Here is a 69,339-nt window from a genome sequence, read left to right on the forward strand (position 1 = left end):
TTGGATGGCACTCGAGGATGCGAGTGTGTCATGTCAATGTCATGTCATCATGACATCTTTAAATGTCCCGTCCTGTTCCAACACAGGCCTGTTTTCAGGGACACAATGGTTATGGTCATACAACTGGCCCTTCTCTTTCTCTCTCGCCCCCCTCTCCCCCCTCTCTCTCTCTCTCTCCAATCCAATAGACCATCTCAATCAATAGAGACACACAGATGAACTCTCTCTACACTACTGACCCCCCCCCCCCCCCCTTCGCTGTGACCCAGGCCAGGGCGCAGAAAGGCTGGCATTGTTTTCTGGTGAGTGAGCAATTGAGCATGGATCTCCGCTCACACGTGAGGGAGAATAATTTCTGTCCATATGTTTATGGTGGGGGAGCCTTTGCCACGTAGCTGGAACACAAAAATGTAGAAAGAGGGAATAGTGAACTGTGACAGAGATAGTATAGATGAAAGGAGGATGATGATGGAGAGGCAGAGAAAGAGGGGGGGGAGGAGTACACGTGTCATCCGGTTATGGACAGCTTCGGATGTTGTTTTAAAATTGTAATGCTTGGAACACCCGGGTGGGCACAGGGGAGAAGTTCCTGCCCACCACCCTGGTTGATCTAAGTAAGTTAAATATGTTGGCCGCGGTTTACAGACACATACACACACACACACACACACACACACACACACACACACACACACGCATACACACACTTGGAATATGGTGTCAAAAAAAAGATTGTCCATTTGGATCACACATTATTATGACTTGAAATAAACTCAATATCATCAAACTGTGATTCGATGCGACCGTATTTTGTGCAAAATGAAACTCGCATGTGATCAGGTCACTAAAACATCTCCGTGCTTTGAACGCACTCAAGAATAAGGTCTCATTTAATGGATTCGGTGTAATCTGATTGCTTTAGTATATAATCCGATTACGTCGATCTCTTTATTACCCGTTCATCTGTCCCACGTCATTAGCGGCAGCAGGCATTTAATCCATTCTGGGCGGGAACCCCTTTTGGTGTTAGCTATTAGCTATTGAAAAATAGCATATCTACAAGCTCATACGAGCTTGTAGGTCTGCTATTTTTTGAAAGATCGAAGAACGACTGACATAGAAACATAGCTTTTTCAGAAACCTTTCAGGATGACATTTTTTTAATCTGATCTCAGGTCAAAATGGGTTAACATGCTGTACTTTGATGTACATGTCATTCTGCTCCTCGCTGGAGAGAGGAGGAGGAGGAGGAGGAGGAGGAAGAGGAACGATAGAGGAGGACATATGAAGAGACAGGATGGAAGAACAGATGACGGAGGAGATGAAGAGAGGAAGGGGAAGTGAGGAGAAGAAGTGTGACCAGCTGAGGAGCATGTGGACTCCATCCTAGAGCCCGCTGGGAGTCACACATCATCGGGTCCTGAAACGGCGTGAAGAGAATCAGGAATGTCTTCCACCGCAGACAGAGAGAGAACAGATATAATGTAGGTCATCTGAGGGAAAACCACCATGGTGGGTCTGACAGTTTTCTAAAGCATCTGTGCTTTTTAATGGAGAGTTTCCTGTTACTAGTGTATATATACGCAGGAACAGAGAGATGAGCATGACAAACACTGCAGGTCAGAGAGAACCCTCCTAATGTAGCTCTGTACGTGCGCACACACACACACACACACACACACACACACACACACACACACACACACACACACACACACACACACACACACACACACACACACACACACAGTAGACACGGTAGGTGTACTGCTTAATTTGTTTTAGATATCTGCTATGTCTGCTATGACTATTTGCTAACTTTTTTTTTTTTTTTTCATACACAGCAGGTTGTTGATTTCAACAACTGGTCACTTCGCACTAATGATTCCAACCTGTGCGCGCGTTCAGCTGTGTGGAACACATTCTGTACTGACCGCAACGCCACAATGCCGTGGGGTTTCGAGAGCAGGACATTTTGTGGCGTCTTGTCATGTCTTCATCGCCTCTTCCTCTCTCACTGTTATGTTCAAGTAAAGTAGAAGAAGATCGATTTTATCTTCCCAGTGATTGGACAATTGCGCGAGTGCACATCTGATACAGGTTTTTCAGTGGAACAAGTAATACACACCAGATGCAGTGAATCCTACGGGCATCTGAAACGGCATGAGAAATACACACACAAACAGAGTGAGAGTAAGGTTCTCTGAGTTAAGTACTAGTTTTAAATGTAGTTTTTCTTTTCATAGTTGTATAGCATCTACTGTATCTATGTATTGTGAATGTTTGTATTATGTTGTCTTTTTTGACCACCGCACTAAAGAAGTTCCGAAAGGAAAATAAAGTACTGTGAAGTTGAAGTAGTTGAATTAACACAGGATTTTGCAGACAGACACACCCGCACGGCCCGGGCCACATCCTGGCTGCATCTCTCTGTCAAAAACATTGTTTTACGCCCCCAGTGAAAGCCCGTCAGACGTCTCATGACAGCAGTATTGCTGTGTGTGTGGTGGTATGGTCCATCGGGAGGTCGAGGGTCGAACGGAAACCCAGCACAGATAACCCTTTATACTCCCATAAAGGTCAACGGTGTCAGCGCTTGAAGCGCATGGAGTACTCTGCCTTGGGGGGGTTGCCAGGTTCACTCTGCCTTGGGGGGTTGCCAGGTTCACGATGAACCCTCTCCCCAGGCCCAGCATTCACGTGCCACCCAAAACAGCCACTGCGTGCGGGCATTAATGCGCTCTGCGCTGAAAGACACACTCTGGCAGAGTGCGGAAAGCACCGATGAGCTGGAAACAATGATCAGAATGGAAACGAGCACGAGTGGAAGGTTCCAACGCGGAGGACTGGGAGCTCTACAGGGGATGATAACACAACACCAGTATAGCAGGGGCGGGAGACAAAGATAGAGACTTACAGATAAATGAAGTAGAGAGAGAGAGAGAGAGAGAGAGAGAGAGAGAGAGAGAGAGAGAGAGACAGAGACAGAGACAGAGACAGAGACAGAGACAGAGACAGAGAGAGACAGAGACAGAGACAGAGACAGAGAGAGAGAGAGAGAGAGAGAGAGAGAGAGAGAGAGAGAGAGAGAGAGAGAGAGACAGAGACAGAGACAGAGACAGAGACAGAGACAGACAGACAGACAGACAGACAGACAGACAGACAGACAGACAGACAGACAGACAGACAGACAGACAGACAGACAGACAGACATGAGATATAGAAGAGAGACAGATGGGGGAAGAAGAATGATGGCTCTGTCAGAGGGTTATCTTCTCCTTCCAGGTGCACGCATGCACGCACGCACGCACGCACGCACGCACACACACACACACACACACACACACACACACACACACACACACACACACACACACACACACACACACACACACACACACACACACACACACACACACACACACACACACACACACACACACACACACACACACACACACACACACACACACACGCATATAATGTAAAAGCACTTTGTTGTTAATAAACCTGCCTTGTCTTGCCTTATACATACTTCATGAACACTGAGGATGCTCCAGCCATGAAGATATAGACCTACAGTATGTACATATGAGGTAATGGGTTCCGATCCTGGCTGCCAGTTGTTTCATGTCATATCTCTCTCTCTCTCTCTCTCTCTCTCTCTCTCTCTCTTTCTCCTTCATCTGTCTTTTTTGCACTATTCATTCTTAAAATCCATAGAAACATGGCCTTCTCTGTTTCTCTTAAAAAACACTATATCTGATGTTTTTTTATCTCCTCCTGGAATACCCTGCACATCCGCAAACGCAAAGAAAGGCTTTACAGAAACAGAAAATGGGCCTCCTATTCCGAAAAATCAATATTTACGTAGTTTGGAGCATGAGATAAAATTAAGCATAATCCCAAGGTAAACTCCTATGACAAGTGACAACAATGATATAAGGGAAGATATAGAGGAAGAGACCATATCTCCCAAAGTCGCCCGCCACATACACACAGTACAGATACAGAACCATCCATCCCAAATGCAAGCGGAATCCGGTCACAGCCACTCTCAGACACATACTTGGCATTTTCGTTGCACTCTGCAACATCACTGTTTTTCTGCGGTGTGCTCTGTGTGGCCAAAACCAAATGACACCTTCTGTATTTAGAAGCACATAGCCACAGAAATGCAGTCAATTTGTGGCGTGGGAAGAAAAGGGTGGGATCCAGAGCAGGAACCAGCATCCTATAATGTCTTCGAGAACGCAATGTCCTTCAACACACCACATACACTACTGTGCTGTATATGTAGCATATGTGTACTGATATATATATATCTGCATACTATGTCTTCTTTATTTGTTTATCTACTGGTGCGTTGACAGAATAGGCATGCATGCAAAGAAGCGCATTTCATTAAATCACTGACTAAACCGCATGTCAGCTGTAAAATGTCTCTAAATACGTTTTCCAGCTGTGTTTACATGACAGAGAGAGGAATGAGGCCCTGTAAAGCTAATGGCTAACACCACCAGCTGAGGTAGTCAGACGGAATACGACATCATAACAACACGAACGGCACTGTGAAAAAACCCTTAAACAGCAGCATAAATTATGCCATTTTTCATGGAATGCACAACGTAGCAAAGTGCACATTTAGCTCACAAGAGTTGAATTTATGGAGCTGAGGGAGGGGCCGTCTGGTATGGTATATAGCCAGTCTACACTGATGGAAACACCCCCACGCCCACAACACACACACACACAGCCACAAGACTCATCAGGAGTCTGGACTTACAACAACACCAAACCCTTCACTGACTCCCACACACAACCTACAGCATAGCCCCCTATACTGAAAAACATATATAGTTCACAGCACAGTACATATGTACAGTATATACGTACTGTATATGGTATGTATGTATATACACAGTATGTCTACTCTATTTGCATACAAAATGTATACTGTACAAATGCACTTGGACATTTAGACAGAGAGACAGGGAGAGGACAGGAAGACAGACAAGGGAAGACGATGGCACTATATGTAGACTTCCTGTTTGACTCCCAAAGCCGGCGAACCATTTCCTGTCAGTGGTGAGGCCCAAGGTCAGAGTTAGCCTCATACAGAACAACACAGCCCTAAACTATACGGTTACTTATGCTTATTTCCTGTCTTGACTCAGAAGTTACAGTTGTCTGTCTGGTGAGCCCTGCATGGGCCTCCACACGGCGAGACAAACTGAGCTCACAGCGCAGTCTTGCGAGCTTGTAGATCGAACAGAATGTTTGCCACCCCCGATGTAAGGACGCTGGGTTGCATGTGGTTAATGAGACCGAGTCCCAGTGTGGGAAATGATTAGGTTCTTTGGATGGAACGTTTTCCAGTTTTTGGTTACAAGTTTCCATTTTCTCCTCAATTTTGTTGTCATCAGTTCCCCATGTGCACTGTACGTGTTCCCTTGCTCTCACTGCCACCCCCCCCCCCCCCCCCCCCCCCCACACACACACACACACACACACACACACATAGCCCACTGTAGTCCTATGGAGGGTGTAGGGAAAAATACATGCCTTCTCTGATCCTCCTCCTCCTGTGGTCCGGGATTGAGTCAATAATGCAAAACCCAAACTGTCTAAATGTGCTCTTGAGACCGGACTTGAGACCAAGACTCTCTCTCTCTCTCTCTCTCTCTCGCAGCCCTACCAATACAGATACAATCCCCTGCCAGCTTCTTACTTGGAAGTGCCCAGCATGAGCTTTTCTTTTTTGGCTTTTAAGTATACACTATAGACAGAAAATAGGGAGAGAGAGACTAGAGGGGTGGGAGCGACACGCAGCAAAGGTCGTCGGGATCGGGGCTCCAACTGTCAGGCTGCATTATGGAGCCTGACAGTGCCCAGACTGCTATCGGCAGGTAGTAGACCAGAAGAAGAAAACAGGTGGGCCAGGCCAAGGAGGATAGTCATTCCATTTGGTCATTCCAATTTGTTATCAATATTGAACCAATACCAGGTACCAGGTACAAATGTATCGCTCTGTGTGTGTGTGTGTGTGTGTGTGTGTGTGTGTGTGTGTGTGTGTGTGTGTGTGTGTGTGCGTGCGTGCGTGCGTGCGTGCGTGCGTGCGTGCGTGCGTGCGTGCGTGCGTGCGTGCGTGCGTGTGTGTGTGTGTGTGTGCGTGTGTGTGTGTGCGCGCGTGTGTAGCTCAACAATGGTAGACAATGGAAGAGATGTTTAGCCTTTGGGTCGAAAAGGTCCCACGGTCAAGTTCACAATCAAGGTCAAGGTCACAACTCTTTAAGAGAGAGACATGTGACATCAAAATGACATCATAAAATACAAAATGCTGACGAGATCTAGCCGATTCTTCATGAGCGTTGGCAGGAACGATCAGTAGACAGTATATAGGCTATACCACAAAGAGATTCATGCATTTTATGCTGAGCAGGTCAGTAGTCAAGGTCGAAATGACATAATCATCCATTATGAGGAGAAACGTGATAACAAAAGACAGAAAGGAAATGTTCACAACGTATTCAGAACAAAACACCCTCAGTCTGTCACAGAGGTTAAATATAGCAAGTGCTTTTATAGCGAGACACTGTGCACTGAAGCGGGATCAAGTGTGCAGCGCTGCCGGAGATCAATAGAAGAAAAGAGACACGAGCACATATTCTGTGAGGTCTGCTCTGAATGGATCTCTGGACATCCACAACCTCCAGAAAGCAAATGAGCAATGAATGGCGTGGGGTTTTTGTGACCTGTATGCTCCGAGTCTGTGTCTATGCCCTCACTCAAACACAGTTAAATCCCCCTACTGTACCGCCATGGCAACTCTTTGGCTGGAAAAACTGCAGCTGACGATTTGTGCGTGCATGCATGCGTGTGTGTGTGCGCATGCGCGTGTGTCGATTCCATCGCTCCCCCCAAAAAACTGTGAATTCCTTCCCAGCAGATTAGTGAAAATGCAGTGCAGCCCATCTGAGGATCAGAGAGGCTGCAATTATCAGCTTGGTGTCTCCAGGGAGGCTACTAATGACAGCTTCAAGAGCTGCAGTGAGAACACTGGCTGTCATCACCCAGGCCGCTGGTATCCGCTGATGGCAGACCAACCAAGTGGCCTCTTGGGCCAGGAGGAACAGGAACAAGGCTGTAGTGCAGCAAGGGTGGGCAACTTTGACGATGGAGAGGGCCACTATAGTTCCACACTCACTCCAGAGGGCCACTATAGTTCCACACTCACTCCAGAGGGCCACTATAGTTCCACACTCACTCCAGAGGGCCACTATAGTTCCACACTCACTCCAGAGGGGCCACTATAGTTCCACACTCACTCCAGAGGGCCACTATAGTTCCAGACTCACTCCAGAGGGCCACTATATTCCACACTCACTCCAGAGGGCCACTATAGTTCCACACTCACTCCAGAGGGGCCACATTGCATATTACTGCTGTAGAAAAAATAGCCGATCTACAAGCTGAAAACGCGTCGCTGTACGTAGTACGTAGTACAGTGTTGATTTTCTCAGCAAATGTTGACTAAATGGTGCATTTATATAGCGCCTTTATCCAAGGCGCTTTACATAGATTGTGCAGATCAATACACCCATTCACACACCGATGGCGGCGGAAACCATGCAGCACATTAGGAGCAATTTCGGGTTCAGTGTCTTGCTCAAGGACACTTCGACCCTAACTCTGGGGGAGCCACATGGGTTCGAACAGGCGACCTTGCGGTTGCCATCCAGCCACTCCACCACTGAGCCACCGCCGCCCCGGTTAGTCGTAGAAGTCCGTTTTGACTGACACTTCAATTAGTTTTAGTCACGTTTTTCTCATCTGAAATGTTTTAGTGTTAGTCTACTTTTAGTCGACTAAATATACAGTTGATTTAGTCGACTAAAATGTATTTTGGCAGGCCTTGAGGGCGACCTAATGGCTGATTTTAGACTTGGTTGCATGTTGAAAATAGACGATCTACAAGCTCACAACCCCTAACCACTTAGGATGACATGTTGTTACATAGGGAGGTATTGTGTGTGTGTGTGTGTGTGTGTGTGTGTGTGTGTGTGTGTGTGTGTGTGTGTGTGTGTGTGTGTGTGTGTGCAGTGTGCATGTGCATGTATGTGCGTGCGCTCGCGCGTGTGTGCATGTTTGTGGGGTGAGAACATGGTATTCCAACGGTATTCCATTGCTCCAATGTTCCGTTGACTTTTGGCTCAGTGTTTGGTAAAGACGCAGAGCCGGACAGACATTCCAGCGGAGCGAACAAGAGGCTCTTTCAACAGCAGTAATCCTACTGGACAGCGACTGGACTTCTGCGCTGCGCGGTCCACGACCTGCTGCTCACACACTTTTACTTTACATGCCACCCTGCAGTTCATCAACAAACACACAAGGACATACTCCTTTTGGTGACCCTTGGACCAAGACGCCGGTCTTAGGGACTGGAGTTGGCCTGAGAAGGTAGCCTCGGTACACATAGGCTTGTATTTTCATTAGCATTGAGCTAAAAAGAAGGGGGGAAAAAGCCTGGGGAAACCCATTGGAAAGTCTGACATATAGGAAGTGGGAGTCAGTCAGTATTTCGCTAACCAATAAAAGTGAGGAGGCGTGTCGCTCCAAATTGGGTGACGTCAGTGTTCTCTGCTGTTTTCTACCAGGGAGGGGAGGGGGGCACTCAGATCGGCGAACCAATAGGATCCACCGCCTGTTTTCGCCCGGCACCCGCCCCTCTAGACACAGAAATCAGTGATCGATCACACAGGTTGAGGCAGGCTATAGTCTGAAGGTAAATGCTCAGTGGCTGCGTTACTTACTGCTCAGTTAGGATGGGTCAAATGCAGGACAAATTCTGTTCAAACTTGTTAAAAAATATATAAAAAGAAATGTATATCACACATATAATATATACTGTATGTGCTTCCTGCTTCTGAAAATGCTAAACACGCCATGAGCTTGAAGCTGGATGTAAGTAGATGATGTCTAATACGTGCTGCAGTACACGTGTGTTATGTTCTCCAACTTAACTGATCATGATGTCAGTGTCAGACTACAACACGGTCTCTTCCCCACAGCATTAGCAGAACATTCCTCTCTGGTTCAACGGCTAGTGCTTTGTCTAATCTGACACATTTAACAAGCATTCTTCTACCATACACAAGATGCCACCTCATTGTCCACATGCACACAGCTTCATTCACCACACTGGCAGAAATCAAAAATAGATAATATATATAGACACTTCAATGCCACAAGGTAGAAGGATGATAACGGTGCATTCATGTTCATATTTAGAAGAATATATTAATAAAGACGTTTGGTATTACAAGCACTTTCACAAACAGCATCTCACAGCAAAGAGATTCTACTACACAAGTCCATTATTATACAACTCTCAGTTAAACCCGTTAGGAGGAACACATTCTGTGGTTCTATGATTCATACTGGTGTGAAGAATCCACCTGCACAAGACCTGGTAAAACAAGTTCTCTGGAAAAGCAACGTTGTCCCCTTTTTTGTCAGCAAAACAAAGAGCTCACAATAGCAAGCAGCAAGTTCCTCTGCTGCTCACAGCTGCACAGTATGCACGCTGGCAGGCACGTGTGTGCGAGCGCACGCACGCACGCACGCACGCACACACACACACACACACACACACACACACACACACACACACACACACACACACACACACACACACACACACACACACACACACACACACACACACACACACACACACACACACACACACACACACACACACACACACATCCATAGTTACTCACCTTCTCTCTTTTAACCTTTAGGCTTTCTCTCATTCATAAGGGGAAAATACTACAAACAACAGCCCATTCAAAACAAGTGGCTCTCTCAAATTAGTGGTAAAAGCCATTTCAGTCTGATGGAGCACTGAAGAGAGGCACTGCAAAAACTATGAAAGAACAGAGGGAGAGGGAGAGAGGGAGAGGAGAGGAAGAGAGAAAGAGAAGGGGAGGGAACTGCAGAGTGGGATATCCTTTTGTGTCACGAAAACTGAGCCCAAAGGACAGACTGGCAGACAGGCAGAGAGACAGACAGGCAGAGAGACAGACAGACAGGCAGGCAGGCAGGCAGGCAGGCAGGCAGGCAGGCAGACAGGCAGGCACGCAGACAGACAGACAGACAGACAGACAGACAGACAGACAGACAGACAGACAGACAGACAGACCCTTCAGTGCTACAACTGTGCATTCCAAAGTCACCATGAGACAATATACATAAATCAGTTTGGTTCAACATCTGCAGAAACATACACAGATATCAAATTATCTCCACAATCAAACACCCACACCCACACCTGCACGGCCACACACACACCCACAGGCTGGATCCATGTACAATCAGTGAACAGCTGTAGGGCATATAGGATCATTATCGCTTCCTCGCAGCTTCACTTCCCAATAAGTGTGTGTGTGTGTGTGTGTGTGTGTGTGTGTGTGTGTGTGTGTGTGTGTGTGTGTGTGTGTGTGTGTGTGTGTGTGTGTGTGTGCGTGCGTGCGTGTGTGTTGTGATTGTGTGTGTGTGTGTGTGTTAGACAGGTAGCTGAGCTGTTACTCTGCCGAGGCGAGGACAGTATGATGTCATCCTTAACCTGAACAAAAGCTCTGTTTCCATGGTAACACCTCAGGGAAAACACCCCAGTGCTATACACGTGTGTCTGTGTGTGTGTGTGTGTGTGTGTGTGTGTGTGTGCGTGTGTGTGTGTGTGTGTGTGTGTGTGTTATTACTGCTGTAGTTCTGAAATACATCTACCGGTATAATGTGATGTAGCTATAATAATAATAATAATAATAATATAATAATAATTAATAATAATGAGTCTATTGTAAAGCACGGTCAGATCAAATCAAGGAAGAATCAAGGAGAGATGGAGAGAGACAGAGACAGATAGAGAGAGAGAGACAGAGAGGTTAAATTGAGTGAAGGGCACAGGCTGACATTGATTATGTCTTTGTTTTGGATGAGGCACTTGGCCCAAAGGCTCGCTGCAGATGAAAGACAGATAGAACGGAGGAAATTATGGAAGAGAAGAAGGGAAAAGGGAGGAATGCACGGGTTGAGTCCCCGTCTACTGATCCACTGTAGATGGATGTATTGGATGGCTGCACACGTGTGAGTGTGTGTGTGCGTGTGTGTGTGTGTGTGTGTGTGTGTGTGTGTGTGTGTGTGTGTGTGTGTGTGCATGTGCGTGTGTGTGTGTGTGTGCGTGTGTGTGTGTGTGTGTGTGTACGTTCATGCAAAAGAAAAAAGAAGTGTGCTTGTGTGCATGCACCTGTGCTTGTGTGCGCGCGCACGTGTGTATGTGTGTTTGTGTGTGTGTGTGTGTGTGTGTGCAGCTGTTCTGTGTACAGCTGTGCATCTTTGGTTGTGCATGGACATGTGCTGATGTGCATATGGCATGTGCGCGCACGCACGTATGCACGTGTGTCTGTGTGTGTGTGTGTGTGTGTGCGTGCGTGTGTGTGTGTGTGTGTGTGTGTGTGTGTGTGTGTCTGTGTGTGTGAGAGAGAGGTTGTTGACATACTGCAGCTGTCAGTGTGTACATCTGTACAGCTGTTTGGTACAATAGTAGGGTAGCATGCAGGAAAGACCTGTGAGCTTTGGGAAAGCATCCATTAGTGCAGCCAGCCCTGAACACACTGAACACCATCCGTCGCTACACAGACCAGTCATGATTACAAACGTCTGCCAAAGCTCCTTCACCGTCATTAACCCAACCGCTCACCACCACCGCTCACTCGCCAGCGCAGGGCGGGGCACATTGTTGAGGGGGGCACAAACATGTCCACAGTAGAAATGCATCAAGATCATACTATATGCCGTGATATAAATAGCTGCATTATTTGTGGAAGGAGCTAAAAGCAGCTCGGTGTAAAGTACGGTAACTAAGTACATTTACTTACTTACTTCTCACATGTCTCCCCCCTGCTCCGCTCCCTCCACTGGCTCCCGGTCGCTGCCCGCACAGAATACAAAACTCTGATGCTGGCATTCAAAGCAACCAAAGGTATGGCTCCCCCATATCTTGCAAGTATGATCGAACCCTACAAACCCTCCCGCTCACTCAGATCAGCCAACGCAGGGAAGCTGGAAGTACCCTCACTAAAAACGCCGGGACAACGCTCCACACGTCCCAAACTCTTCTCCCTTCTGGCTCCAAAACTGTGGAATGCACTTCCCATTGCAGTCAGAACTGCAGCATCACTCCCAATCTTCCGCCGTAGTCTGAAAACCCACCTTTTCAGACTCCATCATGGCCCATAGCACTTACCCCACCCCCTTAGATAGCAATTCTGTAGACTTAGATAGCATTTGATACAGACTTATAGCATGTTATGTAGACAGCATAAGTGCATTGTATGTAGTCATAGCACGTCATAGTACATATGTGTAGCATAGTAGTATAGATGTATAGCTTATATGTATAGTTTCATTATAGATATTCCACTGTTACTTTCTTAGCTACGCATGTTTCATGATAAATGTCTTTATGTGATGTATTCCCATGCTTTTTGTTCTTGCTTAATGTAAGTCGCTCTGGATTAAGAGCGTCTGCTAAATGCCTAAATTGTAAATTGTAAATTGTACTTAAGTACTTGTACCATTTCGAGATATTTGTACTTTACTTGAGTATTTACAATTGACACTACTTTTACTTCTACTCCACTACATCTCGGATTCCAAATATTGTACTTTTACTCCATTACATTGATTTGAAATCTTTAGTTACTAGTTACTTTGTAGATTGAATAATATTACGAAACATACATTAACATACCGGCCTACATTTCGGCCATTTGAAAGGAGACAATCTACAAGCTCACAATGCGTTGCATCGCGATGCAATGTGATCTTAGAGCGGTTATTTGAAAACTTGAAAAGGGACAGAGTGGCATTCCGACACACATTTTGAATTCCAGACTTGTAACCGAGTATTTCTATATTGCGGTATTTTACTTATACCACTCATATTCAACATTTTACTGTGTCATTAATATATCTTAGAGTTGTTGTGTGGAAATAATAATAAAAGGTCCCCCCCCCCCATTCTGTGTTGCCTAGAACTGGAGGTCTGAGAAAGAAAATCAGTAACATTATGAAGTACGTCTCAGTGACATCACAAAGATATGTACTTCCTAATGTTAATGATTTTGGTTTCGGTTTCGGTTATGTTATTTATGGTGCATATATCAAACGAGGCTGTCTCTTTCCAGGAAAAAATGTGAGTGCCTGATCACATTCAAGGTCACCAGTATCACTGGCAGCAGAACTGGGACACCCAGAGCACTGAAGCAGTGAGAGAATGAGATTGTGTGTGTGTGTGTGTGTGTGTGTGTGTGTGTGTGTGTGTGTGGGGGGGGGGGGGGGGGGTGGGGGGGGGGGGGGGGGGGGTGGCTCTGCTCTGGCCTGATTACACTCTCAACAGAATGAGCTCAAATAACAAAGGATTTATTATCATGTAGGGAGCTAGCGAGTTAGCTAGAGTCTTGGGAACTTTGCATTCCCATTCTTTCCGACAGCCAGCAGCCTGGTGCTGCCGGCATGCTTCACACAACTTCAAAACCCTTTGTGACTCTCTCTCTCTCTCTCATTCTCACTTCTTTCAAGCTGCATGCTGTTTTTCCTTGCCTTTCTTTTTTATTTCTCTCTCTCTCTCTCTCTCTCTATGCCATAAAGCCTCTACTGTTTTAGCGGTGGGAGGAGGAAAGAAACGTGGCAGTAGAAAGGTCTGCTGCCTCTCACTCACTCCCTCTCTCTTCCTCCTTCCGTCATCCCCGCCTCTCACTATATTTTCCTCTCTTTTCCTCTCAACATTCTCCATCTTTCTTTCCCTCCGGTGTCTGTCGTCAGTCTGCTGTTCTATGAGAGAACACATGTTGTCAATCATCACTTCTACATTTAGGGATGCCTGAGTGAGCCGTTATGAGATTATGAACTGATCACAAGATATGGTGGACCCTGTAATCAGAAAGTAGTAGGCCTAATCAGATTGAGGCGGGGAAAAAATCTATTACAAGATTAATAAAAATGTTTCGTTTAATTAGAGAAATGTAATGAAAAATATACACTAATTAAATCATGTAAAGTGGCCCTTTGACTTCATGTAGCCTGGTATTGATTTGAAATAGCAAAACTGGAGATAGCAATATGCCAGTGTAATGCTTTTATTCAAAGCGTATGGATATATAAATAAACGTTTAGTTATTTTTTTCACACCTGGGAGAAGATCCCTTACTTATCTTGGTTGTACCACAACAGCACCAACAGACTGATGTCACACCTAGGTTGAAACTATAACATGCTACTGAGTTTTGCTGACATGAGAGAATGGTTTTGTCTGAGCTGTCTGTCTGGATAAGATGGATGCTGGGTCTGACTTCTGAAAGCAGACCAGATCCACACATACACACACACACACACACACACACACACACACACACACACACACACACACACACACACACACACACACACACACACACACACACACACACACACACACACACACACACACACACACACACACACACACACACACACACACACACACACACACACACACACACACTGTCATGTGTAGGTGAGGTAAGGACCCAACGCAGGACAGCCACTAGCCAGGCATGTAGTGTTCAAAACCATGAATTGGTGTTTTAATACAGAAGACAGGTGAACATGAACAACTTAAAACAGACTGAAACAGGTGACAGGATACAATGACTCAACAAGGACTGACTGGGGAACAAGACTGACATATACACATGAGGGTTGATTACAAAACGTGACACAGCTGGAGCAAACAAACATAGAACCATGAAAACTAGACCAGGGAACAATACATAGAAATACAAGACCTAGACTGTACAATGAATGACAAAAGTCTGTGACTGTGACACACACACAGTACACACACACACACACACACACACACACACACACACACACACACACACATTTTACCGCAAGGTCAGCCAACTACAAAAACAGGGATTAAGTGCTATGTTAGTGCGTGCGTGCGTTGTGTGTGCTCATATGCTGGTCTCAATAAATAAGAACTGTAAACCAGTGTGGACGGCCAACTCTTCTTAAATAAACAGCATATCATTGCTTAATAATACACCAAGTGTGAATAACTTAAACTAGTGTTGTTTGTAGGTCATTAATAACTCTAGCTCTGCATTACTGAAGTGCAAACACAGCACACCTTCACACAAAGGCACAAATACACACATAGGCCTACATAACATACTCACATGCACACGCAAGTACAAACTCAGTTTGGTCATGATGAAATATGTCATCAAACATCAAGCACACACACACAGACACAGACACGCACACGCGCGCGCGCACACACACACACACACACACACACACACACACACACACACACACACACACACACACACACACACACACACACACCACCATCTCTAACAACAAGCTGCCAGGTGTAGTAAAACTCAGCTGACAAAGGAAAGACTGTACATTACCTATGGGGAGCAGAAGGTTTTTCTACACACAGCTTCTGACAAAAGACGTCAAAAAAAAAAGAACAGAAAGATCTGCAGGACAGGAAACCCAGGGAGAGAGATTTTCTTCGTCTCTGTTCTGTCTTTCACGTTGTCACTCTCCACTACGTCCACGCTCCCTCCCTGTCACAACATAGTGGGACGAAGCCATGTGCCTGCTGCACTGTGTGGAACATGCACGCAGGCACACACACACACACACACACACACACACACACACACACACCTTCTCTCTCCTCTCACTCCTCTAACTCTAAACACACTCTTTCCTTGTTTAGCAGCCTTGTTTCTCTCTCACACACACACCCCTCTTACACACACTTTCCCTTGTTTAGCAGCCTCGCTTCTCTCTGTGACTCTCTTTTCCCTCTCGGTCAGCTTTCCTGTTGGGACTCTTTCCTCTCTCTCTCTCTCTCTCTCTCTCTCTCCCTCTCCCTATAGCATCAGACAAGGTAGTCATTCTTCCAGTCCAATAACTGTGGTGTTGTTTGGTACGACCACCACAGCATTTTCACCTTCAACCGCACTCACAGCAGCCGTAAACGACACCACTGGAAACTTACTGGGTCATTGGTGATACAGTCTGAGATGCTCTATATACCAGTAGCACCATGCCCTATAGATGCATTATATCTTTTACTGACTGATTCACTGAGTGAGGAAGTTACACTTTTGGTCAGCTGGTTGGCCTAACAATAAACCACCGGTAGTAGTTTTGGCGAGAACATTGCCACTGCATAATAATAATTTTGTCCCTATAGTTGTTGTTACATATGTTACGATACATTTGCAAATACATGAGATTCGTCCTCTGCTTGCCATCCTGAGCAGTGGGCGCAATGGATAGCCTGGACGGACTGGGACCATCCAACTCCCAGGTGGCCTTTCTGTAAGCTGTGGCTGCCTCATACTAATGTTGGACATCATGTATTCCAGATTGACTTTAACTGACACTCATGGGGGACCCTCTGGTTGACAATATTCAATTCAAGTCCTCATAAGAACTGACCTGAAATAACCTGAACCCACTAGCATATTAGGTCATAATTCAGGTTCTCACCAGGCTGAGGCAAATGGTTTTGTGTAAAATATAAGACGTGGACCTCAATTCCAATGAAACTATATAGGGATCTATCTGGTCAAGGACTAGGAGGCATGTTTTACTTTTGATTGAATAGCTATATATTAAGCCTGGACAATTTCCAATCATTCTGTATATATGGTATCACATATACACGGACATTATCCACCAACTAGTGACAGCTAGGCAGAAAGGTGTTTACTGTTTAGCATCAAAACCAATATAGCGGTAATAGACAGCTCTCTTGAGATCTCAGACATGTAGAGCATGGGTTCCCAAAGTGGGCTCCGGGGACCCCCAGGGGTACTTGAGGGAGTTCCAGCCAGGGGTATACCTACAGTGTAGCTCAATTAGAGATAGTTAGGAACCAAATGGACCCTTATGGGTCTGTAACTTATTAACTAATTTAAACTATTGTATTGAGTGTTTTGTCAGAGTGATTGTTATTTGGGACGCTTTAACTGTGGACGCTTTAACCAAATGGACCCTAACGGGTCCATAACTTATTAACTAATTTAAACTATTGTATTGAGTGTTTTGTCAGAGTGATTGTTATTTGGGACACTTTAACTGTGGACGCTTTAACCAAATGGTTAAATGGTTCCATCTGTACACTCTCAGAGTTAAATTAACAGTGGTTTTACAATATAAATTGGGGTTTTTAAATGACATGGTGATTTAATCCGGATGGGGCAACGCTTACATCCCTACTTAATTTAACTTCCTCCCATGAAGTAGGCTACTCTATGAAAAGTGCCTTGAGATCACTTCTTTTTTTTTTTTTTATCCCACGATTTTGTAACCCAGTTTTCTTTTTCACCCAGTGCCAATTATCTAATGTCCGCTGTTATCTTATCCGCTGCCCCCCCAACCTGGGGGGCCCCCCCAACCTGGGGGGGCAGCGGACTGACCTCATGCCTCCTTCTATGCATGAGGAGTCCAAGCTGCTTCTTTTCACCTGACAGAGGGGAATTTCCCCAGCCGGACGTAGCGTGTGGAAGGGACACGTTATTCCGACCAGTTCCTTTCCCCTCCATCAGGCGCCCCGGCTGGCCAGGGGGAGGTAGTTTTAGAGACCAGGATTACGGCATGTTTTTGTGAGGGTATCTACCCTAGGGGACACGGGGAGAACATGCAAACTCCACACAGAAAGGCCCTATCACCAACCCCCGCCTCGGGTATGGGCACTGATGACGCGGAGGAGGGAACACGCCGCCAGTGCCCACAGTGTCCCCAGCGGGAATCGAACCCAGGACCTTCTAGCTGTGAGGCGACAGCACTACCAACTGTGCCACCGTGCCCCCTTTGAGATCACTTCTATCGCGATTTGCCGCTACACAAATACAATTGCCTCGACTCCCTTAAAACAATGCATAAACTATCATTCACGATTACTGAGTGTAATGGTTTCATTATAATTCCTTTTCAAATATTTCAAACATCTGGGTACCACTATAACAATCCACCAGAGAGCAGAGCAGGAGAGAAAACATCTCTGTGTGTGCTGAGAGGCATGTGAGGAGAGAGAGCACAGTTAAAGCGTCCCAAATAACAATCACTCTGACAAAACACTACAATAGTTTCAATTAGTTAATTACAGTTATTACATAACTACTAATAACCTCTCTTTCAAATCTCTTTCAAATCAAGCATCCCAAAATATTACTGGAAACTACACATTACTGCAAGACCACCACAGAAAATTGCTGATGAATAATTCATATGTGGGAATTCCCAGGCCATTCTAGACACTCCCTCTATCCATCCAACAAATTACCCCACTATTTAACACATCACACACAAGGCCCAGACCCAGTCTCAGTGGCTAATTGTTGCGATGTCGAGGATTTCAAGACCTCGTGAAGCCTGTCTGCTTTTCTCTGGGTCTCCAGGCATTAACCCTTGAATGACACTTGACGGAATTGACGGATTGAATCATTAAAGAGTCATAGCTGTTTTCATTTTAAACGCTGGCCTATGACCCTCTGCTGCTCTATGAATTAAATGTTCCATGAATGTGTGATGTAGATAAATAATTAATGTCATAGTAGTATGCATGAGAGATGAGAGAAGGGAGAAAGGAGAGAAGAGAGAAGGCAATAATTCTCTCTCTCACACACACTCTCTCTCTCTCTCTCTCTCTCTCTCTCTCTCTCTCTCTCTCTCTCTCACACACACACACACACACACACACACACACACCAGAATAAATGGCTGAGACAGTAAAAAAACTCCCTTTCCTTTCATCTTTAATGAAAAACATATTTTGTTTTGCTTCTCCCCCACAACACACACACACACACACACACACACACACAACACATACGTGTGCGCGAGCACACACACACACACACACACACACACACTACAGTACACACACCAGACACCACCCACCCGGGCCACCCCCACATATTTCCAGCACATTTTATAAAACGTATACAGTGCCTGGCACACTGCACAGTGGAACGCTAGAGGGTTTTGACGGAAGCGCTCGTTAAGAACATCAAAGGGGGGCTGAATGGGCGCTGCACTTGATCCTTTGACATGATTGGAGAATCTCAATCACTGAGCCAAACGGCTTTAAATCACTGGAGGGCTCTGTCAGTTTAGGACCACTCACTGGAGGAGGACGATCGGGAATGCAAAAGAGCTCAAACAAACGGGTCAGTGTCTAGAGATAGGCCTATATGGTTGTAGTTGACGGATTGCTGTATGACGCCTCCTACATGTTGTCCCCTGGCGAACAGAGTGGGAGGCCAAATCTCACACAGCGAGAGCATATCATACTCATACATACGTACCACCCAGATTACATGTCATTTCATGCAACGATCAGCATTATAGCAGGAGATGATATCCACACACACACACACACACACACACACACACAGTGACACACACACACACACACACACACACACACACACACACAGCCTTTGTCGTTACGTCACGCTACCGGCTCCTTTTGCATCATCTTAATTCAGCCCTCCTTCGACAGTGTCGCGAGATGAAGTTGCCTATGAATCGGTATAACTGTTGAGAGCTGATAGATGCTAGATTCTACAGTATCTGAGGAATATTTAATGGCCAACATTTGGTTTTTACATGCGTTACATTTCTGTGCCGCAGCTGCAGATTTAATCTCAAGGGTTCTCATGAATATATTAAAGAATATATATTTGCATGCCTGAGGCGGTTTAGAAAATGGGAATAGCAACAGTCATGGATGAGTAAAAGACTAGCGACACCCAGTGGTTCTGCTGTGAACAGCATCAACAGACATACTGGTTTGGGATTGTTCAAGGTGTTTTATTGCCACATGCAGGCAATGAAGTTAATTGAACTCCCTCACCAGAGTATAGAAAATCAAATAAGAAAACCACTATACAATTAGGAATACTAGTAGCAATTACAAATAAAAATAGCACAAACTGGTAGCAGATTCTGCTCTGTGTACACAGAGCACACGCGCACACACAGAGCACACAGGACGCGCACACAGCACACACACACACACACACACACACGCACACAAACAAATATATGGCTGTAGTATTAGTGTTAAAGTGGCTATGGTTAATGCAGGCCAGGGTAATAATTGAATACAGTTGGCTACAGAAACAGGGAAGGAAGGTGCTGCTGACAATTCAAATACTCCACTAACTAACTTGAGGCTCAACACATTCTCATATAATGTGTCCTTCAGTTCCAAGTGCGAGAGGGCAATGTGGAGGGGGATCGTGACTGTGCCATCTCTTGACCTGTGTTTTTTTCTGTAGGCAGACTGTAGTGGGTCTAGTGTGTGTGGCAGCGATGAGTGCCGCACTCACGTGACATCACTTAACGATGACCGACTGTGAGTGCTACAGGGTGATAGTCGATCATACTTTTTTTGTTTGTCTGAGGGAGAAGAATAATGGTGGTCTTTTTTTAAAAGACACAGGCTGTTAGCAGAGCGTTTGTAAATGTTTGGGAAGGCATCAGTCAGCAGATCCACACACAGCTTGAAGACTTGATCAGGGATACACTCTGGCAAGGGTTTTTCTTGTGTATTTATGCCTTATTTATATCTAGAGGGTCCATTTGCTTGTCTGTGGCTGGGGTCTAAGCATGCACAGAAGGCATTCGTTTAATCTTCGAGAGATGCAGACACTTCCGCTACATTCCGTTTTGTAATCTGTAATGGTTTTCAGTCCATTTCATGTTCTTTTTGTTGGAGCCAAGGCATTGTTTTTGTTTATTTCTTAGTTTGTGATAAAGAAGCACAGCACAGCCACCATTTTCCAAAGCTACACAGAGAGAGTAAGACATAATGAATAAGTGCTTCATCATCTTATCTGTTACCGTCAACGTTTTCCCCCAACTTAACACTGATACTGAAGAGCGAGGTGGTCAAACACAGCAGCTTCATTCATCCCTCTCTCTAAATCTAACACATTATTGTGAGTTTAGTTTAGAAAAGCAGGGAAGTTTGAAGACTCACTGAAAGGAAATTCCACACACAGACACAGAATTCATCCAATTTCCTCTTTCTGTTTAGTTAGGTAAAGTTAACTTAAGTTGTGGCAAATCTGCAAAAAAAATGCTTACCACTAGCTTTCTTCACAGATGTGTTCATAAAGGTGTCTACTGTCACAGGAAAATGTGTTCCAACCCAACTCCCTTGGGAAACTTTGTGACAGCTGCTGAAAGTTGTGGTACCATCATCAACCAATATAAGGCAAAGAATTCCAATTCCAATTTCATTATACTTTAAGTAGCATGTGACATGTCAAACTAGGGGGTTTTCATGATGCTGAATGCATTCCAAGCATGAGTTTTGCACGAAAATACTCCTTGGGCTAAATTCGGCCATAGCCACTTGCCCAAATGTGCCCAAATGTGCTGACCTCATCACATTTGTGATGACGGCTATGGGCATTTTTAGGCAAAGGAGTGTTTTTTGTGCAAAACAAATGCTTGCAATGGATTCAGAATCTTGAAAACTCCCTAGTTTGACATGTCACATGCTACTTAAAGTATAATGAAATTTGGAATTCTTTGCCTTATATTGGTTGATAATGGTACCCCAACTTTCAGCAGCTGTCACAAAGTTTCCCAAGGGAGTTGGGTTAGAACATTTTTTTCTGTGATAGTAGACACCTTTATGAAAGCTAGTGGTAAGCATTTATTTCGCAGATTTGCCACAACTTAAGATAACGTTACCTAACTAGTTTCCATGTTTCTGTTGTTTCTTTCTTACCTTCTGGTAACTCCTCTCTCTATCCCTATCTCTCTCCTCTCTCTCTCTCTCTCTCTCACACGCTCGCGCACGCGCGCACACACACACACACACACACACACACACACACACACACACACACACACACACACACACACTAATGCAGATAGACAACATCATATCAATGTGGCTCTGACAGCTGACTGACATGTTGACCTTGTCATAACAGAAAGGTCCATGTTGTGTCCATCGGTACGGTTCTGTCAAAGTAACTCAAGTAGAAGATCATTCACTCTGTGAGTCCCTCTGGACAAGAGGGTTAGCTAAAATGGAAATGTTATACAAAAAGAAAAGAAGGGATTCAAGCCTAATCCAGCAGTTACAGATGAAAACATTACACCAACCTGGGTAGTTATCAGGCGTTTTTGACCTGTGGGTTTCATATAATCAGTACCAACAGCACAACAAAAATGGTTAATACTGGGGTAGAGCAGCTCTGAGATCAACATGATGATCTGAGATTGCGTGTTCCCAACAAAGGTGGACTTACTTCATGTTTCCATGTTCTGCCAATCCAAATTGATAAAACACTGCTACCGTACGTGGATGCCGAGGTGAATACTAGCAGATGTGTGTTTACTCTGTTAGGATCCAGGCCAAACGGAGCTTGGCCACGGGCTGTAATTATCACTACAGTGTCGCCATGCGGGCTGAGCTCCTACAGCTCTCGCTCTTTGAACTACGGCTCAGCAGGCAGGCCCCGGCAATGAATAAGCTGGAGGAAGGTCTGCCTATGCCAACATCCCAAATGAGCGGAAGATTACTTGAAGGAACTGGAAAACGGAGAATGGATTATGGAGGAGTAGCTTGAGAGTCAATCAAGAGGCTTAAAGAGGAATATGACAACATTGTTGTGCTGTCTATACTTGGGTTATATAGCGGCACAGTGTGTCGACCTTCACCAACTCTTCAGTTGGAAGTCTCTTCAGAAAGTTCACAAGACATGTGCGCATGCTGTATAAGGTGAATAATGCGAGTCTGTGGTTTGACATTCACTCAAGAGGAAGATAGTTCAACATAGGGTGCAATGTGTAAAAGTCATATAATAATAGAGGGTTGGAATAAAATATTACTCTGTATTGAATGTATTTTATCAAATTCTGACAGGATGATTTTGTTAGAATAGATGACATTTAAGCACACAGCAGGTGGCCAGTTCAACTGGAACCATGTCTGGAGTTCAGATTACTACAGTATTGTGATGCTGACTAATCGTTATTTTTCCACAATCACAATCACATCACACAGAACTTTCACAACCACACAAGCATGAGTTATAAGATCCACACACAGTGTATCCGCTTACCTTAAATCGCACTTTCTTGAGCATCATCGTATCGTCCTTGGTATGAAGAAAGGTTCCCAACTTCTGAATCTTCACATGTAGCAGATTTCACTGATTCCACCCCGTCTAGGAAAACATATTTTGGTCCAACCATACAGCAGGTAAAACAATCACGCAATATTCCAAACAAAAAGAAACATAGAAATTTATCTTTTAAAAAAACGAGAGATATTCCAGACTTGGTACTAGTCTGCTCTGCTGTCAGCGTTGTGCTGGGAGCCTGTGTGTAAAACAGCAGTGATAACAGTGTCTTGTTGAGTCTATTGTCTTTGCTCCTCTCTGTCTCTCTCTGCTGTGGAAGCCTTTTCAAAGCTTATCACTGCTCATTCATTCGTGAACCAGACACACCCTCTTTTTTTATGACCTCCGGGCTACTATTAACACCCACACCCCCTCCTCCTCCCTGCTCCCGAACTCCAAATAGGGGTGGTGGTAAACCTAAACCCTGTTGTCCCTTGACCCCCCCACCTCCATGTCTCCCAGCCCTGACCCCATCTGTTGGCTCATAAAGGATTTGAGTGGATTCAGCCACGTGTGATTTACAGACAGGACTTCTCTGTTCACTTCTCTTTAGCTCGCACGCACGAACACAGGCACGCACGCACGCACCCCCTTTGGAAAAGTTTGGAAATAATCCCACGCTTGTCCAGTTAGGTGTCTCTAAAACAGAACCACGAGTTTCTAAACCTGCAGATAATTCTGTCTCATCAAGGTCACCCCCCCCCCCCTCCCCCTACTGGTTAAGATCCAGTAGGAATGTCAATGCCACCTTACTCTAGTCTAGTCTGACACCACCTCTCATTCACAAAACTTAAATGTTTATCAGGGTCCCATGGAGGCTCAACCAGTAGGAATGCGGTATCCCCAGGGAGATGCAGCTGGAGACGCAGTGTCATCTCCTTCCTGTCTCTCTCCACTGTGCTGTAGGAAATACAAATTAACTTTAAAACAAGAAGTTCATGAGTCATTTCCTCAATACGTTCTTTGATATTTTTGAAGTTCTATCATGTTGCCTGCGTTTCATGTGGCGTTTGATTATCTAGGTCATCTTAAGTGCATATGCGTGCATATGCAACACTTTCGAGCCCTTGTTTTAACTTTGGGAAAACCTAACCGAAGTAATAAGAGTATTTATTCTTCATATAACAGAGGAGAGGCTCAGAGTGAGACCACATGTGATGCAGGTCATGAGCTGGATTTGAAGCCATTAGCTCTATCTTTGTATTGCGCACAACTACAAGCATCCTGTTATACATCATACATCAACATATTCCTTTTTAATGGTACACTGCACTATGACCGCTCTCAATGAAATACACTGACTACGGCACTATTTCATAATGTGCCCAAGGACCACATTTGGACCACGACCCGCTGGTTGACAACACCGCATGACATCCAGTGTTGCAGAGAGTCAACATATCAGAAGAGTTGCTGATGAGTCATGCATGTAAAACAACAAGCACAGAGCTGTTCATCCATGTTTAGTCTGGCTTCCTGGCCCCTCACCATCACAGCCTGTGAACTGCTTTGTCTTCAGGGGCCCCGACTATGCGTCACCGTGAAACTCAAACAACTGACTCTATGGCCTCACTCACGCCGTTACAACATGCATACAACATTGTGTCTTCTCCATGTTTAATGGCCGCCACCAAAGCATTTCCGAAGGAAGTCACATGGCAAAACATTTGTTTGATGGCTGTGTTGTGCCCCCCCTCCCCCGCATCAAACAAAAATGTTTGGTGAAACCATGTGACTTCCATTGGAAATGCATTGGGGCAGCCATTAAACATGGACAAGACAGCCGTCTTCAACAGTGTGACCGAGGCCTATGAGCAAGGAGGGGAGACAACATACAAACGACACTGGAGATTATGTTAATGCCAGTTAATTCAGGATGGGAAAAATGTAGGACTCAAAAAACAAGTCAAAACAAAAAATATATATACAATTAGATAACCAAATTTTTGCCAGCATCTGCATACTGCCCCCCCCCCATATTCATCAATAAGATCCTTTTAATTTGAGCTACAAACTCTAAGTATAATTGCTTTAAATGAAGTTACATATAACACAACCCATTCTTTTAATAATACATTTTATTCCATTAAAGATTGTTTTTTTTTTAATCATTTTCTAATTATACACTGGAATGTTAAGATTCCCCATTGATTTTTGTTAAAAATGCTCAATCTAGTCATTTTCAACCCTACTTCCATACAACCAAATTGAAATTCGGGGGGAATACAAACAGAAGAATATAACCAAAACAAAACAGAAAATAAAGTATGAAAACAAACATGTCCTTTTAACGTCGATAAGAGTTTTGGATGACTGAAGGAGTAGGGACACGTCAGAGTGGTAGACTGAAGTAGTGCTAGGCCGCCGAGTGACTGCTGTGGGGTCAGCAGAATGCGTTTGTTTACTTGAGTGAGCGAGCTGGCTCCACTTCAATGGACCGTGTGTCTCAACCGTTTCCCTACCTTCGAGATACGAAGAGATTGGAACTGCTGTTATCAGTGGTGGGGCGAAAGGGCGTCTCAGGCCTGACTAATGCCCTATCTGAGGAATACCACCATCATACCGACACATTTATAGGCGTATCAATCAAATCTAACATTCCTTTTGGTTAAGACAGATTTGAGGGGGGAGGGGGGGCGGAGCATTGTTTCCGAGTTGCAGTGAAACTATTGTCAGAACTGCAATAAAAAAATAAAAAATAAAAATATACCTGTAGCCTTTTCGGCCAGGTTGTTTTAACAATGCCATGCGATACCCCAAACATTTGAAAAATAGTACATTTACAGGAAGGATAGTCATGTTATACCGACAGCTGCTCAAAAATAATCACACTTCTTAATGGTCAAATTTCAATAACCTTACCCATTTAATAGCAGCAATACAAATGCTGAAGTAAACCACAAATTATGATATTCTGAACACAAAGCCATATTTTGATAGTAGATCTCAGATATGGATACTAAGCTCCACTCAAGAAAATGACAACCGTTCTGAAGAACAAACAGGAAAAAAACAATGGAAACGGTATTGACAAATAAGTACTTCCCGTCAACACCAATGGAACAAGTGTCAAGTTTCAAGTCAGTCAAAGACAACCGCAGTTAGAAAAAATGTAGGTGAGGGTAAAACTTATCAGCTTTATCGAGGGCCCATATTGCAATGTCGCAATAAAAAAAAAAGACATTAAGCTGCGGATGACGGGGCCATTCCTAGGATACTAAAACAATTAGGGGGGACTCTGTGGAGACAGTTGGTTTATCTACAAATGCTGCTTCGTAATGGTAGACAAGCCAAGCCTGCAGGATGACCCCACCCTGTCCTTCCAAAACCAGCCCTGACCTCTGACCCCCACTCCTTACAGTCATCATCCCACTCGAAACCCAGGTCCCGTTTATGGGTCTCCTCCGTGGATACAACAGCATCACGTTCATTTGCGCTTCTCGTTTTTAATTATTTTCCTTTTCAATTAACCCATATATATATATATATATACAGTATATATATATATGATCTTCTCGTCATACAAACATATAAATACATGGCCGGTGCTCTGCTTCCGCAACAGAGGAGAGCAGCTGATGTGTACAGTCTCTTCGTATACAGGGCGGGGCAGGCAGGGATGGGCCTCAATCTGTCTCGTGTGGTGTAGGTTTGGATTTTGTTGATGTTTTTTTTTCCTTCTCTACCTCTTTTTCCTTTACAGAATTTCGTATTTGTCGACAACGAACGAGGTTTCCATAGAGTATTTGACAGGACCGTCTCCCTCTACGTGGTTCACCTTGGCAACCTGGGGACAGACATTATGCCGGATGTTAAACGTGTTACGGTGCAACAACGGTGACATCTAGAGGCCCTTTCAGGTAAGGAACAGCAAACTACTGCCCAGGCTACTGTAATGAGTCTGTCTGGGTTTAGAGCAGTGTACATTTTGACAGCAAATTCGGTTTTAGCATTTAGTTTTAGTCCTATTTTGTCATCTGAAATTGGTTAGTATTATGCTGCATTGTCACGGGCAGATGCAAAGATACAGTCTACAATTCATTGTCAATGGAAACCAGCGACATGAAGATGCAAAGATGCATCCGACGTTTGTAGCTGCTGCAAAAGCTACAAATTGAAGCTGAGCTGGGTTCAACTTCCAGATGCAAATTGCTTTCTAATTCCCCCTCTGCGCTTTTCACCCTGACAAAAACTCTACTAGTGCGTTTCCATTGCATATAAATAATGCCTAGGTCCAAAAGGGATCGCAGGCTCCATGCTGGATTGTTGTTTTTACTCCCCCACCAGCCGCCACGCCTCCGACACACATCACTACGGACACACGCTTGATGACTCAAGCGACGTTGTGATCTTTGCATATTTACATATGTCTCGTGTGAACATTAGTCTAGTCTTAGCCGACTATCCGTAGTCTTTTACTCTTAGTGTTAATTTTGACAGCAAATTCCAATTTAGTCTTAGTCTTTTGAACACACCATTTAATTTTAGTGCCATCTGTAATCGTTTAGTCTTAGTCTAGTCGACTAAATATCAAAAACCTTAGTTTTAGTCAACAGAATTAACACTGGTATAGAGTATGTACTGTTTGTCACTCTATCTAGAATGACTCTGTACAATTACAGTGATGTAAATGGGTTTTCAGCCATTCAGTGTAATGAGTCCCAGGACCCAGTACAGACACCGATGGGTGACATGATTGCGTCCTCTCTCAATTTAGTGAGTCTAAGGATGCAGGATGTAGGCTATTTGCATCACTACAATTAGAATATATCATTAAATCACAACACAAGGCCATGACAGTTCATAAATTACATTTCTAACTCAATAGCTGACATGGTGCAATTCGGTAGTCAATGTCGAGATGGTCAATTATTGATCCACATTTTGTAGTGCATAATTTCTGAACAGGACTATCGTGAAAGGACAACACTGGTTGCATTTGACAGCTCCTCTTAAGCAACTTCACCGATTATGTAAAATAAACAAAGTCTCAGTTTGACATTACACGGCTCAAATATGCACACCACTAGGTTTGTGTACCTTCACAGAGCTACACGGCCGTTACATGGGTCAACGATAACCAAGACAGTCCGTTACTTACAATGCATAAGCTAAAAGCAGCAATGGCCGTCGTTTCCCCCAACAGGAACACTTTGTAAACTCACCTGGATGTCGCAGTAGTTGCGCTTGGACACAAAGGACACGTTGATGGGGAAGAAGTCGTTGGGCTGGCCGGCGATGCTGAACTCCATGCTGCCGCTCTTGTTGTTGGCATCGATGACAGGAAGGCACCACTCCAGAATGTTCCGCCTGCTGTCGTGCTTGTAGTCACCGTCCAGGTCACCAATCACCGGCGCGCCCACACCAGACCTGGATGCAGATGAAACTTTGTATTCATTACTCGGGAATCCAATTTGTTGCCAAAACATTGCACACTGAAAATGTAAAGTAAATACATAATGCTTTCATACATGTGAAAGCTGTATTCAGCAGTAAGATGGGTAAAATATCTATAATAATTTCCCTAGAAGACTTTGTCGTAACGTTCAAATGAAGACGTTATTGCATCGTGGTTACCTACGAGCTGTGCGAACACCTCTTATAAACAGTTTCACATCTCCCGTGGTCAGCACCTTGGTGTGCGCACACAATATGAATAAAAAAGAAGCTAAGCAGGGGTTGACACTGAAGGTTGCCCGACTGCCTGTGGCAAGTAAATAAAACTTTGGGCAAGTGATGTTTGCGTTCAGGTTGCCCGAAAGGCAAGTGCATTCCGTCTTCATCAAATATTATAGTCTTTTCATAAAGAACAACGCTACATTAACTAGCAGTCTCACTCATTCTGATTTCTTAAAGTGACTCAATCATCAGCACTCAATCATGCTCTAGCTCTTCTAACACCAACTTGATCCAAGGTGACAGACCTCTTTCTAATATACCAAATACAGTACCTGTTCAGTGAAATTATACAGGTCATCACCGTAGTTATGAACAAATAAACACATCTTAATGCAATAAATATAAAACAATATGTGTAAATTGTGAAAGTGACTTTTCTCTAGACATACTACGTTTTAATTTCCATACCAGTCCAACCTTGAGTCAACGCCAATGTGATACTCTTTCCTCTTAACCCATTTTGGGCAGGAAGTTCAGGAACCCCTTTTGATGTTAGCATTATGTTATGCTTTAGCTACTGAAAAATAGCAGATTTACAAGCCCATAGAGTGCCACAGAGTGGCGCCATTTAGCTTTCCTCCTCCTCAAACTTAAAGCATGGCTAAAATTAATTTGAATTGATGTTTCAGCCTATCCTTATCAATGGACTTAATGATTACAACATTCTTTGGCCAATATCGGACCGATACAGCACACCCCTAGTCACCGTAACCTACAACATTTCTATTGCTCCACCAGTGTAACAATTTTCAGGGAAGCAGTTCATCATTAATTTGCAACAATTCAGTTGAAAGGAAGGTAGTTACGTAGTTACATTTTTATTTGTGGTGGTGACTGCAAGTAAACACACAGGAGAGAGAGAGCGGTACTCACGGTACTGGGATGCTGATGACCACATCGTTGAGTTCAAGGCTCTCTTCCTGCAGCTCATATTCAATGTTGACGTCACACCCAGTGCCACTCTCTGAAGGCCAGCAATTTACTGACAAACAAAACCACGTTGACATTGTTAACACACTCCCCTTACACCTCTGACTGTTTACTCTGTTGTGTTACATTATGGTCCTTTAAAAATCAGTCCAACACAACATTAGCTTCAGTTCAAAATGAATTATATTTAATTTGTAATGAATTTCCCCTTTTATCGAGACAGGGTACGACAGAAGGACGGCCTATTTTCCATCATAGGAATACTAGGCCAGGCATACTCCATGCCATGCAATTCAGGAACGATGCAAGTTAGGAACACATGCCCACCTGGAACATGAATCTGCTGTGCCGTCCTTTGAAAATCTGGGACTACCGTTATGCACAGAGCCTATTTCTGACCGTAAATAATAAATATATAACATTGTCTAATTCAAGTACGGTACGTTAAAGTTTATTTCCAGCACCTGAATGAATCATGAGTTTGAGAACATACATTTTGATCACAGCGCCGCACTTAAAGATGGGACTTACTGGTTAGAGGTATGAGTGCCTCATCTGTGGTCTGCAGCCTCCACTTCAGTACACCTACATCATTGTTGAGGGGGAAGGACTTCTCAGGGTTCTTCAGACCAATCACTGACTCGGCTGTAAACAGCTTTTTGTCCACGTTGGGATGTGTCTGGTTAAAACACACACACACACACACACACACACACCAGGTAGTGACATTTAAACAACAGGAACTTCATTGTTGGAAATGTCCCTTCTGCCATGGACCATTTAACAGACCGGTTTAAAAAAGAAAATCTGTCACACAAACAAACCGTTCAGAATAAAACGACGGCAATGTGCGCACTGGGCACATAGCCGTACTCTAGCTCATAGATGATCCATCAAGTTACCTGCAGTTGCAATCCCTTGTTGTCGTTGTTATTGAGGATGAGACGGATGCGTCCGTTCTTATCCTCTGTGACACGGAGCGTGACCATGCCCAGCACCTCCATGTTCTGTAAGCCTCCGTCGCGGCCGCACGTCAAAGAGATCTTCTCCTCCACGCGAAGGTGCACACTGACGGGACACACACATCGACCAAGGTGACAATAAGCATGTCAGAAATATAACGCTGCAAATGTGCAACGCAAAATAACTCTTGATGCAATGTGCTCGATAACAGATACATAGTGACGCTTTAATTTAGACTGTTAAATTACTGTGAAGGTAATAAACTAAAAAATGATGACAAATGTTCAAGTTACCTGAACCCAAATAAAATGTAAACAAGCAGACAACTGAGACAAGCATTAACAATTTGTCGAAGTAGACACATCCCTAAACCCATTATTTGCTTAACAAAACGTGTGTCTAAATTGATTAATCATTAGATAAGACAAGCACTTAATCTTTACCTCTCTACATTGACTGGTGGCGGCAGCACTTTGGTTGTGTCCGAGCTTCTCTTCCCCGCGGAAGGCATAATGGTTTCACCCTCTGACTTGAGCTTGTCCACAAAATTGTCCACCTCTTTCCCTCTGGCACCCAGTTTCAGGGCCTTACTGGTCCCACTGGGTCTGAGAACAAGTAAAAACAGCACATTATCTTCAAATAACATTCAGATTCAGATAACAGATAACATCTTGTTATCTTCAAATTCCACAAGCCACAAATAACGTCTGCTCCATGTCTAAGTGTTAATAGGTTATTTTGCCTGAATAAACGTCTGAAAGTGATCTTTCTACATGTGCTTAACATTTATAATACCTTAGGTACAAAACAATTGTTTGTAAAGAATAAAAAGTATTTGGGAAATAAAAAAAACTGTTAATTAATGACCTCGAACACCTATACGTTGTTATGCCTTTCAAGCCGGGAACAAGCCTTTGTGTAGTTGTATTAAGAAGGTGTTTTTTCTCAGTAGACTATAGAGTAAAGGCAAGATGTGCAAAGGCAAGAGCACACTGCCAATAGTAAGAAGTATTAACACTTGTAAGCAGGTGTTTCATGTCATTCAACGCTCCTCAGCAGCTGCCGTGTCCTCACCTGACTGGAGCGGGAGCCATCTTGGGTTTCTCAGGCTCCACGATGGTGTCTGTGATGATGGATCCTGAGGACACGCTGGTCACGCCCCCGCTGCCAAAACCAAACCCTGGCGTCTTCTTCCCAGAGCGCTCGGCATCTCGCCTGGCCTGCTGGAGCTCCTTGGCCTTTCTCCTCATCTCTGCCTTGGCCTCCCTCTCCTGGGTCTGCAGGTCAAAAACACAATGTTACAAATCCACCTGTACCACTTGCTTAAAGTGTGGAGTGGGCCGACCGCATTTTTATTTAAAATGATATGTGATCTAAAGGCAAAAATCCAGATGAGCTCACCTCTCTGACGGCACGGAACACCTTCTCTTCATGCGAGTCCATCTCTGTGAAGGTGCGGATCTGTGCCAGGTTAACGTTCTCCCTGTAGCCCAGTGCCACAATCTCATCAAAGGCAAAGATCAGGTCGAAGCAGTGCTCTGAGATCTCACTCTCCTCCAGCACACGACAGTACTCTGGAATCTACAGGCAGGGGCAGATCAATAATAAATTACTAGTCTCGTTAATTAATAAAAACACAGTTTGCTCAAATAACGTTTTCAAATTATGTACCTTCAAAATAGTATGAACATGTAACCATTCAGCATCAGCACATGCTAAACACATTTTGGCCTGAAGATGGCCTTAATAGAGCGCCGCAGGCCCGCCCCCTTTCAGAAAAGCGAGTGGCCCAGGAAGTGGAAGCCCCATGCATTCTCCCATCGGCACTTTTAATATAATTTATTTAAAGACGGTTACGCCGCGGACAAAGCCAATTCGGATCGTGACGAATCATGACAATGAACACAATCTTTTGGGCCGATCAAATAATTTATAAGACGAAAAACAAAACAAATAGTGTTGTCTCCTGACTTTCTTTTCTTCTTTCTAATGATTTGATCGGCCCAAAAGATTGTGTTCATTGTCATGATTCGTCACGATCCGAATTGGCTTTGTCCGCGGCGTAACCGTCTTTAAATAAATTATATTAAAAGTGCCGATGGGAGAATGCATGGGGCTTCCACTTCCTGGGCCACTCGCTTTTCTGAAAGGGGGCGGGCCTGCGGCGCTCTATAGAGGTCATGGGGTTACTCAAATGGTTAGGGTTCACCCTTCAGAGAGCATGAATTCTAAGCCTAACCCTTTTAGATATCTTGTCTGTCTACTACACTACAGTATCCTCTGAGGTTTCATGGTCCAGGGAGCATAAAGGTGAAAAGCAAATCCACATCAATCCAGACCCTAGTTTTCAATGTGCTGTTTTTGGGACCAAAGTGGTGGACGGACGACATCGCCATCCTTTGAGCTCTGCCACTTGCAAGCAAAAGCGAGAACACTATTGGAAGCCGTATACCGTTATGTTTTTTGTAACTGGACTCTTCTGAAAGCTGTATATTTGTGGCACTAAGCTGTACCTTCTAATTGGCTGACAATTGAAAATGTGTGAAAGAACATACCGTTGACAACATGCCATTCTATTTTTAAAATGTCTCAAGCTTGCGGCAGGTACAACAGTGATGTTGAAGGACAGGTTATCACATCAGGGTTCTAGCTGAGACAGTCAATATAAATCAGTGCAGAGGCGCAACACTGACCGAACGCTAGGGGGGGATATAGAGCGGCGCCGCGAAGCGGCGCCGCCGAAAAATCCGTCCCCCCCGTCCCCCCACTACCCTAGGGGAGGGGGGGATGGGGGGGTCTAACCACCAAAACGTGGGGTTATGGTTAGGGTCGGACTACAGAGAGGTTGTTCCAGTGACTCAATGCACATACAAATGCAATGCCAATATGCTATATTAACATTAGAACGTTTTAAAGACAGATTAATTATTGACGACAATGCAACCTGTGGGTCCAACGTCACTGAAAACTTTCATAATGGCAATTAAATTTACTCACGAGTGCTGATGTGAAATGGAGGATGTAAGAACACACTTTTGTTGTATTAGAGCAGGGTAAATATGAAGTTTTGCGCCAAGGTCTTGTTTATATTCCTCTTTACATAGGCTAGGCTGTATTGTCGCAATTTGGTCCGTCTGAGATCTGAGTGAGGGGGCCTTCCTGAGTGAGGGGGTTTCTGACGGCGTCGCTTACTCGCTTCCCCTCTGTCAGAGGTGGAAGCTACGCGCAGCCGTCGGGAACCCCCCCAAACCGACTGTCCCCCCCCCTCCAGAAAAGAGGTCTTTCTGCTACAGAAACTGTCAGACGAAGACCAAAAACACTAGCGGGGTTCCTATGTTGCGTTATATTTTTCGAAAGAAGCAACAGCTGTACCTATAGTCTCGTACCAGGCCCAAACTCATTTGGGGGGGACCAATGTGACGCTGGCAGGGGACGCGTCCCCCGCGTCCCCTAGGCTATTGCGCCCCTGAATCAGTGGTTCCCAAAGTGGAGTCCAGGGACCCCTAGGGGTCCTTGAGGGAGTTCCAGGGGTCCCCAGCTAAATGATAGTTTGGAACCAAATGGACCCTTATCTATGGTTCTGTCACTCTGAGTGTACAAATAAACTAACTCTAATTTTGCAATATAAATTGGGGGTCCCAGAGATAGAAATGCCATTAAATGGGGGTCCGTAGACTAATGCATGTCAAACTGGGGGTCCTTGAAATTAAACGGGTTGAGAATCTCTGCTAGAGCAATAAAAACCTTCTCTTATGGGTGTCCCTGGCATATCTTTTCTAATGGGGGTCCGCAGGCTGGTTAGTGTCAATTTGGGTGTCCTTGACATGAAAAACATAACAGCATAATTGACAACTCCTGTGAAACTATTGCAGATGTGGTCGTGCTCATCTCATGCACACGTGCAAATTCTCTTTTCTACGTGACTCACAGGTAAACAAGGCTTGAATTGACCAGCAATTGAAACAAGCTATTAAACACTCGGGAAGCATGAAGGAAACGTTTGTGATTGGCTGCCTTCACCTGTAGCAGGGTGCACAGGGTAGCGTCTGGTTACAGTATATTGTTCCATTTTGTGACATGCTTGCCTTAATACCTTGCATGTTCATAATGATATGATAAAGATTGTCAAGCACCAACGCACACTGTCCTGTAAGGGTGCACTCAATATGTGATGACGTCACATACAGTACATGATGGAAATTGGAAAATATAATATAATTTAAAAACACTTGTAATAATGTCATAAATATTAATATTAAATCTCAAAATGCCCCAGTGATAAAATAAAATAAATGACCGAATACTTTATTTACACATTCCATTCCGTTTACTTTCACAATGTAAAGAAATCGGTATATAGGTATATGCTTATAATTAAATTTACACGTCAAATTTTCCTTTCCTTCACAAAGCTAAAATAGGTGGCACTATCTACCATCACTCCTTCAGAGATTAAAATAGGGTGCATTTTGCATCCCAAAACGCAGTTTATAGTTAAGGGACGCAATAAAACAACGACCTCTGCATCCACGGGATGCACTACTGTACTGTTTTTCATTCTAGTTTATTTTGCTAGCTTTAGTTATAATAATAATTTATTCTGTTTTCTACATGAATATACCATATAAAATGAAAAATAAATGCTGCAATTTGTAAAAAAAAATAGCAAAATATGACTCCTAACGTCGTTGAAGTGAGACTCATAAAATGTCCCTGGGACTCCTCTAAAAGACCATCCCTGCATCCCGGGACTCAAAACCTATTTACATCACTCCTTCCTTACCACGCGAGAGAATAGCCTGAGTGTCTCCAAGTCCTCCAGGATGTTGCTGTTCTTAGTGGTGAGGAGGACCATGTAGAGTTTCTCCAGTGGCTGGTAAACATAGCGGACACTGTCGGTCTCCACGAAGGTGTGCTGCTTGCCGGTGTTCATGAGCTTCGGGAAAGCAGCGAGGAGACCCTCGATGCGCGTCCGGGTCATCTCCACAAACTGCCGGGACACGATGGCCTTGCCTGCCTTGGTGCACACCGCCGCTGCCAACAGCACCTGTAGGTTGTGGTGTTAATTATACACACACACACACACACACGCATGAGATTTTTCCATTAGCCCGATGAAACCAAGAAAGCATCATCAGTGTCATTTTAGATTTTAACCACTTTAACCATTGTTTTATATTTGGCTATTCAAAAATAGCAGATATATAAGCTCAGGCTATGAAAAATTGTTAAAATGTGGGCAAATCTTATAGAATAGCAATTATTTGCTTCTGGATGGGGTCCACGGCAAAACACATCATTTTAGGGGTCCTCTCTTGACATGAAAGTTTTAGAACCACTGATATTTATAGCATTACTTATTTATTTTATTTTTTCAGAAAACTGTTGAGATTTAGAAGACATTTGTAGAATCGCCCTTAAGATATGGTTCAGTTCACCTTCCATAATAACAAACTAGCAAATGTGAGCAGATACTCTTCTGTAGCATAAAGAAATTGTCTTGCATAGCCCTAATAGCTCAACCACGCAAATTTTGTCCTGTGGCATAAAAAGTTGGGAATTATGAAACGGAGGATAGATAATGTTTAAATCTCTGCATTAATGAATCTTCTACACACAGTACACGTACAGTACACACATAGTGTTGTTGTACTTACTTACTGTACTCGATCGTACAATACTGTCACTGTTAAAATTGATTCAATTGCACGGGATGCAACTGCAACATAAACCAGCTATCAAATGACACTTGAAGTTGTGGCGGTACTTCAACTCAAGTGAGCATATCTATGAATTGTACATTTGTTGATATCACAGACAGCTGAAGCCTGAAGGTGAATGTTTAGGGAAGTTTGGCTAAACCTGACAGTTAGCAAGAACCCAGTTAGTTCACGTCACCAATGTCTGCATTCCCCATTTAGCTTGAAACGTTTTGAACATGTCTACTGCTGGTGTCCTCACATGACACGAACTGACAATTCACCATTTTGGTGGCACATAGCCGACGCGCATGTTGTCAGAAACACAACGCTATATTCGTCCTTTCTTATCTCTCATTTCGCTGAGAACACTGAGACAGAGAGAGGCTAATTGTTAACTGGCTAACCAGATTAGCCAATGTTATGATCATTGCTAGGCCCGAGCAAAAGGAAGGCAAATGGCTCGCTTCCTTTGTCTTCCACTCACCATTTTGTGTCTCTCTGTGGGAAGACGCTCTTCGCTTCCTTGTAGTTGTTACTTTGGTGGATTATAAATCACACCGAGAAGAACATCAAAGTGTAAATAAAAACAGTCGAGCTCTGTTCTGACCGTTAGCTCGCGCTAGCTTCAATATGGCAGGCAGGACAGAGCCACGTCTCCACCGGAAGCAGCGCGAGACCCGCCCACACGCTCTACGCCCCATAGGCCAGGAGGATGGTCGCTCTGTGATTGGACCAGACACTCTCTAGTCTAGTCTAACTAGTGAGTGAACGCAACTCTCCGCGAAGGAAAGAAACAAACTAGCTGCCGTCCAAGACCAGTATAGACCAGTCACCAGAGCTAGAAACAAACATGAAACATGTAAAGACAAAATGAAAATTATAAGGAAAAAAAATGGAAGAAACAAAAGTACCAAAGGAAATATAGATTTACACATATGGATATTGTAATGTGACGTGAGACGTTTAACTGATATTTTCAATTTACACTTCAATATAGTGTAAGAAATATAATAGGAATAATTTGAATCATATGAGCGTATTGCCATATATATGTTTTGTGTGTGTCTGTAAACAGAAAGCGTTCGAGTGAAGACCGTGCTATGATTGGCCAGTTACCTGTCAGACTGACAGCCGACCAGCTAATCACAGCGGTACCATCCGGCCGGGCTATATGACCTAGAGACGTCCAAACTGTGAAACCAATGACGTGGGCCCTGAACTGTTGGCATTGTTGCATAATGTTGTGAAAACAATCAACTAAACTTGACTTTCAGACAGTGTTGGTCTGTTGGAACCAGAGTAATCTAGTAAGAGAGTGGCGACACTAGCGTTAACTCCCATTGTAACAATGGAATGTGGAAGTGCTCATTCTATCTCAATGGGATAGTTCCAATATTTGGAACTATAGCCCACACAGATTTTACATTTCAGCCTCAGAACCAACAAAAAGGTAGGAGCACCAGTAGTGGGCAGGTGCTGACCACAGGAAATAAAACTTTGACTAAGAAAGGAAAGAGACCGCACAGCTCGTAGTCACGATGCTATAAACTTTATTAGGCTACGTGTCTTGAGAGCATGAATGGTTTTACCTACATAATATTTACCAAAAGCATCAGAACCAACCACAGAAATTTAATTATAAGTGCTGTAGGTGTTTATCTGAATGCCAGACAGAATGAAGAGTCAGAAGAAGACACATCCTGGTTCAGAGGGAAAGGTTGAGAGAGTGAGGGAGAGAGATAGACAGAAGGAGGGAGGGAGGGGAGAGAGACTGAGAGAGAGAAAGGAGAGAGAGGAAGAGGGGGGGGGGGGGGGGTGGAGAGCATTTGAAGGTCTGCGCTGCTAAGGAGTGCCATAAGGTTAGAAGATGACACTGTTAAATTATTTCCTATAACAGTAATTTAGTTAACCAACCAGAAGCGTATATGCTTCAGTGACGCAAATTTCCAATGAGAGTGGTTTTATCTGGTACAGATCAGAGAACCATGATTTCTGAAGTGTGGGGGCCAAGGGAATTCTTTACCAGCTTTCCAAAACCGAGGACCTATCCGGCAGAGTTCGTAGAACAGCTTGAACCAGCTCTTACAGCTGCAGACCGTGGCGATATAGGGTGTTATATAGGATTTTCTTTTACTACTTAACTTACTGCTGTTCAAATAGAAATACAGGTGGATCAGAAATGTAGACATAAAACACAAGTGGCTGACATGTTTTATCAGGGAAGAGCCAAGTATAATTATTGGAGAAATATTAAGGGCAGAATGATAAATAGGCAGGGTTAGGCAATATTGATTGATTGTTTACTTTATTAACAGTTTGCAAAAACAAAATACATAAAGTACAGTTTAATACAAATACAATGCTAAAAGGATTGAACCCAAGAAAGCAATATGGCTTGTTTCCAACTAAGCAGAGATGATTTGGAAAAAGGTGGAGGTAGATGTGTGCATGCCTGTGTGTGCAAGGTCCAAAGGACCAGAAATCTATCTCATCAGCTTTTTCACACATTTATGTTGCATCATCTGAAGGTTGTGTGGCAGAGATTCCGTTGCCATCTGCCATTAGTTCATACAATCTCCTGACTCTGTAGATATAGGCTACTCGCTTCATTCCTCTCTCAGTTCTAACAGCAACAACAACAACAACAACCCCACATGAGCTCATTTCCAAGGTCTAGGTCATGGCAATGAGCCTTCCAGTGATAAACACACTACAGAGCTGCCTAACGGTTGAGTGTTTTCTAAAGTTATTGGGGGATATAAAGTTTCCATTCCTCCTCTTTTGGTTTCAATCATTTTCTAATGTCACTCACGGTCCAGTATTACTGAATTTATGTTGTAGAGTGGACGAGAGCCTTAAGAAATGACCTGAAGGACCAGTTATTCTCAAGGGCCAGCAGTGCCCAGCACATTGTATACTGATCAGTGGTTCCCAATGGTGCTGTAGTTGATATTATTCTAATTGGCTGGAGGGTTCAAATTGCTCCAATAGTAATAATTGTATTGATATTGTAAACATAATAGCGCAAACTGATATTGCCCTATTATGTTTACTTCATGTATACAGTATGTATAAGTGGCTCATGCAGAGCCCCAGCCTGATGGCCTCCATAGGGATATCCCTTTGGTCTAGTGGTTAAGATGTTGGACTTTTGTGCGGGAGACCTGAGTTTACATATATTTATGCAAGGGCCTTCCTATCATAGGCTAACATGTCATGTATTTTAAGTACCATGAATTGGTCTTGCTATGGAAACGATGGAATTTCAATATCTTTATTTAAATAATGTATTTACATTCATACAATACTCAAAATGCATAATGCTCTGACAAAATAGAGCTTTAATGTGACATAATTATAATAATTGGCTAAAAAACTAGAACATCAAAATATTAAAAATAAACATTCATTTTGGGTTGCTACACATTTAGCACTATAAGAACATTTTAACAAAATCTATTTGCTCATCATTCAGTATCTCAATGTAAGATATACAACTCAATTACACTTTGAGTCTTTGACCAAAACACAATTCTTAAATGCTACTGAGAGGCAATTTAAGTAAAAACAGCATATCATAAGTTTTCTATGACTTAGGAACCGAGGATGAGAGATATAGTGTTGACAGATGGCATTTATTCCTGTAACCGTCCATACGTAGCAGCAGGTAACATATGAGGATGGAGCAGTGTTTCTCTTGATTTTGTGGAATAATTCCTGATATTACACAATTATGATTACTTAATGTAAGACTGTAAGTATCTTCCTATAGGCTAATATGTGTAGTATTTAAATTTGTGTATAGTATTTCTGCTTGACCACATGCTAAGAATGTTATTTAGATGCATGTTGACAGATGCTAGGTTTGATGTTTAGTTTACTTGATACTCTAGTTACTTTGCAGCACTAACTAATTTTTCCTTGCACTCTGCTTGCGTGACAAAGGACCTAGGCCGACTAGGGTTTATGTCACTTAGGCCTATTCTTATCTTGCACTTAGAAGTCAGTGAAGTCACCCTGGGTAAGAGCATCCTCTAAATACTGAATGCAATTTTAACTATCATGAATAGTATTGTTTTATTTATTTCCTCTGTTGGAATTTCGTACAAGGGTGTGCCTGACAGACCAAAAGTTCTGTCGACGCGATACCCGTTCTGTCGATGTGTACCTCATCATGTTGATCTGGGTACTAGCTTTAATTAAATGTATACATATACCTTGTGTAGAACAGACAGTTCTGTGTGTATATAAGGTCTCCCATTGAGCAAGATCTACATGATTGAAGCACTGTGGTGTGTGTGTGTGTGTGTGTGTGTGTGTGTGTGTGTGTGTGTGTGTGTGTGTGTGTGTGTGTGTGTGTGTGTGTGTGCAAGCCCATGTAATAAACCTATTACTGAGGAAGGCTGTCTCAACATTGACTCAAAGCGTCTTTAACGTCAACTGTGTTTTCATCCTAATGACCGAGCACTGTGTCATCGTTGTCGTTACCTAGGCTACACGACATGACTTGTTGGAGAGAGTTAGAGGGGGAGTCAGCTTCCCTACAGGTCAATTATCAGAGTCCCAAGAGCGTCTCCGGTTGCATCTCAACACTCCATTATAAAAAGACATCACTTGATCTCCTTGAAACCTGAAAAACACACAAGATGGAAATCATTTTCGGTCCGTTTGTCTTTGCACGTTTGCTTGTTTGATTAAACACAGTTCAACGTGCTTGTAATTAATCCAACTCAGACATGTGCACAGTGCAATCAAGCCTGCAAAATCTAAATGAGGTACAACGTAGCCTACAATCACAAATGAACATGCCACACAAAATTCTGTTTTATTTCTGCACATTTATTAGTGCGAGTTGTGTCTGACCTGAGAGCTGTAGATGACCAGTCCTGGAGAGACGGGCTGCTCGTTCTGTCTGAGCCACTCGTAGCCTTTCCGCTCCACCACCAGCATCCTGAGAGGTGACACACTGGACTTTATCAACGCCACCACATCCCCAAAGTACTTGTCCTCCACGTTCTGTCCATTCACCTCCACCAGCACGTCCCCTTCCCATAGTCCAGCTCCCTGGGCAGTGCCCCCTGGCACCACCTAGAGGACGAAAGAGAGAACAGCAGTCAAAACACAACTACTCACTTGGGTGATCACTCAGACAGTCCTTGCCGTTTGTTTTTGAGGCAACCACTCCTATAGACAGCTATGTGTGTCTGGCTGGCTGTGTCCCTGGGTGTGTCTGAGCATAAAACAAAGGCACTGTCTCCTGTACAGAACATGCAACCACAGTTTCTATGATGTCCTCTCTCTATCTTTGAATGCTTTCAGAAAATGTATCTAGTGACCCACAGGATAAAAAAGCAGTGATTGGGTTTGTAGTATCACAGTGACCTACATTTGCTACACAGCGTACTGTCCTCCCTAGAAATAACCAAATATCCTAGGCCTCATGGAGAGATAATAATTATTATGCCTAGGAGATATGCTCACACTTGACAGAAGGATGGAAAGACGGTCCAGACAGATTCCGAACTTATTGTTACTGTAACAAATCCAGTGATCAGACCTGACTATGTTGTTCCTGTTGTCAAGTTCCTATCTTAACTTACAACAAGGCATGAATGCAGTGGATGTATTGGTTAATATAGTGCTGTGTAGTATCTAGTATGGCATACTTGGCCAATGAATGCCCCCGGCTCATCCTGGATGCATCCCAGATGGAAACCGAAGCCCGTGTCTTGTCTGTCCAGGACACATAGCCTGGGACAGGGCACAGATTTGTCCCCATGACGTCCATTACGGTGTTCAGTGAAATGGGACACAGTTCTCAGTCCCCCCTTGTCAGGGACGTAATCATCATGGAACATCAGAGGGGATATTCCTAACTGCAGAAAACAACAGAACAAACAAAGCGTATTCATTGATTATTTTCATATCACAGACAGTGTGATTTTCTTGTGTCAGTGTCTTCCACTTAATTTTTTATTGATAAAAAGACAATGACAACAAACAGGAAAGAAAAATAATAATGCAAAAAAGAAAAAAGGAAAAAAAAACAAAGCAAGAGACAGGATATCGTAGTATGAAACTGCACGTCTAAAAGCCCTGTTTAAACTGGGCCGTGGCGCAGTGGTCCAGTCTGGCAGTGTGCCGACGGCCTTTGCTGCATGTCTTCCCCCCCCATCTCTCTCCCCGTTTCCTGTCGGCCTACTGTCTGTCCCTCCATAAATAAAAGATATAAAATAAAGGCCACACAAAAAACCCCATTAAATGTCCCAAATGTTCTAAATGCGCCGTGATGATGCTGACAGATGGGACCTGCAAACTCTGAACTTCACCTGTCTGTAGAAGTCTCGTCCAGACATGGAGATGGAGGTGAGGCTGACCCTCTGACCACTCATCCGGATCCTCTTGACGATGTCCTCGTGCTCCATGCACTCGGTTTCCTCTCCGTTGACCGCTAGCAGCAGCTCTCCATCGGTCATCCCGGCTTTCTCTGCTGGACTCCCAGCATCCACCTCCCTCAGTAGGTGAGCTTGGATGGTGAATTGGTAGAACAGAAAATAATAGAATATATATATTTTTAATATCTCTTAATTTAAGGGGTTGCGGGGTAGCAGAGACATATTACAGAAATAATAATAAATCATACAATTTCAACGAGATGAGTAAAATAGCAAGCACTGCAATGCCACGGAAACGGTTATAATCCATGGTTAGATGGTCCTAACTTAGGTCTAACTTTCCAGGAAGAGAAAGGCAGTTCCCATTAGCTTGGAATCCCCACCAAAGATATATCATTGGCATTTGGCAGGTTTCTGATGTCCACAACACAACACATCTGAGACATAATGCCAGTAGTCAGAAAGGGTAACATGTTATAGTGAGCATGGTTGAGATATTACTGCATATTTGTCTCTCAATATATAATGTTTTTCGATGAATTGAGTACATGAGGAGTGAGGACACCAATGTAAACAAGCCAAAAGACTTTCTTGGTTTCATCCTTTTAGCAGGCTACTAGTATGCATACAGTAGGCCTACTTCCCTATGCCTGTCCATGCAAACTGTTAATACACTTTTAAGAAGATTTTAATGTTGAACATGACTCGAGTCAGTGGACAGTGAAGAGAGACAGGAGGGAGTCGAGGGACGGGTGAAATGCAACACAAGCTGGATTCTAACTCCTGACACTGTGACTGCATAGCCAGTAGGTTGAAACAAAACGTGGTGAAAACAGTGACAAATCATATCCTCTCTACTCCATTATCTGGGTGCTATCCACACATTGGCTGAGAACAACATCAAAACATGAGTACTCATAGTTAGTACTCAATAGTTATTTATTACATTAGTAATGCACATAGAACCCCCAAATCCGTTTTGTTCAATGTATATCTCACCTACGAGTTCCGTTGGAGGCAATTTCTCTTGTCGCAGCAGGAAGCCATACCCGTCAGAACCATAGATCAGACGCATGGTCTTTGGTCTGTGGATGAGGTTGTGCTTCTGTGATAGAACAGGTAAGATGGGCATCCTCCTCCTGATGTAGCTGTACTCACTGTCTCTGTCGATGACCAGGAACGTCACAGAGCCGCCAATCTTCTTCACCTGACAGGAAAAGACATGATCACAGGCAAGCTCAGATAACGGAAAGCGGATAGATGGGAATCTATTATGGTCATTAAAAACATTACCAATAATAATAAATAATAATGACAGATTGTGCTGAAGAACACATACTATTTTGTTGACATGAGAGTATGTGAGAGTGGAAGCCATGACACCATTGACCCAGACCAGTTTGTCTCCATTACAGACACCGGCTTTCTCTGCTGGTCCATCAGGCAGCGTGTTGAGAATGTACTGTCCTTTCTGACCTGAGGACAAAACAGCTGCTGTTCAACACGTCACGTCTGCACCTTCTCACAAAAAGGTGCAATAAGGTAGAAGATAATTATCACAGATACAAGCAGAAAACCTTGCGGTGTTGTTGTTGGGGTTATTGCGCTGACAACGTGTTCAGTTTTTGGTACCCAGCACTGGCTGTACTCCCACTCTCACTCTCCCTATCCCTACATCCCTCACACTCCCTCTCCCTCCCAATCCCTCCCTCACATGCCCCTCACTCTCCCTCCCTCTCTCGCTGAACAAGCTCTGGTCTGAGGTCACAGACAACAGAAACCGTTGCCCAGCAGCAACATCAATTTGCGCTGACTTCGGGGACGGATGTTGGCCATAAATAGGCTGTGTGTCAGTCAGGCTTCCCAATACACTGTATGGGTATATTATTTGTCCAGACAAACTCACATCTTGAACTTTGTAGAATTGATAAGTAGGCCCATGTTCTTGACATCACACTGCCTATATTACTAAGCATTGGGTTAGTTGCTTCATTTGCGTGCTTCATTTGCACGGTATTTTCTCAGCTTTCAAAGACAGGTTTAATTAATGGTGCCGATTAATTACCTTCCAGTGCTGTGACGGTGACGCCCAGGCCTTGGTCAGGGTGTCGGGGGACGTGACAGAGGCGGGGTCGAGAGCAGCCCTCTCCTCGGTGTGTCCTGGCTAACGCCTGGAGGTCCTGGCACGTGGACATCGCCTGGAAGGCCAGGACAAATCATGTGGGGTCGGGTAAGACGCAGCAGCGCTTGTTTCATACAGTATGCGCTCGAGGAAATGTAGAAAATGTAGCGTGTATACTAGTCCACGCACATAAAAAACAAAGATTCCTCGTACACACATATATATATATATATATATATATATATATATATATATATTTTTATATATAGTTTTTTGCATGACAGCAACAATATATAGTTTACAGTACCGTATGTATACACACATATATATATATATATATACCGGGTATACATACATACGGTACTGTAAACTAAAACTATATATCGTTGCTGTCAGGCAAAAAACTGCTTTCTCCATTTTAGTTTTTTTTAAATAAATCAGTGCTATTGAACTCATCTGTGTGCGGCTTTTGCAAATATTAAACCAATGAAAAGTATTTAAGTGCTTCTGACTAAACCTCCAGTGGATCCTCAAACTCAGTCAGAAAAAAAGACCCATCTCCACATTAATGGTCATAAACCTCTATTCGCTGTAAAGTGGGTAAAGTGATGATAATGTAATGTAGGTACACATTCAAGTACCTGACATTGTATAAAGTCACCATACCAACTTTGATGAGGCAGTATTGTGTCAGTATTTGCTGAAAAGTTAATATTTTTGACAGCTTGTTTCTGCCCGACAGCAGAGATATAGTATACTGTTTGTATGTGTCTCTCCATCCATGTACAGTATGTGTGTATTAAAAAAAATCACCTTCTCATAATCCTCTCCTCTCAACACCAAGAGAAACAAATGCACACCACAGTACTGGATCCTCCTCACCACCTGTCCAATAGAAAAAGAGGAGAATTCTAATTGGGATAATTATGTTTAACATTGAGCCAGTTGTTCTTGGGGGCTTATAACCGTCAGTACCTGTATAATACTGTATTACATGCTGAAGACACACCTAATCACAAAGTGTCATGGGTCTGAACCTGGCTCGTAACTTTTGAGTGACATCTATTACAGCAGAACTGTCAAAAAATACAGTGTCACATGTGGTCATGTGACGGCATCGTGCACCAAAAATAGCTGGTCTACAAGCTTACAGTGTGTCACAGCACGATCCTTATGTAAATTGCAAATCACCCTTTACAGTTCTACAGACCAGTGTTAATTTTGACAGCAAATACTGATTTAGCCTTAGTCTTTTGAATAACACATAATTTAGTTTGAGTCATATTTAGACTTAGTGGACTAAATATCAAAAACCTTAGTCTTTTAGTCTTAAGCCCTATAACCACACCAAGGGGTCGCCATGCAACTTCCTTGGGGTCCAAGCGGTTGCAAGGAGTTGCATGGTGACCCTTTGGTGTGGTGGTTTAAGGGCCATTGAATTCCATGCGTTGAATCACTTGGGACAACTTGGGACGACGTGGGTCAACGCGCAACAACCGCTGCGACAACACTAAAACAGTCTCGACCCTTTGGTGTGGTTAGGGCCTAAGTGTTGAGAGCAAATTCTGATTTAGTCTTAAGAACACACCGTTTAGTTTCAGTCCTAATAGTCATCTGAAATGAGTCTTTTAGTCTCAGTCAACAAACTGAACACTGCTCCAGACACTGACCTTGGGGAACTCCATGTTGTCCACATACTCCTCGTTGACCTCCAGGACCCGGTCTCCATCTCGGAGGCCGCTGAGCTCTGCGGGGCCCCACGGTTCCACCTGCCTCACCACGTGGCCCCGTTGGTCCTTCTCCATCCGGAGGTAGAAGCCAAAGCTCTGGCCCTCGCCGCGTTTCAGATGACACAGTCGAGGCACAGGACATTCTGGCTCTGAGGGAACGGTGGAGAAACAGTGTTTCAAATGCAAACAGCTATACACTTCCTGGGGTCCACATAGAACATTATCCATAGGTGATCTCTAAAAGGTCAAGCATTGCAAAATTGGCTCTGTACATCATTATTCTCATCGTTGAATTTGTTCTAGGCCTGGGCACCATGCATCCATCACTACCTATCTGGTGATATAGATATGTATAGTATAATGTATACGTTTATGGAAGTATTCTGTTCTTTTGCCATTCTGATCATACAGTATATAGTGATGGGCCTGCCTTTTTTATATAATCTTTAATCCTTTTTTCAACCAGTGTCAATTGTCTATGTAATCCTGGGCGATACACTCCCTCCCTGCTTTTGCACAATCCATCCATCCATCTTCAACCGCTTATCCGTAGACAAGTCGCGGGGGCAACAGCTCTACCAGAGAGCTCCAGATTTCCCTCTCCAGAGCAACATTAGTAACTTCCTCCAGGGGGATCCCAAGGCGTTCCAAGGCCAGTGAGTCGATGTAATCACTCCATCTCATCCTTGGTCTGCTCGGGGGTCTCCTCCCAGTGGGACGTGCCTTGAGGACCTCCCTAGGGAGACGCTCGAGAGGCATCCTAACCAGATGCCTGAACCACCTAAGCTGGCTCCTTTCCAGGCGAAGAAGCAGCGACTCTACTCCGAGTCTCTCTCGTGTAATTGAACTTCTCACCCTATCTCTAAGGGAGATGCCAGCCACCCGTCGAAGAAAACTCATTTTGGCGCCTGCTTGTATTTGCGACCTTATTCACTTCATGACCATAGGTGAGAGTAGGAACGAAGATTGCTTGGTAGACGGAGAGCTGTGCCTTCTGACTCAGCTCTCTTTTTGTCACAACAGTGCGGTACAGCGACTGCAATACCGCCCCTGCTGGGGTAATGTCTCATTCCCTTAGGTGCGTTTTTCTTTTGGTAATATTTTGTCCCAATTCCCTATTGGCACTGGACCACACAGCTGGACAGAAATCAAGGTGGGATCATAGCATAGCACCACGCACCAGAAGGAGGTAAGTTTAAGCGGTAACTAATATAGTGCAAAACATTTCAACCAATTCTCTCTGTTCCACCCTTAAAACTGTGGTTCTAGCCGCAGAGTGCAGAGTTCAATATTTTGTAAGGGTTTTATTTGATTCATTCCATTCATGTGGAAAAGAAAACACAACACAGCACTGGTGTATGTACAAAGTGGTCAGTATAGAAGTACAGACAGCACAGTTCAGGTTTCTGTAACAGATATCAGTTATTCTCTGAAATGTGTGGTGTTAGCAGTCTTTGAATTGTTTACAAAGTTGCTGAGATAAAACCTGGATAGCTTCCATTCTCACACACAGGATGGTCTGTGAGGAGATAAAGATTCACTATTTTCCTACTGGGGGGTGTGTGTTTGTGTGTGTGTGTGTGTGTGTGTGTGTGTGTGTGCGTGTGTGTGCATGAGTGAGTGAGTGAGTATGTATGCACGCTTAGGTGGCTGGAGCATTATATAGATTTTGAAAGATGAACCTTACCTGGATCATCTGAAATCACCAGGGCTGGATTGTCGATCCCTTCCCTCGGATTGAACTTGAAACTTAAGACGGAAAGATACGAACAGTGAAAAGAGTGAAGTGAGCATAAAACATCACAATTGATAGTCGGATCATTTATTTTCATATCTCATTTGCAGACCATAGCACAACGTCAGTATGACTAAATCAAAGAGTAACTTACCGTGCAACCTCCATTGCATCCTCGTGACCTGAGACAAAAGACAAGAGACAAAAGACTGAATAAGTCATAGCCTTTCGTATTCTATTCTAAAATGATACTGTTGTTCTATGATGGTCTAGAGGTGACTCGCTCTGCCAGAACACCTCAAGACAAACAACAGGAGACAAGACAGGGGTGCTAGGAGGACATATTCAGACCACCACCACCCTTCAGACCCGTCCAGTCTACTTACCGTCCAACGATGACCTCTCCCCAAAGGTGACCTTGGTCTGCTGCTGTCTCGGTTACTCATTGCCTGATACCCTGTCTCCCTGTCCTCCCATGGACGTCACCAAGGATGCAAGCGGAGCTGATCATTAAGCTCAAACTCTTGTGTCTTTCTGCTTTATTCTTGTGAACGTAAATCGGAGACTTTCTTAGAGATGAATGACTGACAGGAAATGCACCTCTAGAAGCACACCAGAATTACACGTCGCACCATCTTAGTGTCACGATGGCTTGTTGAGTTTACAGAGTTAGACAACAAACAGTAGATATAATACCACACTGCTTTCTATCAGAATTCTAGTTAATGAGCACACATTGGCCTGTTTCATCAACCAGGTACTCACATGTCCTGACATGGCTGGTCTGATCCAACTTCCAAGAGTTAGCATTTTATAAAGAGAAGTCATCTCCTCCCCCTCTCTCACTCCCTCTCAGCTCTCCCTCTTGCAGAACTAACTGACAAACACTCATGTCCTTTCTACTCTCTCCCTCTCTCTCCACACAAACACACACACGCGCACACACACCCCGCCTCTGGGCAAGGGAGAGATCTGAGAGTGCAGAGGGCTGTAAATGTAGATATCTGCAATGTCACGCATTTCAGTTATGTGCCGACGCACGCCAATCTCAGTCAACACTACGATAGCCATTGCCTTTTATTAAATGGTCACAGGTTGTGCGTGTGTGAAGATTATGAAGAGAATAGTCCCCAATGTTTTCCTTGTCCTTAAATAGTTTAGAAAGCTGAGAGGGGAATGGTAAAGGGCAGGCAGGGGGCACAGGAATAGAACATTGTTGTGATTTGATCCCAACCAGGCCAGCTCAGGGTGTGTGTGTGTGTGTGTGTGTGTGTAGTGTAGGTCTAAAAGAAAACAGGAAAAAAGGAGGAACAAATTCTTAAAATGTACTGAACTAAGAACAACACCATGACACCAAAGACAATGTTGACTTAGCTTGATAACAGCCTGATCTTTTCCGCTTTTCTATGGGAAGCTTTCAGTTCCCAGTTGAAGCCTCAAGCATCACCGTGTAAGTTCACATTTGTATAGTAAAATCATTTTGTCTCCGTTTGGAAGCAACACTGTGACAAAGAAGGCAGTTTCTTACCTGTGTTGTATTTCATGGTGACGGGTCCTTCTCTGTGCCCTGTTTGGTCAACTACAGTGAGGAAGATAGTGTGTGGAGGTGCAAGGTACAAAGCACCAAGGGACATAAAAGACTCTTTGGTCAGGACTTGAGGCGGTGGCTTCTATATCCACGGCCGTGTGGGATTAATGTTTAATCCATCTGGTCAGAGAGCACCTCTGTTCTGGGTGTCCAACCAATGCATCAGTGTCGCACATGACGTCACATTGTTAATAAACAGGTTTTATGAGCTTGGTCAGCTGGCTGGTGGTGACTTATTTGTAATAGAATTCCACATTTTTGTTAATGAAACAACGTTAATGCCAGTTGATGTGAGGTTAAGTTAAATGATACTTTATTGATCCCCGTGGAGGAAATTGGGCCTCTGCATTTGGCAACAGAAAGACACAGTGGGCTGTATTTTGCGTGTCTTAAGTACCAGGTCTTATTACCTAATTTGAGTAAAATAAAGACCTGGAGGCGTGATCAATGCTCTTTGGCCACTCAGAATAGCCAAAGAGCATTGATCACGCCTCCAGGTCTTTAGTTTACTCAAGTTAGGTAATAAGACCTGGTACTTAAGACACGCAAAATACAGCCCAGTGTTTGTTATTCGTGTGAACCTCAAACTCTGATTATTACAGCCTTTGGATCATCATTGTATTATCTGGATGGAAGTTCGTTTTAATGTTTTTTTTGTGGCTTTCCCCTTTATTTTATATTTCTTTATGGAGCGACAGAGAGTAGGCTGACAGGAAATGGGGAAAGAGATGGGGGGGGGGGTGGCATGCAGTACAGGCCGTCGGGATCGGGAGTGGAACCCGCTGCACACTGCCAGACTGGATTACCAGCCAAGGTGCCTGGACCGCTGAGCCACGGCCCAGGCCGGGATGGAAGGTCGTATACTTGGAAGTAGTGTTGTAGGCTTTTCGTCACAAAAAGATAGGATGTGTCAGACAACCCTCTTTGAACTGTACCCATTCTGCACACTGTGAATTACAATTTCAATCAATCAATGTTAATGTGAATTGGCTCCTCATAATATGGGTATAATACATTTATTTCATTGCATTGTAGTGACGCGTGACTTGTTTGGACTCAGTGGGGGTTTCTACCTACCTTATTCTTTTCATTGTAGCTTTATTTACATACCATCCCATTTTAGCACAACTAACCTGCCTTTCTAACCCTGTATCTAAAAAGTATGCTTACTGTTACACATATACACTAGAATCTATGTCCTTATCAGCCAGTGAGTGGCCACAGTGGGAATGTATTGAGTGAATGTTGAGAATGGACGCTATCCAGGTATTTTATCTTAGCTTCTTTGTAAACAATATAAAGGTAAAGGCTGCTAGCACAACACATTTTAGAGTACTTTAGAATGTTACAAATACTAGGGTTGCACGGTAAGCACTTCTCTATATATGGAGCATGATATCAAATAAAAACTCATAGAAATATTGAATGTTCACTGTAAACCACCTTTTTAATTAAAGGACCACTTCACCACTTTTAAACCTATCTTCATATAATAGGTCCTCACTAATAATTAAAAAAAATACCCACATATTCTATGAGACACAGACTGAGTAGAACAAAATCGTGCCATTTTATCATGATTATTAGTGAGGACCTATTATATGAAGATAGGTTGAAAAGTGGTGAAGTGGTCCTTTAAGGATGAATGGGAACTAGTTGAATTATTCCACACTACCTTAAAGTAGCACTTCACCCAGTTTCAACCCATCTTCATAGAACTGTTCATCAATTGTCATCATTTATAAGACATTTTGTCTTCTCGCTTGTCTCAGGGTGTTCAGCAGTTCACAAACCTGCCCAACTGTGACATCAATAGGCAGGTTTTTATTTTATTAATGCAAGAACAATACCTTCCATTTCAGCATTCTAACTTTCCAGGAAGAGACAGGCTGTAGTACTTATTAGCTTGGAATTTGATTGATGTCATAGGCAGGTTTTTCTTATCAGCATTAGCTAGGACCAATTAGTGGAAAATGGGTGGAGTGCTTCATTAACTTACCTATTTATTTTATTTATTTATTTATATCTTCTGTGTTATGAATCTAGTTTAGAATTAACGTGCTCTTTGCCATTTAAATATATTGTATATCCTTTACCTGAAGCTACGTCCACATTTCACCCCGTTTATCTGTCAATTACACATATACTGCCAATCACGTTAGAAACATTAAGAAAAGCCACATTAAAGGTAAATTCAGTGATTTCACTTAATTCAAATCTTTTTTTTGTTTTGTTGTGATGATCCTTCCTACTAACTATAGTGTGTGCTGACCAGATAAGGAGTCCCTGTCCCCTGTCCCAACTTCACCTCTGGGGGTAAAAAAACCCTAGGTTTCGTTTTTGGCTAGGTGGCCCAGCCTTCATCCAATCAGTATAGAGAGGGGCCTTCCGCCAATCATGATCGAGTGGGGGCGGGCCTTGGTGTGTGTGCTGTTGGCATGTCGTGTGTCCTCCCACTGTAGTGCGTGCATGTGCCTTTCTGGGATGGATTGCCCCAATAACATGAACGCGCTGGTCATTGACTATCATTGCACCGTTTGCACGCGTTCACGTATGAAACATTCGTTCACGTGTCATGGGCCCAATAACAGTCAATGATAGTCAACGGGCTCGAGCTGCAATGACAAATTCAGCCACTATGTCCATTTCGCCTCAGGGTTTCCTCCGTGTGCCGTCTCTATTCATATATAATACTCTAAGGCATGTGCACATCTTGTTACCGGGTCGGACCAGGGGGGTTTCCAAATCACCCAATCACTGAATGCTCCTTTAAATGAAGAAAAGAGGTGGCACTGCTCGTAGTCATGACGCAAACCGTTTTTTAATGAAAAACAACCATTGTTTCAACACAATGTTTTGCCAACACCCATAGCCATGACATGTCATGCATTATGCATGTTTTACATGCATAACTCTTTGCATCACTTGACTATAAGGCAGGCATCCGACATACGTGTGTACACACTACACACAAGACACTATTACATTGGACACCCTTATGGTAAATACTGTAGTCATGTAATTGAAATGTTTCAACCAAAGAACTTGCATGACAAAGTATTCAAAATAATCAAAACAGAGTTCACCAACCAGTGGGTCCTAATAGGAAACCAGTTGAGAACCAGTGTCTTCAGAGTTTTCTTTTACATTTACACTAAAACTAGTTTTCATGAGCTGTCATTAGTCAGGTAACAGGTTCCACCTGACAAAAATCCTTTTCTGCAGTTCAAGAGCCAAGTGTAACTAAGTAAACAGTCTTCTACCTACATCGTTGTTTGCCTGTCTCATAGACAAAACAATGTGTAATGAATGTTCATAACATGAAAGTAAGTGACCCATGTTTATTTTGGCTCATAAGTCAAAAGGCTTGATGGCACTTTTCTCTACTATTGCACACTTACAGTACTACTTCATCTTACCTTAAGGTAAAGGATGAAGCAAATATGAACCAGAAATGTTTTCATTGCAACATTAGCCCAGTTTTCAAGTATCTATACAGTACTTTGTTAGCTTTACAAAACTATGAATACAAAAGGACAAAGTGCATTGATTATAAGCCACACTATGAAAGCTAATGCGCTCATAAATCTGGAAGACATGGCAACAGACAGACAATAAAATGCACATGAAAATTATTACTGGTTTGAATCTCAGAGATTTGTCAAAAAATACCATTTCCTTATTTCTCCAATCAAAGTTAAGCTACTCATAGGCTAATTACCAGACCATGGGACTTTCCCATTGCAATGTCCTGAATTTTTTAAATGACATCTAAAGAACATTAAATCGTTCTTTTCTTGAGAGGTCGCACAAACATTTCTTTTATTTTACCTGTGGCATCAGGACTACGAGTTTGTGCGACCTCTTCTTTCCTATTAAAAGTATATCTCCCGTGGTCAGTACCTCCCCTCTCTTGGTGCGCTTCTACCTCTTTGATTGCTTGCTTTACTTGACATTTCCTCTCGACTTGGGAGGGTCCGTTTCCAGCAGCCGTAGTGTCTCTCGGATTCCTTTCTCCACCCGACGGAAGTGTAGCCGTTTCCAAAAGCTCGGCTGCTGCTGACGACCCCACTCCAGGTCCCTCAAGAACACCTGAGGGGTTGAAATGAGTTACAACTTTTATTGATCACAAGAGGAGATTGGGGCAGACCAGCAGTTGTGAACATAAATACAGCAGAATTCAACATAGACGTCCTTAACCCAATATAATGAGCAATAGTCACACAACAAAGCCGGTTGAGTGTCTAAACGGAAGTACCGGAAATGTGGCTTAGGACGTCCAAGGACGTTGCCGCTTTACAAATCTGTTTACATTTTTATTATAGCATCTACAGGGAATCTAAATGCATAAATTGAACATAATCAGTATTTTTTGTGTGGTGCAACCACTCCTATAGACAGCTATGCGTGTCCCTGGCTGGCTGGCTGTGTCCCTGGCTGTGTCCAAGCACGAAAAAAAAACCCACCACCAAGTGTCACTGTTGCCCTTATATTATTACATGTTGTCATAGCTTGCAAGCTATGACAACATGTAAAACAGATGCCCAGCAGGATCAAGTAGGTAATCTAACTGAATCGTGACAATGACATTGTTGGAAAGTGCCACTGCATTAAAATTGGACTTAGTTCTCACGGACCAAGGCCAGTTATTCTGAGGATGAAATATCTCCCCACAAGCCTGGGAGACCGAGGCGAGCCATAGAGAAGAGCAACGATTTCCTCCATCCAAAAAACTGCTTGCCCACATTTGGACTATCAGTATCGGCGACAGCCCCTCCTCCCATATTCTCATTAGTATGGCAGAAAGCCAATAGTTCCAGCGGGATAATCCTATAAGAGCTTCTGAGGAGAACACAGAGAGAGTGTTTCTCATAGTGAGAAACCAAAACAAATGTTTGAAAGAGAAGCAAACCAGCTACTCTTGAGCATCACTTTAAGTTACCCATTGGCCCCAGGTGAGTGGCCAATTAAGGCTTATGCTGTATTGATAGATTGATTGAAGTATTTAACAGTTTGCAGAATTACAGTACATTTCAAGCACAACTCAATACAAAAACTGTTAACTGTGAATGGACGACACCATAAAAGCATTACACAGCAATAGGGCCCACCGTTTTCAATTCATCAAAACATTCAGTGACATACAAATATACACTTCTATATAGCCAAAAACAGGAAATCAAAAAAATATAGGGTGGGTTGGGGATTCAGATTTCACAGGGGCCAGTTTCGAAATGCAGCCGTCCGTAGGTGCCCTTTGAGAGCAGTTTTGAAGGAGTCAAGGGATTCGCATGTCTTAATGACTGTTGGTAGGGTGTTCCACATTTTGGTGGCATAAAGATAGCCTGATGAAGGCCGCATAGGCCGAAACGTTGCTATTTCCCTGTAAATAAAAGTTGGTCACTGCATTTGAAGACAGTGTGCGGTTGTTTTCCTTGTTCATTTTTGGTGGCATAGGAGTGAAATTAATTTAGTCCCTTGTTAGGCCTACATACTGTACAGTATGTGAAACATGCACACACACCTGTAGCTGTTGCTGCACGCGCTCACGATCCCACGATGAAAAGTTCTTCCTGATCACACTGAGGATGGGGTGCCAGTCCTCCGAGAGGTCCTGTCCTTCGGTGACCGAGGCCAGTACCCTGACCCGCCTGCCCGTGCCACCGTGTCCCTGGTCCTCCTTGACGCCGCGGACGTACAGGGACGCTTTCCCCACGTTACTGAGAGGGTTCAGGTACAAGCTGCATGGGCCAGGAAGAATGGAAGCAAGTACAGCTTAGCGGAGAGAGATTTGATTGATTTATTTGTCCATTTATATACATCTGTGATTTTAACTTTATGCAACAAATGTATATGAACATCTACTGTACGACAGTCTACACTCGCACATCTTGTAAACGCATTGCATGTGTGGATCAAATTCTGGCCATTAGAAGACAGATACAATTCCACATTTTATGTTTTGGTTGATTTAGTCTTGGTTTTAGTGGCAGATTTACTTTCTCAACCAGAACACGATATCGGCGACCCAGGCCAGTACATACAGCATAACGAGATTGTCAGCACTATATAAACTGTAGCATTCGATTAGGTTTTGGTCGGACAACTGTTGGTGAACTGGGACAGAAAGATGGGAATGATATCCAAGTTGAATTTGGAAGGTATTGATCTTTTATTTTTTTGAGATTTGTTTTAGGCTTTTCTGCCTTTATTGATATATACAAGTGAAGACTGACAGGAAAGAGGCAGAGACAGTGGGGAGGGTTTGGGGGGGGGGGGGGGAGAGACAAAAACTGGACTCGAACATGCAACACACTGCCAGGGCAGAGCCTATATGTGGCAAGCGCATGGACCACCCAGGTATTGATACTATTAATAGCCATAGTATTGGCGTCATCTGTCAACATTGGACACATGCATTAGGACTGTGCTCTGAGGTGTCGTGATTTATAATTGGGCGTTAACTTGTGATAGTCATTTTCAGAGTCACCGACTTGGATTATGGAAAAGACTGCATTCACTTCGTCTTTATTCAATGGCAAACAGGCAGATTTATTTTTATAGGAACTGAAAAAATAGAAATATTAAAAAAGGAGGAAAAGGTATACATCAGAGTACTTCATTCTCAAATTGAGTTCTGTCAAGAGTGGCGGACTGGAGGAATTATGAACTTCTTTGAGCATGTAGTGATTTATACTGTGGTGTTGTCGTGTCGAATACCACTAGGGTGTTGTCTTACTGCACAGTGTGTATGCTGGGGTGTTGTCTAATACCACTAGGGTGTTGTCTTACTGCACAGTGTGTATGCTGGGGTGTTGTCTAATACCACTAGGGTGTTGTCTTACTGCACAGTGTGTATGCTGGGGTGTTGTCTAATACCACTAGGGTGTTGTCTTACTGCACAGTGTGTATGCTGGGGTGTTGTCTAATACCACTAGGGTGTTGTCTTACTGCACAGTGTGTATGCTGGGGTGTTCCCTGCAGGCGTCCACCAGGCTGAGAGCCGATGAATCTCCGATGTTGTTGTAGGCCACGTTAAGCTCCTGCAGACCCGTGTGCAGATGGAGGCCATTGGCCAGCTCCATGGCCACCTCGTCCCCCAGGCCCGTGTGCATCAAGCACAGGCGCTTCAGCGAGCTGTTCTTCGGAAGGGCCTCCAGCAGGGTCCGGACTCCGGCCTCCGACAGCGGGTTATCACACAGTCTGGTGGAGGACGGCAGGGGGCAGTCAGCGATTTCATTCAAACGTTTAGATGTTCAAAGATTGGTTCTCTTCATGTGACCACCGTGCTCTGACTGTAGGTGCGCTTACTGCTCAAAATAACGGTGGTGGGTCGCACACACCAAGACTTCAGTTCAAAATATTCATTGCATTTTTGAACAGGGACAAACGTTCGGCTGTCGAGCCTTCACCAGTGTCTTGGTAGTGGGTCGCAGTCTTGGTGTGTGCGACAGTTAATTTTGACAAAGTTTGGTTCTAACATATTGGTACCTTTGAACGTCAAATTGCCATGTTGAGCAACTGGGTTATGGATTTAATAAACTTTTCTTTTTAATATGAATACATGGCAAATGCTGGAGACAAAAGGCAAAACAAATGGCACTAATTTAACACTGATAATCCATGTCATGTATCGTATTCATCCATTTAAGATGAAGACTTTGACTAGCAGGGGAACAAATTAATACAATATAATAAGGCTAGGCTTTACAACCTAAGGTCTGTAAAGCTCCTGGAAATAAGGATTGCGTTCACACAGGTCGTCTTAGATTAGATTAGTCGGTCACTACAAACGCTGTAAAAGTGGTATATTTAAACAGGGTTTATGAGATATTGATATGTGATATTTCTTTGTTAAAATAAGCGTTAAATGCTCCAGATTCTGTAGCTGCACGTTCCTGTAAGAGAGGAAGGACTCGTCTGTGGACTGAGGGCTAATACTGTATGTTCCATGGCCAAGTGGCCAGGGCGGATTCACTTGAGGCTGAGCTGTAGATGATCAGGAGAATAATGCAATGGAGACACTCTTACTGTAGAGATCTGATAGAACTCTTTGAATCTAGTAGCAGATCTCGTAGGAGGATGCACGACTCAGGACCCAGGCTGTTAAACTGGAGACTGAAGCAAACACAAAAGGCACACACACGCCATTTCACACACTCTGGTTATACTGGTTATTAGCAGGCAGAGCAAAGGAAGGCGTCGTCCATTGTAGTCAGGCAACATTTACATGCACACTAATTAACCAGTCTTACTAACACAATGAATACCCTGATAATGATGACCCAATAAATGCCATAGTCAGTCGGGTGATCATTTGGATAAGCTTAAAATGACATTATTTCAGCCTGATCATTTAAATAATTTGACCATGAACCACAATCTTGATTTATTTTTTAGATTGCATTTGGATTATTAAATTATGTTGACCCTGATATGGTGGTGTACATTTACATAAAATCAAAACATAGCAAATGTTGGTGAAAAGTTAATATATGACCTACATATTGCATTGCATATTATTTCTAACCTTACCAGGCAATAAATAAATCAAGAGAAAGTTTATTGGAGGAAGATTGCCTTTCAAATCATGTCAATGTTTTAACCGAGCCATCACCCGATTATCCTCATTATCCTAACTGGAGCATAGTGTGCATGCAAACATCAGTCAGTACACACCATTCCAAAACAACATGAACCATATTAATGTCACCGATTGGACAGAATATGAGCTACATGCTTTTATATTAGATCAGGATGTTCCCGATATAAAAGCACGATAAACATAACTCAAAAGAACAGATACCAGATAATACTGTACAAAGTAATTTAACACAATCTTGGCAGTTACATAATATACTTACTCACTGTAGACAGCTGTTTGTCAACACCAAAGTAGTATGACTTAATTTAAGATTTTCAGCTTTGTCTACCAGATGAACCAAACAAGTACGGACCAGTACGTCGTCTGTATACCTGTATTAGTGCAAGAATTAACACCAGACTTTCCTAGAGCCTAAGCTTTTTCTTTTCAGATTGGTTAAGTAATGACTTGATATGCTGTAGATGAAGTTAATGAAACCACCACCTTTATCAGCAATGCAACAAGAGGAGTTTATAATGCTGCATGTGTGGCTCTGTGATAGCCAGTTTTATGGCTCCGACAGAGATTTATCACCTGTATCCTTATCTTTGTGACCTTGTCTGCACAGTGTTTTACCAGGGATAATTACTGTATCTGTATTTGACAATCACAGGATGGACTGATGTGAACTTGTGAAGAGTGGTTTGTTCCACAGTGTAGTAAATGAGATTCTGGTCTTACTCTTAAACCAGCCAGCGGATCCTCAAAGCAGTTAAGCTATGATCATGAAAAACACCAAGTCAGTTTAGAGGGAGAGTACATTATGTGGAGTCGTACATGGTATAATTGTCATCATCTACCGTCATGTTAAACATGAAAAAGAGAAATATATGAATAAGATATAAAGCAATTTGGCAGAAACGCCTGGTCCATATATTGGTCCAAACCAATTTCGACCACAGGTGGTGAACCTCACGCAGTACAATTTCTTTTTGAGAAGGTCTTCCTGACAAACCCCAAGATAGTGATAAGTTAAAGTTTGTCTTACTTGAGGCTGTGTGTGTGTTTGAAGGCAGGCCATAGCGTCTCAAGCAAATTGTGCGTCAAATGGCAGGATGACAGATCCAGCTCTTCAAAGTGAAAGCTGAACAAAAAAAAGATAAAGAACTTATTTTACAATAAATTACAGAAAAAGGAAATATTAAATATCTCAAACCATTGTAGAAGTTACATTTGTTAAGCATTTACACATGGTGGCTGTAAAAAAAGCAACTCCCCAAGAGAACAGTTTTGGGGAAATTCTCTCTTTTTCCAGCCATCAGAAGTTAACAGGCCGGTAAGTGCAGTAGTTCGTTGAGAGAATATGGAATTGCAGGACAGGAGATATTAACCAGTCCAAAATGATACAAATACCTGTCCGGTGTACAGGACAGCACAGAACTCAGAACAAAGCACTTGAGGTGAGTCATTCGTATGTTGGTGAGATCGATAGTCCGAATGGAGGACAGGACGTCAGCCGTGAGTCTGGGGTTCTGGAACTCATACAGCAGAACCAACAGATCCATCAGTTCCTCGGGTGGCTGTGGTTTGCCCAACTCTGTCGTTAAACAAGAAAACACAATATTCTTTTTAGTCAAAATGCTTTTAAATGGGTTCTAGTAATCTAGAGTAGAAGACAGACAACACTGAAGAAACAAGTCTCCTTTTAGATGGCATCACAATAGTAATGTATAACTGGAGTGAGACTTATTTTAGAGAATAGAGGTATTTTCATTCACCTTTCATAATTTATTATTTCTGCTTTGGTAGTTACTAGTATAGCAACGGGAAACACATTAGGTGACAGGGGAAGTATGGGCATTTGATGTGACAATGCATTTGTGAGTCCCATAGGACGTGCAATCGTGCATAAGTGGTAGGCCCACTTTAAGGCTTCATGTTTATCTGAAACTACTAAACTGGTATACACTAGACTAGAGATATGCAGCTTTAGTTCAGAAGTCAGCTCTGTGGCACACACAGGTGTATCAAGTTCTTAACCGGGTGCCACATCCACAAATGTTTTGGAAACATTTCAAAATACCGCAAAAGGCCATCACTCCCCCACACATGTTGCCGTGTCCAGTAGAAACATCTCCGTCTTCAACCCTAGCCACCCAGCTTCTGAATTCCGCTGTGTTTATTATAGTTTTAGAGTTTCTGTTTGGCATTAGATGCAGCAGGTGATGCAGACGTGGATCGTTTGTGCACCATTGTAGAACATTTGTATCTATGTGAACCAATAACTCATGTGTGAATGACCCATATTGTGAAAAAAATGAAACTGGTTTTACGATGCAGAATTTGAGGGTGTGGGGCTGAATTGCCCACAGAACTCTATGCTCACTACCACCTGCATTCTTCCCCAATGTCTTTCAAAAGAAGTTACAAACTGGCAGTGTGCCATAACAACCTAACAGTAATGTTGACGTCTGACCTTGAGGACTCGTGTCTCATGTGAGCCTTACTTCACTGTCTCTACACCGCCCTCTTGCCTCAGTAAATGCAGAAAGAATAATCTAAAGTAGATACCTCTGATAAGGTGTTTCCTCAGGGCCCGTGTGATCTGAGCCACCGTGGAGCTTTTGATGACGCAGCCCAGTTGCTCGAGGAGAACACGATTCCCATAATGCAAAAGGCCGCCCATGAAGATGGGGTACAGCTCAAACGGCGGCGTCTCGTCATGGTCCTGTAGCGTGGGACCATGGACTCCCAGCAGGCTTTGCTCCACCTGATCCAGGACGTCCTCGTTGTAGAGGTCCTCGGTGCGGAACAACTCCATGGTCATCGTTTTGGCGATTCTGCCCTTGCTGCGGCTGCGGATCTTCTCGTACACACTGGGAAAGAGCTTGAGGAGGTTGAAGATGGCAAAGACGCGGAAGGGGATGAACTTGGAGAGGATGGTGATGAGGGTGCTCACGTCCTCGCCTGCCTGGCCAACGGCCATCGTCACCTGCTTGGTGAAGATCTCCAGAGCAGATTTATTCTCCCCCAACACCACATAGAGCGCGGCCAGGTACTCCTGCATGGCTGGGACGGCAAAGACGTACCGCCTCTCATCTTTTTCATGCACTTCACCCGGGAAACCCTTACCACTCTTCACACAAGGCACCAGGAAGAAGTCCAGAACGTCAGTCCGGAACACAGACAACTGACGCAGCTCTTCGTCCGTCGTCATCTTCACTCCCACCCACTTCTCCAGCTCCTCTTCGGAGAAGCAGGTGCGTCTCTTTGTCACGCCGTCGAACGCCAGTTTCCCCACAGTGCGGACCACGTACAGCATCAGAGAGGCCTGCCGCTCGCCCGGCCCTGCCTCGGGCCCCAGGCCCATGCCGAGCACCTCGCCGCCAAAGTTGAGCCTGAGGAAACTGGTGTATATCCCCGTCAGGGTGCGGATCGGTGCGTGGGCGTCCGTAAAGTGGAGATGGTGTAAGGTGGCGCACGTGAGCCAGCAGTAGGATGGGAGGAAGCAGGCTGCAGCCAGCTGGCTTTCCCTCTGGAGGTTGAGGAAGAGGAGCTCTATGAGCTCCTGTCTTCGCGGGCATTCCGCGCTCTTCTGAAGCCGGTTGTTGAAGTAGGCCCGCTGACTCTCTGGGTCGGTGAAGCCACAGATCTGTGTGTAGCGGCTCACGTACTTCGGAGGGATGCGGTCCAGTGCAGACAGCCTGGTGGTGACCAGGACACTGGCCTATAGGAAATAATAATGAAAATGAGGTCGATTGATGTCACGGTCTGTGCCCTGTACAGTAGCTCTGACCTTGGTTTGATTGATTGACTACTCCATTAGCACGAAAGGCATTAGGATTGAAAAGCACGCTTGGTGTTCGAGAGACTGGGGTATTTTATATTCAAACTTCTGGATTCTGAACCCCTTGAACTTCCCTCAAGACAGCAATGAAATTGTGGCCTTCGATTGTAAATCCATCTTCAACATTACGTAACAAGTTAACCAAATGAACCCTACAGCATCCCCATTCTGTGCATGTCATAATAGGCAAACAGTCTGCAAAAATCACACCTGTGTGAAGTGAGGGGCGCAAATTAGTTAAAGTCTAACTCATGTTGATTAGGTGATGTAATGGTGATTTAAAACAAACGGTGCCAAGACAAACATTAAATTATCTTTATTGTTAATGGCATTTAATGTTTGTGTTAGGGACAAGATGACGTACATTTTCCCTTCATTGTCAATGGTGTTGAACAAATTGTTCAACAAATTGAACTCAAACAAACATTAAACCTGTATATAGGAAAGGCTAGCGCCCCTCAAAAATAGGTGAACATAATGGTCAAAATTGCTCACTACACAATACATCACAACCGGATGAGAAGCTGCCTGCTCATGTCCCTATACTGTACCTCAGGCAGAAGATATTTCCTCAGCAGGTTGACAACCACAGCCTCTGCAGAGAGCATCTCACTGGGGTCACTGCAGAGCTCCGTGGAGCCGATCCGGAAGTCCAGCTTCAACTTCTCCATCCCGTTGAAGAGGAAGAGAACATCCTTGGCTCGATCCCCCAACCCGCTCAGCAGCGGGGTTCCCTGCAGGTGGAGGTACTTCCTGCCCACCAGCTGCTTTAAGGAAGTCGACCTGTGTGGGACGGGTGTCATGGTCAGTCTGTCCGGCTGGCGTCAACACCATCCAAAGAACGTGAAAACGTGACATTTCTGTAGCCTGTAGTCTGTTCGTTGTACATAAACTCATTCAATGGGAATGGGATTTCAATAATTGAGCAGTCCACTGTTTGATTGTTATTAAATGTGTAACATATCTTTTTATTCAAATGTGTAAAAACCTCTGAAAGAAATGCATAAGCACAGGGGTTCCAAACCATTTCCATGCCAAGGAAGCCCCCAAAATAGCCACGACAAGTTTTGAGCTTGCCGATCTATTTTCACAATTTTCTAAACTTTTAAAAATAGTTTGATGATAATGACATGCCAAAAAATAGTGTTCGTGGGTAAACTGGCGCAATAATGTTATATTAAATGACAACACTCAAATGTTCATCTCCTTCAATTGGCCACATGGCGCCCCCTGGGGGACACGGCCGCCAACAGATGAAAATCTGTTCATTAGCAGAGAGTGGAAGACATGTTACCGTTTTAGCTGGGAGAGGTCCTCACAGGAAAAGGGTACCAGCAGCTTGAACTGGGTCAGGGTTGTCCCAGCACACCAGCCCAAAACCAGCTTGCGGACCACCATACTCTTCCCCGTCCCAACCGGTCCATACAGCAGTACATTCAGCCCCCTGTAATCATTCCACGACTGTGGAAAAGTAAATGTGTATCATACCAAGTATGTGATTAGTCACACACACGCATGCACGCACGTGTGTGTTTCATGGGGGTCTAGTTCTCTGAGGTAATTAACTCTCAAAGAAACCAAAGCAGCTTTGGGTCAGATACAGATACATGGACCCCTGCTAGCCTACTCAGAAAGATGTCAAAATATAAGTACATCTAGATACAATTACTATCTAGTTTCTAGTACATTCCTAGTCATCTCCCTCGCAGGTTTTCTACAAAATCCGAGTCTCGCTAAACAAAAAGATACTGCAGGGTTCTGAAAGGGAACCCGTCACCCTTAAAAACAAAATGAACCACCCTCCCTTGCAGAGTTTGCAATTGGAGTGTAAGTGGCAGGTTTTTTTTAAACCCTGCTCCTTCACCACTCACATGTGAGAGGAAACCTGCTCCATTGAATCCTCATCCGCTTCAGTCTCTCTCAGGAGTGACAACAGGCCTCATTTTAATTAACATCATTGTAACGTTTCACGGCATTAAATCAGTGGTTCTCAACCTTTTCAGGACGTGACCGCTCTAAAATATTCATGTTTGAACTGCACCCCCACCCCGACAATCACTTGGAATTGAGTTGAGGCATTAAATGTATTTTGACTCATGAATTTGACTATTTTGAAAATCAAGCTCGTAGATTAGCTGTTTTCACAATGTTTGCCTGTTTCTTAGAGTATTTTTGCCTGCTTCTTATAGTATTTTACAATTTGGCCAATTTTTTTTCTTCTTTTTTTCAAAATCTTTATTGAATATTTCACTGATAAGACATCTCAGGGGCAGGCAGACAGTAATAATCACAAACTCAGATCCCATCCCTTAGGTAATATTAAAGCATAAGACGTGAGATCTATTGTTTGTGTGTAAAAGGTGCAAATGAAGTGACTATACTGCTGGACCGGTTCAAAGAGCTGGTCCAGGGTCGATAGGACTTACCTGGACCGGTTCAAAGAGCTGGTCCAGGGTCGATAGGACTTACCTGGACCGGTTCAAAGAGCTGGTCCAGGGTCGATAGGACTTACCTGGACCGGTTCAAAGAGCTGGTCCAGGGTCGATAGGACTTACCTGGACCGGTTCAAAGAGCTGGTCCAGGGTCGATAGGACTTACCTGGACCGGTTCAAAGAGCTGGTCCAGGGTCGATAGGACTTACCTGGACCGGTTCAAAGAGCTGGTCCAGGGTCGATATGACTTACCTGGACCGGTTCAAAGAGCTGGTCCAGGGTCGATAGGACTTACCTGGACCGGTTCAAAGAGCTGGTCCAGGGTCAGAGCGCGGCTGAGGGGGGTGTCAGTCTGCAGTGGGGAGCGGAGGGTCGCGCTCCTCTCTTGAGGATGTTTCTCCAGGATGTAGGGATCCACATGCAAGCTGTCTGGGCTGAAAGTCACACCGAACTGTTTCTCCTCCTGGGACAGGTGGCTGAACCACTGCATCAGTTTCCTCTTATGGATCTCTATGGGATCTGGGCAGAGACATTTCATATCTCACATACTGTAGTAAGCTGCGTTTGTGTCCAGGTTCTACATATATTTTTTAACATTATCAATAACATATTTGTAAGCAGTTTAACATCCAGAAGAAGCACATCTAAATCACATTATATCTAAAATAATAAGCAGTCTCAATACTGCCAATTGCATTTTTTTTATATGCTTCATAGACATATCAGGGTGTCGTTATAAAATCACAACAATAACTTCCCTTAGAGGAGTCATCAGTTTTGATCAGATCTTTAATGCATCACCAAACGTACCTGGTTGAGAAGCACTGGAGCAGAGACTTCTGCAGTAGAAACCAGTAGCTGGTAAGAGAGAGTAGTACTTTACCCTCCTCCATACTTCTCCAAGCTGATTCAGTGGTCTGTGATGTGACACAAAACATCCAAATGTCATATGTGGCTTCTCATATGAGCCGCCCAAATGTCCTCTCAGTGATCATTGTATTCCAAGATGGCACCAAGACATCTTTACAACAATAAGCCAAGTGTTCTTTTCCATTTCCCATTTAGGCAGATTCTAAAAATGTTTTCTAAATCCTGAGCAAAACTTTCTGAAAAAAGTAGGTCAGAAAGAAAATCATGTGGGGTCCTGACCGACAGGTTGAGAACCACTGCACTAAACCACTGAGACCAAGTAAATAGTAACTATTCCCAACTTGAATTGCCAATATTTGAGTCTTTTAGTCTAACAGAGTCTTCCCAATTGGCATACATCTTTTGCAACTATAATGGTATACTGTAGGTACTACTACACTGCATTATATATCTGGTGCAGTACTTAGTTTAGACAGTTTTTGGTTTAGACTACCGGTAGTCATTGGTTAGACTAGAACTACAACCTATCTCAAACCCTCACCCTAAACCCAACCTCCCACGGGGCAGCACACCTAAACCTAACCCATGTCTAACCAATGACTAGTCTAAACTAAGTATGCACACCCTGTATATCATATAAGAAGTATATATATCAGTATATTGTAGTATTCAATACCATAACCATAACATTACTAGTTGGTTATGTTACCAACTAGGTAATCAGTACTTGAATTGCAGATGTTTAGTGACCAATGAACTGACCTGTGCACTGAATTCATCATCCTGGGTGGCTGAGGACGTCAGGGCCCTGAGGTTGACCTCTGTGAAAAACAACATTCTCAGTGTGTGTAATACATACCGGTATTCTCATTGTGTGTAATTTTACTGTAATACATATTTGCTGATCCTGCGGGGGAAATCAGTTGGCAGAGGCTTAAGTTCTTCAAATAACATTATATTACAGATGAAGTTCAATGACTCAAAGATACATTAAAACCTCTGTTCTACTCTATTCAATTTAGACATTTAGCAGACACTCTTATTGAGAGTAAGTGGTCACACAAATAGCATAGGCCTACTGTGTATCTTGTATGTATGTAAATAACATGACTGAATAGTAACAAACATTCATCTGATTCTGCATAGTATATAAGCAGCAGGACAGTCCAGGACAACGCCCAGGTTATATTTTAAAGTTAGGGAAAATACATTTGGATCCATCCATTGTACGAGATGATGTAGCCTATCTCCTGAGTCCTTGCCAAAAAACCCATTACATTTCCAAGAAGACACACCGCAAGAGTGATTTACCAGTCCCCGTCTCATCTGAACCTCACTACAGAAATAGGGAAGCATTTTCCTGCTAAGTGTAAGCACTCAAGCCCTGTATTATACTTTGTATTGTAAATGGAGCCTCTGCAAGAAGCTTGCAATGCATTGTGAATTGTGATCTTGCAGATTGTCTATTTTCTCACTTTTGACAATAACTTGAGAGCTTATTTATATTGTCTTATTTATATGGTCAGTCAAATAAGTACGCAATTTAAAAAAAGACTGGCTTGTACATGTTAAGTCATCACTTTACTATATGTACCTGTAACACCAAACACCAGAAAGAGAATGGACTCACAAGAGGGAGCAACAGGTGCTTTATATAATCGGACGGTAATCAGGGAATTGGTTGGGGAGGAGTCACAACTGAGGCTACATTCACTAACACTAAACAGGATACTGTGGGCGCATCCCACAGACTACTACACAGAACGGCGGTGGCTCAGGGGTAGAGTGGCCGGATGATAACCACAAGGTTGCCAGTTCCCCCAGAGTTGAAGTGTCCTTGAGCAAGAAACTGAACCCCTAATTGCTCCTGATGTGCTGGTTGGTGCCTTGCATGGTTTCCACCACCATCAGTGTATGAATGTGTGTGTGAATGGGTGAATGTAATGCACAACACTCCCTGCTGACAGGTGCCGCCACCCGATCCCATAAGAAGAATATCGGTGATCATTTCCACCCTCCCCTCCCAACCTCCCTCTCCCGAACACAGGACAATTGTGTTTGTTAGAGAGATGTAGGTCGCTCAACAAAGCCCGGTGCACCATGGTGGATTCTACCCCACAACCTCTGCGGTGGACAGCCAGGCACTTCACTAATGTTCCACCTGAATTCCTGCTGTGTTAAGCTGTTCCATACAGAATTAAAAGTAAGTATATGGGTCCAAATCAGGTCCAAATTCCTCCAAGCCAAGGTGCAGGACTAATCAAAAGTTACTGTAAATGTTTAGTCACAGTTATTGCTGCAAAAGGAAGTCACACCAGATACCCATAACACTTTCGGTAGTACTTCCCCTAGCCTCGACCACTTACAGGTGTTTGCAAAGGCTCAACTTATGTAACTTAGACAGCATTCTATGTAGACTTAGATGGCAGTTTATGTAGACGTATAGCATTTTATGTAAACATAGCACTATATAGTATATGCAGTTTTGTTTTATAGATATTCCACTGTTACATTCTTAGCTTACGTATGATTCATGATAACTACTTTGTATAGCCATAACTTTTCATGTATTGCCATGCTTTTTGTTCTTTCTTAATGTAAGTCGCTCTGAATTAAGAGCGTCTGCTAAATGCCTAAATTGTAAATTGTGTGTATGCGTAATTGTATATAATGTTGTTTGATCCGTTACATTTAGTTATCTTCATCTATACTTTTATGACTTTTGTTTTAGGCCATATTTATGCAGAAATTACAACAAAAGAAACATTGGTTCACATTTAAAATCATTCTTCAAGTGCATCATCTAATATAGACCTACCTTAACGTATTCCAATAGTCCACATTGTTGTGGACAGTAGAGAAAAGCACTGCAGCAGCTTCCCAGCCCAGCGGTTCAAAAGACATCAACCTGTAGTAATACAGAATAATAATATTAATAACAATGTGCTTGCATGTTATGAATCTGTATACCGTCTACAGCCAATATTACTCACTGAATTAGTCTAAGATTCTAGATGTCTCTACTAGCGTAGCCAGAGGATCAGAGCTCTCCGCCTTCTGTAGGCAGCTGGACAAACCTAAATCCTGTAGGAAAGCCTTGCAGAGCCCTATGGTGTTTTGTTGTTTTGCCACTTGCTTTTGTGCTCCCCCGCCCAGTCTGACAGGCAGGCTGAGTCATGAAACACAAGCAGCATAGTTCTTCTAGAGTCATATTTCCTAATGTTTTTTTTATATGTACTGTATGCAAAAGTGTATTCCCTGAGGCTAACAAGAGCCCTGAAGAAAGCCAACACTGTTCTTTGTTTTGGGGACAAACCCCAGACCCTTATTTTATTGTAGACTTACGGTTCTTGTTTTTTCTTAACCTGTATTATATTTTATACCCAGTATTATATCGTGTTTAGTCTGCAGAGAATGTCACCAACATTTTGCTGCTTGTTGTACTTGTATACAGTATGAGTGAGT

The 69,339-nt window shown here is 43.5% G+C and overlaps 3 protein-coding genes across 6 annotated transcripts in view; all 3 read right to left on the reverse strand.

Annotated features, from left to right (window-relative positions):
* Positions 1 to 25,357: 25,357 nt before the first annotated feature.
* arcn1b (archain 1b) lies at positions 25,358 to 37,220 on the reverse strand. The gene is made up of 10 exons (XM_080771494.1): positions 37,056 to 37,220; positions 35,653 to 35,916; positions 32,271 to 32,450; positions 31,944 to 32,146; positions 31,313 to 31,474; positions 30,809 to 30,974; positions 30,438 to 30,585; positions 29,850 to 29,958; positions 28,463 to 28,667; positions 25,358 to 27,084 (listed from the first exon to the last, which is right to left on the reverse strand). Exons 1-10 carry the CDS (start codon positions 37,056 to 37,058, stop codon positions 26,995 to 26,997), a joined length of 1,530 nt encoding a protein of 509 aa, XP_080627620.1. The 5' UTR covers positions 37,059 to 37,220; the 3' UTR covers positions 25,358 to 26,994.
* Positions 37,221 to 41,030: 3,810 nt separating this feature from the next.
* nherf4a (NHERF family PDZ scaffold protein 4a) lies at positions 41,031 to 49,409 on the reverse strand. The gene is made up of 12 exons (XM_080771774.1): positions 49,319 to 49,409; positions 48,708 to 48,735; positions 48,506 to 48,567; positions 46,759 to 46,967; positions 45,902 to 45,973; positions 45,032 to 45,164; positions 44,306 to 44,442; positions 43,966 to 44,173; positions 42,901 to 43,097; positions 42,238 to 42,447; positions 41,435 to 41,659; positions 41,031 to 41,201 (listed from the first exon to the last, which is right to left on the reverse strand). The coding sequence occupies exons 2-12, from the start codon at positions 48,719 to 48,721 to the stop codon at positions 41,169 to 41,171; spliced, it is 1,500 nt and encodes a 499-aa protein (XP_080627900.1). The 5' UTR covers positions 48,722 to 48,735; positions 49,319 to 49,409; the 3' UTR covers positions 41,031 to 41,168.
* Positions 49,410 to 53,462: 4,053 nt separating this feature from the next.
* Positions 53,463 to 69,339, reverse strand: part of nlrx1 (NLR family member X1) — an 18,475-nt gene continuing 2,598 nt past the window's right edge. For 2 of the 4 annotated variants that reach the window (XM_080772819.1, XM_080772818.1), the window contains exons 2-14: positions 68,693 to 68,782; positions 66,637 to 66,695; positions 65,815 to 65,921; positions 65,300 to 65,523; positions 63,867 to 64,033; positions 63,124 to 63,355; positions 61,297 to 62,452; positions 60,139 to 60,322; positions 59,774 to 59,869; positions 58,173 to 58,259; positions 57,093 to 57,344; positions 55,666 to 55,882; positions 53,463 to 54,233 (exon numbers count right to left, since the gene is read on the reverse strand). In XM_080772819.1, the coding sequence (XP_080628945.1) occupies positions 54,087 to 54,233; positions 55,666 to 55,882; positions 57,093 to 57,344; positions 58,173 to 58,259; positions 59,774 to 59,869; positions 60,139 to 60,322; positions 61,297 to 62,452; positions 63,124 to 63,355; positions 63,867 to 64,033; positions 65,300 to 65,523; positions 65,815 to 65,921; positions 66,637 to 66,656 (2,889 nt within the window). In that variant the 5' untranslated portion in view covers positions 66,657 to 66,695; positions 68,693 to 68,782 and the 3' untranslated portion in view covers positions 53,463 to 54,086. Of the gene's footprint in view, positions 54,234 to 55,665; positions 55,883 to 57,092; positions 57,345 to 58,172; positions 58,260 to 59,773; positions 59,870 to 60,138; positions 60,323 to 61,296; positions 62,453 to 63,123; positions 63,356 to 63,866; positions 64,034 to 65,299; positions 65,524 to 65,814; positions 65,922 to 66,636; positions 66,696 to 68,692; positions 68,783 to 68,867; positions 68,911 to 69,339 lie in introns of those variants that run through there. The other 2 variants (XM_080772820.1, XM_080772821.1) reach the window with 2 other exon arrangements.

This window comes from Protomyctophum bolini (assembly GCF_963924005.1).
Source record: "Protomyctophum bolini genome assembly, chromosome: 9".
Taxonomy (NCBI): Eukaryota; Metazoa; Chordata; class Actinopteri; order Myctophiformes; family Myctophidae; genus Protomyctophum; species Protomyctophum bolini.

Bases quoted from the DNA above. Each gene is read 5' to 3' on its own strand.
- nherf4a (XM_080771774.1), bottom strand. The intron at 45,165-45,901 runs GTGATTTTTTTT...CTGGCCTTCCAG, and splicing joins GAGGAGAGGATTATGAGAAG to GCGATGTCCACGTGCCAGGA. The intron at 41,660-42,237 runs GTATGCCATACT...TTCGTCCTCTAG, and splicing joins CGGGGGCATTCATTGGCCAA to GTGGTGCCAGGGGGCACTGC.
- arcn1b (XM_080771494.1), bottom strand. The intron at 29,959-30,437 runs GTAAGTCCCATC...TTTGTTTGTCAG, and splicing joins GGCACTCATACCTCTAACCA to TAAATTGCTGGCCTTCAGAG. The intron at 27,085-28,462 runs GTGAGTTTACAA...GTCTGTCCCCAG, and splicing joins GCAACTACTGCGACATCCAG to GTTGCCAAGGTGAACCACGT.